Below are 60,948 nucleotides of genomic sequence, written 5' to 3' on the forward strand. Positions count from 1 at the left end.
TTGAAAAAGATTTCTTGCATTATACCATTTTAAGCAAATAAGTTTTAAATAAAAATGTTATACATGAAGGAATTTTAACGAGCAATGTTAATTACTTTTAGAATATTTTGTTTAAGAGAAAGTAAAAAAGGAAAAAGAAATATTTGATTTGACAAACTATAATATTCTTCAGGTAAAATAATTGCTTTATATTCATTTCGATTGATGTAAAAACTAATAAATCAGAAAAAAAATAATAATCTTCTCTCCGCGTTCTTCCTTCACCCCATCCTACTGTCCTGCTGACGACGCGCCCGCATTGCCGGAAGCGCATAAAACTGTAACCGTGCTCTCCGACACCGGAAAGCCCCTCAAGTGTCATTTCGGGAGGATGGAGTGAGGTTTGGCAAGAAAATTGGAAAGCTGCCAAGCAACCCCCTTCCCGGCAAGCGAGAGAAAAAAATCGTTTGCAGGTTGGAGAGCGCAAGTGTTGTTTTGGAGGGTTTCGCAGTAAAAAAGGGGAAGAGGTGCTCTTTGTCAGAGATCGTGGAGTGCGCCCCGGCGAAAAATTGATGGTTTGCCAAAAGAGAGTGGGATTTAGGGAGTGCCCCTGCGAAAGGAGATGGAGCACCGAGCGTGTAGATGAAACGGCTTCGAAAAGAAAACAAACTTCCCCGCCCCCGCTCTAGATTTTACTTACGCGAAATAACTGGAAGTAAATGAGAAAAGAGTGTTTTCGTTTTCAATCAGTTTGGATTACTTTTCATTCCATTGGACCGAGAGAGAACATCAGATAGTTCACTTTATGAGATTTTAACGTAACATTACTTAAAAATATTAATAAACTTAATAAAAAGTTTTATAAAACAATTTTATTGGTATTCTTAAATCATTTCCTACTTTTCAAATTTCAATTTATAATTTATAATCATAATCATAAAATCAATTTCTTCTCGAAAACTCTATACCAGGCAGTGCTACTCATCTGGTATCAAGTAAAATTAAGTTGACGGTGGACTTTGTTAGCCACTTTTATGAATTATTCATTTAGGATTATGAAATTTTTTTTGCGTGCATGTATTAAAATATGTATAAAAATGCTATCAATATCTTTAAAAAAACTCTTTAAAATGAAATACACAATTTTTAAAAAATTAAACAATGTATAGTTTTAAAAAAATTTAAATATTCCAGACGACCGATTCTTTAATTTTTTTCTATTATTGTTTTTTTATTTCTATGGTTTTCCTGTTATTTTTATTTGTTTTCCATTATTTATTATTTAAAATTTTTCTATTATTTATAATTTAATTTTTTTCTATTATTTATTATTTAAATTTTTTATGCGTGTGTATTAAAATATAGATACTTTCGATATCTTTAAAAAATTCTTAAAAATGAAATACAAGTTTTTTAAAAAATTAAACAATATGTAATAAGAAATTTAAATATTCCAGGTGACAGAGTTTTTAATTTTTTTCTATTATTTTTTCCTTATTATATTGCATTACTTTATTTGGAACAAAACTGCGAATAATTTTATAATTTCACATAATTATTAATTAAAAAAATATTTGTATACACATGCATTGAATTTTCGTAAGAATTTTACATTTTACTGAACTAAAATTAACTTTTAACTACCTAAAAAAACGCGAAACGTAAGAAGCATATTACACCACCATATATATATTACACCAATCATCAAGCAATGCTCTCCGAAGTTCCAGTAGACATGCAGGAGGTGGTAGACGGGCTGCAACTCCTCAGCCAAGCATGTCCCACACATGCTCTACTGGATTCAAGTCCGGTGAGAATGCTGGCCAGTCCATACGGGTGATATCCTCCGATCGAAGGCATTCGTTTATGAGGTCTGTACGGTGAGGAAGGGCGTTGTCATCCATAAACACGAATTCTGAGCCGATGACGCCCCGAAACAAACGTACATTTTGTTCCAGAATGACATCCCGATAGATTTCGCCTGTCATGATTCCAATTTGAGCATGCAGGTCAGTTCTGGAACCCAGAAAAATTCTTCCCCAAACGAGCAATCCTGCACCACCGTAATGGTGTCGTTCAATGGTGTTCTCTTGGTGGTAACGGGTACCTGGCGCTCTCCATATGAAAGTCCGTCGAGAATCAGACTGCGAGCTAAACCTGGACTCGTCGGAAAACATCACTCAAGCCCACTGTTGCGGTGTCCACAATTCATGCTCCCTACTCCAGGCTAACTGCAGGCGACATTGAGTTGCAGTAAGGGGAACACATCTGACAGGTCTACAAGCATATATACCAATCTGCCCTAATCGTCCGTACACGGTCTGCCTTGAAACTGTCGTACCAGTGGCTGAAGAGAGCTGACTTGACAGGTCCAAAAACTGGTCCTCATTCGGCGTTGTAACTCGAGGGCGACCTATGCTGTAACTTCTACTCACATTACCATCATCTTGGAATCGTTGCCAAAGCCTGGAGATGACACTCTGGGCGATTCAAAGTTCCTCGGAAACTTCTAGCTGGGTACGCCCACATTCCAGACGGTCGATAATTCTACCACGTAAAAAAATCATCCAAATGCGTCCTTTGTGTCATAACTATGCGGTTATTGCACTGAAAGGCTTATAAAGCGCTTTCGAACAATTTTACTTCTTTTCCTGTATTCCTTATACATCACTCTCTTACACTCTGGTCATTGTAACGTACTATCGGTGTCATCTGGTGGCTTTCTGCAATTTGCATATGATTTTGAAGATGTGTGTAGTCATTTTATGAGTGATATATGTATTTTAGAGTTCGATCTCCGCGTGACTGAATTATCCTTAATTTATGGACATGAGTGTATTTCATAGGTGTTTAAACCTAATTAGAATATCGTTTTGAGAAAAGTTATTAAATTATACTTTTTTCTCTACGACCTTCAAATATTTATTCATTTATAGAATATATTCCTTTTATAGAATAATACATTTATAAATGCCCTTTTAGTGGAATACAAACCTGTATTTTGACAATGAAACAAAAAGAAAATTTCACATTTTCGTCCACTGTTCCCTTAAATGAATCTGCTAACTTAACATTAGGCTCAGAAATTATAGTGTTGTTGCTTATGGCATTTATCATAAACAAATCCACTGACGAAGTCAGTGATTTTTAGCCCAACTGTAACGTCTCCTGTGTCAGTAGCGCCATCTAAAGCCAAGAGTATGTCTTAGCTATGCATGCGTCACGGCCCTTTTCACGAGGCGGACTTCATTCACTCATCCACAGATCGTAATTTTGACCTGAATCAAAGAACGATCACCTCTGAACAGTACTCCCAGTGGTATTGTCTCGACTTGGAATACTTTGTGGCTACGACAGATTTATACGCACACCAGCCACCATGCACACTGAGAGCCTTCGTCCGGCGGGGTTCGGATTCACAACCCAAAGAATGCAAATCCAACGCCTTACAAATCAGACTACCCTGGCCTATTCAGAAATTGTAAATACATAAATAAGTAAATTTCAAAATGTCAACTTATCAAAAAGTGAATATAAAATATATTACAAAATTGCAATTTTGAAAATTTCAAGCAAGTACAATTACACTGAAGTATACAAAAAAGTGAAACGAATAAGCCGACAAACGAAAGCCATCATTTGATAACAGAATGATTTTTCATTTATTCTAATATCGTCTACTATCTTAAGGACAACTTGTTTAATGGATTCAATTAACGAGATATCAACTGCATTGGACAAAAATATTTGAATCGTCTAATCCGACTGCACGTTATTTTACTCTCTGATGACGAAACACTGCACGCAGAAACAAACTTGATGAATATTGGAATTAAGCTTGATGGTGTAACGCGTGAACAGGAATTGATTGATGCTGTTAACAATTAAAGAAATGATTTGATGCACCGAGCCATCAGAGAAATAAAATGCAATTTAACCAAATCAGAAAACAACAAAACACTTTTTCATAAACATGAACGCATTTCTGGAAAATTAAAAAGAAATTACTTTCAACTCTTCAAGTAAGATTAACTCACGAATAAACTTTTATTTTTTATATTTTTTAATAAGTATGCACACGGTTTATATGGTTTTCATGAACACGCACGTGCGAGTGTGTGTGTTTATGAAAAAAAAATGGCTGATATTGACTTTTGCTGAGTTCTATTCTAGTTCAAGAAACTTAATTCGAAGATAATTTAATAGTAATAATAAAATAAATTGCTTTCATTGAGCGTAATCTAAAGGAATAGTTAATCCAAAAGGATAACAATCAATTAGATTTACTTTTCAATATCATTTGCTCATTTTTTTTATTAATTTATTAATTGTTTGCACTTCCAATTTCAGATTAATCGGAGAAAGTAGATTTAACTTGCATATTCCCGAAAAATTCTGTTCTCATTTCCTCTGCTACAAAGATACGTTCGTACTATTTTTATTGCGAGTGGTTCATTTTTACTTTCTCATATATGAAGAATAGAGAAATTTAAACTCTGGATTTTGACGAATCTCTACGTTTAAACCGCCGGGAGTTCAAAAACACATTTTGGGGGGTTATGTCTGTCTGTGACAAAAATAACTCCAAAACCACTTTGAACTAGACGGTTGAAATTTGATATAAGGTTTTTACACCAAATTTTTAGAATTCTATCGAATTTTAAGAAAACTCCATTCAGGGTAAGTCTATAGGTCCAGCTGTTTGAATATAAATTGATATGGTAACTACAAAACGGAGAAAGCAAGGTAAATAAAATTCGATGTACAGATTTAACATCTTCAGTGCAGGCATATATCAATTTTTAAGCTACATCCAAAAGGGATTGACAATCTGTCGGTCTGTATTTTCAGAAACATGTAGAGGCGATAATTCAAAACCGCAGTTACTTAATATATGTTAAACTTGTTATATGATTTTGTGATTGCAATTATATTTCAATGTTAAATTTTGGTTTCAGTTTGTTAGGAATAATGCACGTGAAAGACAAGATCTATTTTCCGATAATATTAACTGCATGCCAGGGATTAATCGCCAAAACGTTTGCCAAATATCCCATGATAGATTCAGTGAAAATGCTAAATCCACGCCAAAGATTGATATTTCGTAACTTTTGTACTCCAATACCATATAAAGTGCTCTTTGACTTACTTAAGGTCCACAACGTTTTGTCAAAATTGGTGGATAATACCTTCAGTAATGAGTATGCGATAAAGTTTTAGGGAGACAACTGTCATTGGTTTATTCAAGAGGGTGGACTTACAGAACATTTTCTCCCTAATCTATTACTTTTTGACTAATACTTCATACCAGAAATTGAGATTTAAAGGATTTTAAAATAACATAACAAACTAAATTTTTGGAGTTCTACTTAAATATAAGTTATATATGATATGGGAAATTTTCCAAAAATTAAGTTTCGACACAGTAAACATAAGGCGAAACAATCCAACAAGCTCATTAACGAATAACGAGCTCCATTCTGCATGAAAATACAAATATATGATAATAAAACAAAATCGAAGCATACACAAAAACAAAACTTATAGTAAAGAGCAGCAATCGCGCAGCAAATCAAAAGTAAGCACCGTAACAGCACAACCCAGGCAGAATTCGCACAGGACAGAGACTTTTCCCAACTATTTTTGTTTCTCTACTCTTATGCTATTTTTAACTGACTAATCGCTTCAGCTGAACTGCAACAAATTGCAGCTCTATCTCCTAGTTTTTCACAGTTTCTGGAAAAGAGGGAAAAACTTCCAGAAATATATTTCATAACGGAACTATCCCCGGAATTCTTGTAATTTCTGGAATCTTCGATTTCGTCGCCACTGACACCAAGTTTGTCTCCATTGCAAGGTCATTTATTCGACATTCATTCAACATCCATCAGATATATCTGTAAAACTGTCTTCCATACCATGGAAATAACTGTGTTGGAAAGCAACATTACAAATTTGTAACATATAGATGAAATAATTGATAAAAATTTCAAATCGATATATACATTATTTATTGAAGAAATACTTTCCTATCTGCCCGAATTCACAATTAGAAAAGGAAATCTTATTCTAAAAAGGCTACTTCATGATTTTAAATGGTATAATAATAATAGATTTTCCAAAATCAGTAGTGAAAAATTTGGAAAAGAAAAGTTCTTACTTTGTGGCGATTGTATCGATAAAAGTATTATATAGTAGCTTTTGAAAATATAACGATTATCGGAAAATGAATTCAAGCTTCAGAATTTAGAACAAAACTTTAATTCCAAATGTACTTTAATTTATTAACAATTGAAAATTTGAACAAGATATATAAATATATATAGGGAGAGTGTAAGCTAATAGTAGGAATTGAAAAAAGTATGAATTATCTATATATATATACAAAATACAGGACATATCTACGTTTTTCTTTAATTTTATGCACCCGATTCATCAGCTTTTTTTATGCAGTTTTTTATGTATTACGTGCATCATGTTTCGTCGGTTTTCTATTTTGAGTTAAATGCTTTGCCTTTTTTTTGTACAATAATTTAATATATAATATTTTAGAATTATTTTGCAGTATTATAACATATAAAATTAAACTCAAATAGAATAGAGTTAAACGTATAGAAAATGTATGATTTCTATAAGTTAAGTTTATACTCCGAATTCTTAGATAATTTATAATTGTTTTATTGAATGATTTTAATCTTTATTTGCAATAGTGTTAGACGAATAAGAATCTAAAACTATATTGAAATAATTTCCGTTGGTATATAACATTAACTAAATTTGAGTAGAACTCAACTTTTGAAAATTTATTATATTCTAAGTGATTGAAAGATTTTGAAATAATCCATTATTGATGTTTTTATTCCGTAATGTTCCAAAACGTTTCGTTTCTTTTTTATAGATATTTTCAAAAGTTCTTCGAGATACCAACAGCGACAGTCACCTTCTTAGAATTCTTTTATTTATTTTTCCACCCTCAAAATCAAATACGAACTAATTGTATTAGAGATAACACAATAAAAGAATTACAGGGAGATATATGTGTCTTGACACTTGTTTAACTTTCTCTGCCTCTTCCCCCGCGCTCCTACCAGTTTGCAGAACAGGGCTTTTCGTTTGGCGATATCTTGCTTGCCATTTTGCCCCAAGCATTTGAAGCAAGCGAGAGAGTTCATTAAATAGAAGCTCTTTTCAAAAGAAATGCCGACGAACTTTCCGTTTTCAGCGGTGGAAGCGAAAAAGAAGTTAAGGAATTTTAGCCTTAAGTCAAAACTATACCGTCGGATGGAAAAGCTGAATACTGGAATTATTATTATGAGCACGATAACTCAAAACTGCTTGAGCTACACAGATGAAATGTGTGTAGCTCAAGGTCTATAGTATATGGTCTTTACGCCAAATTTGTATTCACTTTTGAACGAAATCTCTTCTCAAGAAGTTTGTCTGCCTTGCTGTCCGAGTTAAGTTCAATACGATAACTACAATAAATAATTAAATAGATAAAATTTATTACCTAAAGTGTACATTCATTCAAATTTTGAACCAATCCATTTAGGGATTAACCGTCAAATTATATGCATTTTCGAATGCAAGTAAAGTGATAACTCTAAATTTCATTGATTTAAACAAATGGAATTTGGTGGACAGTTTTATTCTCTGCGATGTAGATCCGCATCAAATTTTAAGTCACATTTTTCTAGTTAATTGACCGTCTATTTGTCTGTACTTTTTTGCACGCATGTAAGTGCAATAATTCAAAAAAAAGACAGATGAACAACCAAAAATTATTTAAATAAGAGAAATTTGGCGTATTAGCTTTTCACTAAAATGATAATTACATGTCATTTTTTTTTCAGTTTTTTCTCAAAAGAACATTCTAAATGTAGATTCGATTTTTCTTTATTACGATGCTCCAAACTCCCATGTGCGAGAATGAATGAACCCCCCAATGAATGAATACTGAATTCCTCAGTGAACTGGCACCCCCTTCTCCAAGCTTGAAACTTCGGTGAAATCGGATCTCAAATCTGAAGCCCGCCGGATCCGAAGCCGAGACCTTACCACCAAGCTACCTCGGCCCAAAGAAAATGTTGAATATTCTATAATAATTATTAGCGAAAAAATTCTTCTTTTTTTTCGCGTTGCAGAAATCTATGTTTAGGTAAGTTTAATTCATTTTAACCGGGTCACAATATAGTAACTTTAGAGAATCTTAGCTTTTCCAAAACGAATAATGACTGGAATTAGCAAAGATTATTCCTTGGTGTGTTAGATGCTAGCTACTATTAGCTGCATGGTGGTTTCAAAATGCAATTTCATAACTTTTATTAAATATATTGAGTTAACTTGAGGTCTTTGTTTCCTTTAAAAAAATCTCAGGTTAATAATTCCCAGTTAATATTGTCAAGATCACCGAATAATTATGTAATTCCTAATTGAAAAAAGAGCATAGATCAAAACGGAATCGAGTCATTTCGAACATTTCTCTTCGTAGGAAAGATGAAGAATTTCCAGCAGAGTCGTTACGAATTTCATGCTAAATTTTGTGTTAAAAGTGTTACTGTTGATGCCTTGAATAAGTTATGATCAGCTTTATTTATCATCTCTACCGGAGTAGAAAAAATTTATATTTCTAGTCGAAAATATTGCAGCATGATTACGTTGTCATGTTGGCAAGCATTATTTGTTTTAACGTCGAATTTATTACGCCATTTCGTCGTCATTTCAAAATCGAGTCCACAAATTCATATTACTTCCACTAAAATTTAACTCAATGTGCGCAAGCAAATCATGAAAAGTAAACATCTTTGAAATGCAAATTTATTAATTTTTTTAATTGAAGATTTTATTTCGGAAACTGATTATACAATTAAATAGACTATTGAGAATGTCAATAACGAATGAATGACAAAGATTTATTCCATTAGCCGTTGTATAGTAAAGTATGAAAATAAAAGTATGAAAGTAAGTAAGAAATGAAATAAAATAAAAAAAGTATGAAATAAAAGGAAAAATGGCTTCAAAATAAAACTGTTATCACAGAAAAGTTATTTACATTTTTTTTAAATTTTAAACTGATGTAAAAGTAGTCTTTGTAAATATACTTGGAGTTATGGAGGATAAGAATTGAAATTTTGATTCATTTTTATCTCATTAAAATTCTAATTTAAATTTTGGAATCCTTTCTTAGTAAGCTCCAACTATTAATAATGTCATTGCGAACAAAAAACGGTACCTCCAGACCTAAAGATCTGCCCTGTCGGATGTTTTAAACGATTTTTGCATCATAATGTCGCATGTCGCATGCAAACCGAATGCCTACCTAAATATAACAGTAATCATCAACAGTAATCCAAACATTACGTATTTAAAAAAAAAACCTCCTTTGAGAAATTGTAATCCCTCTAAATGCATTGATATTTATAATAAAATTTTAAAACTCGATATTTTTAAAATTAATACAGGTCACAATTTAATTGGATTGTAGAACCCAATTTATTTTTATTTTAAGCTTTTGAATCCTAATCTATCTATCTATATATATATATATATATATATATATATATATATATATAAAAATATACACCGCTAACACATGAGGCACAGAAGTCTCTCGTATTATATACCGTCGAATGGCAACTGTCAAAAGTCAAGAAATCACTATATGAGAATTTCAGACTGCTTCATAGAATGATTTTGGAACTGTGTTTCATTCAACGCTTCCATAATTAATGAAGCTGCAGAATATTGTTAGAAATGCTCTAGGTAGGGCTCACCCAATTTCTGTTCTATCAGAGAATGCAGAATGTAAAGAAAAATTATGAAATAGACATCAATTCTTTTTAATCGAATTCAAAAATAGTCTTAGTTATCAACAGATGTGTAATTGCTATGGCTTACCTATGGTTCCAAAATTATTATCTCAAAAAATAGCTCTTACATTTCCTTAAAATTCAAAAAAAAATTATTACCTTTTTGATAGAATCAATTTCATCGCTGCAAAATGTTTTCCTCCTTTTCGATACATTTTTTAATGTAATACACAATATGTAACACTTAATCTTCAATGTTTAGATGAAATTCAAATTCATTCATCGAAATATTCAATCACGTGTTTTTGCCAATGTTAAAATTACGATTTTAAAAAATGGCCATCCTCGAACTTTAATTCCTAAATAGGATTTTCACTTCTGCTTTTATTTCGTTTATATACACTTTTCAATTTGCATTTATGATCATATATTTTGACATTCAATTAAATTCGCGTTTTTCTGTCCTATGAAATAACGAGGCAATATTTCTTTTTAAATATGCATTCCAGTTAATATTTAACGGTCTAAAAATGAATAATTTGAGTGAACAAGCTGATTGTCAAAGGCGGCAAGTTATTATTAAATCGTTCAAAAAATTTTCTCTTTCTATGCATTTAATTTCAAATATTCTGAATTCAGATAAGAAGATACAAATACTATTTTTCATGTCAGTGCTCCTTAAACCAAAGATTGTCATTGTTGCCATTTTGTCATTTTTAAATAAAAGTTCTGTAATCGCAAATGGATAACTGTTTCAAGCAGGCCTCAAGATAAAGTGAGCCAATACGGAGAGCAAGCACTAACGCATAATCCGTTATAAAACTGCCAAGAAAAAAAATAACAAGAAAATAAGAGGTCAGATTTATTCTGGCAGGAAGCCCACTTTGTGGTTCGTGATAATCAATCCTTTAAGATCTGCGCATTGCATTTTTTTTTTCCAAATTACAAGTTTCTTTTAGATTTCGTATTGCATTTTCTTTGTGAAGCTAACTTTACTAATCAACAATAAATCATTCCTCTTTGAATTCAACACACCTTACAATTTTTACACGCAAAGAAAAAAATCAACATATGCCTGAAAGAAACCAACAGCAATACTTAGAGCGTGCTTTGTCAATCATTTCAAATCATATAAAAATGTACATTTCACTCATTTTTTCCTTTTGAAAACACAAGCATCAAAGAAGTAAAGTAAGACTATATATCTGCCATCCATTTAAGTATTTGACTATATACGAAGACACATTTTTGAAAAATCCTTCTCATGAGCTATTTCAGTTCATTTTCTGGATCAATGGGATCGCAAATAATGAAAAATATGGATCAGGGAATTCTGTGCCAACTGAGATTCTGTAAAGTGTGTCAATTTGGGTAAAAAATGGTGAACATTGCTACAAAAAACAAAACACTCTACAAAAAAATTCTATTGTACATATTCCAATTATTTTTATGCACGACATACTTACAGCTATGGTGAAGGGAATGAACTAGAATCTTATGCATTTTCAAAAAAGTTATAACTAACCGCATATTTCTGTATTGAAAATTTTCACAAAATTCGCTGTTGAAAATTACATTAGGCAGCTCTAAAACAAAAACTACTCAGTTCAAAGTTATATCCCATGTTCATTGCCTTTAGAGTACTTAAGATAACATAAATGAAAAATTTCAAGTTAATATATTAATAAGTTATCATGTTTTGCGTGCGAAATTTTTTACGAAATCCAAGTTTTTCAAAAATGTAGACAATGTAAATGTTCAAAAAGTAAACATAAACAATTATTCGAAAGCAGATGTCATTGCTAATCCTTTCGGCATAAAAAGAACTCAAAACGTATTCTAATACGCGTGTCTCGCTGATGGAACATATTATAAAATAAATTATAATTCAGAAAGGCGTGTATTTGATAAAATTCAGAAAACATTCAACTTCCGGTTTATACATCCGAATTCGTTTTCAGCTACAGTGGTTTATAAAAAATCACATATCTCGGTTTCTATTTAAAGTAGAATTTAAAAAAACACAGATATGGAAACCCAAATAAAGAGTTTTAAAACAATAAAAAATATTTGGGAATTTTGATCAAAAACTGCTTTTTAAACATAGACAGATCCTTTAAAATGATTTTTTAATCAGAATTATCTAATATGATTTTAATTTTTTTAATTTCAAGAACTTTTTATTTACTAAAATTAAATTCCAGTCTAAATAATTAATTTATATTTAAATTTAATTAAAAAGAATCAGTTTGCTTCAGTTAAATTAATGTTACCTGATCTTCAATTAGTCTGGCTATCTAAGGACACTTTAGGTCCCTAAATGAATTCACCTTGGGGTCCAAACATTTTGAATTTATCCAATGCATACATTAGATCCCAAACACATTTCAATGAATTCTTAATTGCTTTTATGTTTTATTGCTTTAACATTACGAAGCATTATCTAATGTCATTTCAAATTAAAATAATTACCAACCCTTAAAATCTTTTGATTAACGATTCAAATTTTCGACTCCGAAAAACAAACAACATCTCAAATGCTTTTAAAATGCACAAATTAAAAGAGTTCGTCCTCAATTCAAAGTCCGAAATGAATAAATACTCTCTCCCTCTCTCTTTTAAGCTTCCCATGCAGAGAAATTCCAGTCTGAGGTTTGATTAGCGAATCAATTAAAAGCGGATTAATTAAACTGCATACCAAACATCGTTTCCTGCTATTAAAGCCTAAGGAAATATTCACGAGGTGGCGCTGTTAAGCTTTTCTCTTTTTCTCAGCATCTCGCCTTCGTCGCATTCCATAGATCTCAATTTCGTTCATGGAATTCGTTGGAAAATCGCACAAAATTGGAAGATTTATTCTTGGTAGTGCTTTCATCTAAAGTCTTTTTTAATATCCAATCAATCGAACATTTTAAAAACTAAAACAAACGAAATTCTTATTTTTAAGATTAAGAATTTCTTATCATATTAAACTCAAGAATTTTGAAATAGTCAAAGGAAATTCTAATCCTAATTTTTTAAAACTTTATTATTCAATGAATGTTTAACTATACGATCTACAGAATTTAAATTTAGCAGTAATATGTTTTATTAATAGTATGTCGTTCAGAAATAAGTTTTAGAAACTACTAATTAAATAATTGAAACAATTTCTGATTATCTAAACCGATTATAGATCCTAGAATCCTAAAAAAGAGTAACAACCTTTTAATTTTCTAAATATTGCAGCTTTGGTATATACAGTTTTTTTTTTTAACTGATGGTACTCAGAGACCTACTATAGCTTGAACTGTCAGCAGCAAAGCCACCAAATTTTGTACGGGGACTATTGACGATATGGAAAAAAGGAATAGCAAAAAAAATTTGTTACAAAAGTTCTCGATAGGGGAAAAAGTGGCGTTTTACACTTTAAGATATATAAAATTTTGCATAAAACAAGGGGAAAAATTGCAAAATGCAAAATCCCGATTACATAGTCGACACCAACGCCAATATTTTGAGTTATAAAAAAGAAGCGGGGCATTGAAAATCATTTCAAGTACCAGTTGATTTGTAAAATGCGTCTCACTTAAGCACAATGTGCATTACTTGTGAAGCTCTTAATCAATCCAATGCAGCAGCCGCTTTTCGCGAATTGAGAAGTCGAAACAATTTACGTAAATGACCTCTATCAATTAATGCAGTGAAAGCAATGATTCAAAAATCTGAAAAAACAGAATATCTTGCAACTCGACCCTGGTAGAGGACGGAAACCGGTATCGGAGGTTACGATCACAGATGTTGAGACTGCAATCGTTGAAAGAAATCAAACGAGCGCTGCTGGTAATCGCAACGCAGTGGAGTTGCCCGACAACTGGATGTTAGTGCTTTAACAATATGGAAAGTCTTAAGAAAAATTCTTCAATTTTATTCATATAAAATTAGCCTTTTGCATCAATTAAAACCTACAGATTATGATCTTCGATTAACCTTTGCTTTCACATTTCTTGCCAGGATGGAGGTCGACGAGGCTTGGCCTTGGACAATTCTCTGCAGTGATGAGGCTCATTCTTATTTGAAAATGGGACTGTTAACACTCGGAATTCTAGAATTTGGGCATCTGAACAACCCCGTGCATTTCAAGAAATTCCATTCCATTCTCAAAGTAACAGTTTGGCGTGGTTTCACAGCAGATTCTATCATCGGACCATACTTTTTGAGACTATTACCCAAGCAGAACAGTAGACCTGTTCCGTAAAAGCTCAAAGACATCGTGATATGCTGAGTAGTTTTGTTATCCCACAACTTCAGCAAACGCAATGCTTAGACAAAATTGTCTTTATGCAGGATGGAGCACCACCACATATTGGTACATCCGTACAACAACTGTTGCGCCATCACTTTACAGAAGAAAGACTAATTAGTCGCTGTTTTCGTGTTGCATGACCGGCTCGCTCCCCGGATCTAACCTCATGTTACTTTTTTCTATGGTGTTATTTAAAACAGGTATACCTCGGTGGAGTCTCGAACTAATGAGTCTTAAAGAAAAACATTACACGGGCTGTTATGAACATTCCTTTTGAAATGATGCTTTCAGTTATAGAGAGTACGGTGCAATGAACAATGAGAGCACAGAATGCAATGCTTAGTCCAAGAAAATGGAGGTCATATTGAAAATAGCCGACGTCTTCTTCGGGAAAGAAATTCTACTGAATAAAAACAAAAGAACAAAGAGTAAAAAGAAAGTCCAATAGAATCTCTTTTTTATTATTATTATTTATTTATTTATTTGTAACTATTTACAGAAATTATTTTTTCCGAATAAAGCACATTTGTGGAAAAATGAATTCTTTGTTATTCATTTATCTATTTACTGTTATCTGTTTACATTGCTTTTAAAAATTTTATCGTGCAATTAAATTTAAAATTTAGATCAAAAGCGCCACATTCCCCCAATTGATAAACTTTCGAACTAATTTTTTTTCGCGGTTTCCTTTTTCCCATGTCCTTAATAATTCCCGTACTAAATTTGGTAGCTTTGCGGCTGATAGTTCGAACTGCAGAGGTCTCTCAATATCGTCAGTTAAAAAAAAAAAAAAAAAAAAAAAACCCTCTGTACTTTAAATTACAAAGTTTCATTAAATTAGGTGGACAATTGTTTGAGAAACTTTGGCTTCAGTGAAAACTGACAATAAAAAATTTAATGAACTGTTATAAGTTTCTTATAGTGTAAAAGTGTCAGTTAATGAAATTTTTGCATTCATCTATGCAAAGTTTCACGTTTATGCATCTAGCATTTTCTGAGATATGCCTGTATTTAACTTTGGAGAAATTTCTCACAGATTAAAATTGAAACATTTAATTCAAGAATGTAAATTTATTCAATATAGAACTTTTTTTTTATTCAATGTAGAAAAACTGCCATACTCAAATATTTGTTTTATTATCACGTCCTGAAATATTTGTCTTATCATATGTTTTCCAATCATCACGCTTTGAAAGAAATATCCTAATCACACATGTTGTTATTCGCTTTGATTGGTCGACAGTTGCAACTTATAAGAAAGAGGAGAAAAAAATTGATAAACTGAACGTTTAAAATATTCCAAAGTACTGTAATGCTAGGAAAGAAAATAAAGTTCTTTGCTCGCATTTGTACGCTTTTTTTTTAAATGACATACTTCAGTATCAACGGAAGTTTGAAAATAGTGACGATTTATGCAATGTATAATCGTCATTTTTGTCTAGTTACAGAAGAATACAAACATCGGTTTCTTAGTTCTTCATTTCCTTCTGGAAAGAATGTTTACAGAATATTTTAACGATATCAAACTACATGGTCTCACTTCCCCGAGAAGGAACGGAGAAGATGAAAACGATATACATGTGACGCAGAAATTTAACTTTTGATTTATCTTTCTAGTTATCTTCATACTAGTGTAGGAATAGTCATTCCGGAATTTAGCATGTATTTAATGATCGAGACCAGACCTATTGAGTCCATAGTGCATGGACTCAATAGTGTAGAGAAAATGTCAACTTAATAACGGATATCTATACACTATTCGTAGAGTCCATGCACTATTAAAACAGCTCCATGGACTACACGATCGAAGTCTAGAATTTTACAACTGCATTCTATTTCAGGTAAAAATGAATTGTTTTCTGAGAAATGTAATTTGGGCAGACAAATATCATTCTAATCTAGAAAGAAACATTAATCTTCAAAACTATTTTAGAACTGTAAACATCCATTCTTTGCACAAAAGGCCGCCAGTGACAGTTTTCTATAAATAAATATAGCGGCATTTTTAAAAACTTTAAATTGTTCCATTTTGTAGCTCTTAGCCATCAGCTCTTACCAATTGAACGTAACTCATCTGACCAAACCACGGTTTTCCAGTCGCCTAGGATCCAACCGGTATGGTTATAGGCCCAGGAAATTATACCGTGCAGTTATTAAAGGTACTCAAGTCTGTCTTCTGATGGCATGAAGTCAAATTTCATCGAAGGGACAAGTTCGCCGTACGTCCCATATTGATTCCTGTAATTATTTCACTAAGTTTTGCCTGTCTACTAACACTAACAATTCTACACACAAGTCCCTGGTCTCGATCATTAAATACAGGCGGTTGGCCACTGATCATGGTAAGAAATTAGGCATTCTAAGTACAATCTTAAGTCTATGTCTCAGAATGTCTGCTTTTAAAGTCTGTTAATTAATGTGTGCGACCATAATCTCGTCAGAAACATTTTTATATGAAATACAAATGAAAGCCCTGCCAATGCCATTTTTACACTTTGGATGCTACTGCTATCTGAATATTGGCATATTGCTCTCCCATGCCTTTTGTCACCCCAGTGTATATGATAATGTTTTGGGACTGGTATTCTTTCTACAAATTACACAATGTAAAAATCGCTGCGTATACAAGACAACGACTCATATATTCAAGCCACATCGACGAATCAAACCTAAAATACCATTACGTTACTATGGTCTGAATAGGTGAATCGAATTTCGATTATCTTTTATACTTTGTTGATTTTTCTTCCTTCCAGAGACAATGGTGATCTTTATTATCTTCAACATATTCATGCTCCACTATCCCAGCGAAGCATTCATCTTTGCAAGCTGAAACACCATCGTGTAATCTTGGTTTGGGAAACTCATCTTTCTCCGAAGCGTTCTCCTGGAAATCGGATGGAAGCAGAAACATCTCGATCAAATCATGTTTCACAACTTATCGTAATTACTTTTCTTTCTTGCTCGATTCATCTTCCTTTTCTGTTCAGCAACTTGTTAATAGTTTCAGTTGAATTTTTATTCTAACTTCTTACAAAGTAATGATGAAGGGAAAAAAACACTTAAAGGAGATTCTCCCCTCTAATCCGAAGCATTGTGTATTTTAGCCTTATTTCCTTTCATTATTTTTTGAAAATTATTCTCAATTATTTTGCAACGATAAAAAACACTTTAAAAAGATATTTAATATATTTGCAAAACTCATGAATGTAACTCCAGTAACTAAAGCAGTGAAAAATATTGTGGTAAAATATATTTTAAAGTATTTAGAAAAAAAAAATTTTGATTAGAAAGGAAAAGACTATTTTAAGATAAAATTAGTATCATTGGAAAGAAGCTCCTTTTTCGTTTGTGTGTGTGTGTGTGTGTGTGTGTGTGTGTGTGTGTGTGTGTGTGTGTGTGTGTGTGTGTGTGTGTGTGTGTGTGTGTGTGTGTGTGTGTGTGTGTGTGTGTGTGTAAAAATATTTTTGTAGAATAATATCACTTTGAGAAAACTTCAAGATTTTAGGAATTTTTTAATTAACTATCTAAACAAAATTTTGAAAAGCATTTCATTAATTATTATTAATTTATTCTTATTTTATTATTACCGTACTACCCCAAGAAGTTATTATGCATGAAATTTAAAAGCTTTAGGTCAAACAAACTTCTTTTCGTAGAACATTTTAATTTTTTTTTCACCAGTACAGTAACTTCAGTAAAAATAAATAAATAAATAAAAAGATGTTTCTTATGAAAACGTTTAAGATTTTTTTTTTTTGCAGAAACCTTATCAATTTTATAATGTATTATATAAAAAATTTTGAGCTAATAAATATGAAATATGAAAAATCTCTGACTTTTTTTTTATTACTCGCCTAACTGTTTGAGTCAGATTATTCGAAATCAACGCAAAAATAAGTGTGTAGCATAAAAATACAGATGTATTATTATGCAATATTAGGAAAATGAATACTAATATTGTATATTTTTCTGCAAACGCATAAATGTTATCTCTTATTAAAGTTATGATATTTTTTTCAATTTTAAAAAACAAATTCGTATTTGTTACGAAAGCCCTGCATGCAGTCAAAAAAATAAACAAAATAACGATCATATGCAAAAGTATTTATTTTTATATGCATTTCTGGATTCTCAGGAATTTCTTCATCACTGAATTTCATTTTGGATTTGGGTTCGAGATGCAACATCTGCTTATTTTTTTATATTTCTTCTACAAGCACTGGCTTATTTTGTAAACGTGTTACCTCTAAAGTGCAGAAATCAGTTAATCTGCAGATTAGCTAGCTAATTTGCACATTAACTAGGATGATCCGTTAAAGTGAGAACAATTGTTTCATTTCTCAAATTATTTTGGTAATAAGCGAACCATTTAGATAATCTACACATTACCTACTAGACACTCGTTAATGTACACATGACCTACTAGTAATACCTACTAGCACTAGTTAGAGTGAAAATAAGATCTTTGCTGAAACAACAGCAACATCTCTGTATGCTTAAATTAAACGTTTGTTGTTGTTGTTTGATTGTTTTTGATATCTAAAGAATCAAATTAAGACAGACGAATAATCAATACATTAGTTGATAGAATTAATCATCAATCAATTAAAACACTTCAATACAAAGAATCAAACGGTTTAACATATTATTAAAATTAAGGAAATGAATTTGCGAAACATAAGCAAGCGGCGACGACCAGACAATAGCGAAATCAAACTATAAAAGAGGTTGAAGAGGAAAGAATAGGGAAAGTAGTGAAAGAAACAAACTTTGAACTTTAACGATTCGGAAGCCGTTAATGGGCACATTACCTTCTTAAAATATGGATTAGCTAGGGTATCTGCACATTAACCGGTTTTGAGCTTTAACCATAACTGACGCATAATATTCAATTATAACGCCCAGTGGAGGCAAAGTTTCAGTAGAGACAACTTCATATTTTCTCTTTTCCTTTTCATATTTTTTTTAAATTCAAATTAACTCCTACGCACAGAAGGACAAATCTGACTCACTTATTGAATTATTGAATTTTTAATTTTAAATCTGTAGTAAGTGAAAGTAAAACGCAAAAACCACTTAAAAATATCATTATTTCAAATGCACTTATATCATTATAGGAATTAAAATAATAATAATTGTTCCAATTAGTATAAGTCGTTTAATTACGAAACTAAATAAATTTGTTTGTCAAGGGATTTAAAACAGTTGCGAATTTGTTATATTTGTCAGGTTTGCTTAATATAGTCATTTCAATGTTCTGTTTGCAAGTAACAAAGAATATGTTTTAGTCTGAGTCTCATTATTTTGAAACGCTGTCAATTAGATGGGACGTAATCTTAACTGTAATACCTTCTCCAGACTTTTACCCCATGCTAACACTCTTTCACTTGTGCAGAAACATATGTATATGTACATAAAAATAACTGTTATTGCATACAATCTTTATTTCAGCTATTTCTTTGTCTGTATAGATAATCTTTCAAAAGAAAAACCTTTGAAAAACTTTTTTTTTTTTAAATTGGAAAAATATCAGAATTTTACTTGAAGCCAGTATTTGTACTTAAGCGGTAAAATATGAAATGTTAATATTCTTTTTTACGCCTATTCTTATACTTTATAACTTTTATACTAAATAATTCTTGAACTGAATGTGTCTTTTCAAATAATCTAAGAAAGAAAAAAAAAATTGTTTCACTTCATTTTTTTTCACCTTGTAAGCAAATAAATATGTATTTTAAACTTAGGTCACTGGTCCAAGCTGAGATTGCCAAGATGTAGTGTTTCACAACTCTTCAAACTATGGAAAGCGTTTGGAAGAATATCGGTTTGTACCAGCTAATAAACTTTATCATGTTAAAATCATGAATCCATGCAAATTTTTTCCGATTTCGTTTCTAAATAATCATTTATCAGTTCTAAGCCTTTTGCATAGTTCAAAAATTAAAACTAGAAGTTTAAATTAATTAATTAAATTAAATTAAAACAACCCGCCTTTGGCGACAAACTTATTCCACCAAATTATTCATTTTTTAAGCTCTTAAAAATATAATATGGAATACATGTTTTCGAAAAATGTCACTTTGTTAGTGGATAGGACTAAAAAACATCAATTGTACAAGTCGAAGCAAATAATAGCATGTAAAAACGGAAACGAAAATCTTATTTCGGAATTGATGTCCAAAGAAAACGCTGTTTAATTTTATTTTTAACATTAGAAAAAGCTAGCGATTGAATGTTCTGATGGATGAGTTTGAAGTCCATTAAAAATTAACTTTGTAAGTTGTGTAATACATTTTAAAACTATATTAAATATAAAGAAAACATTGTTTAGAAATGAAATAAATATCATTGAAAAGATCATTTTTTTAAATTTTAAATTAATATGAAAAATATTTTTTAGATAATAATTTTGTGAGGTATGGTTATCAATTTCCATAGAAATTTCATAATGATCACCCATTTGTAACTAAGCCTAATTTCGATCTAAATTAGACTTAATTTGTGGCTTGTTTCTTGATTTCTTTTACATCTTTATTTTGACTGAAAAAAAATAGAACTTTTGGTGAGCCTTATATATAGCCTCTCTAATAATGTTTTGATGTTTCATTAATAAGTGAAGTATTATGTGCAATTATAAAAATGTTTGATGAAGCAATCTGAAACATACGTATAGTGATTTATTTACATTTAACTTTTGCATTCGGCAATAGATAATAAAAGCGATTTCTGTGCCACTTATATATATATATATATATATATATATATATATATATATATATAATGATTTTACATTACATCCATTACAAAAAGAATATTAGCCTAACGATATTATAATGTCTAAGCCTCCTCGCCCTGTCGTAGCGCCCACGATGAATTGTCTAATCGGGTCATATCAGCAAATAATTTCTAATTTTATGAAAAATACAAAACAGCAACCATGATGAGCATCTATATCACATACAAAGATAGGGTTTCGTTAAATTAACGAAAAACAACATCACCATTATTATGCTTACCAAGAACCATCTTATTGTTTAAACCAAATTCCCATCACTATTTTTTAAATGTTCTCTCGGTGATACATTATGTATAAAGTAAATATAGGAAATTATCATTTATTATCATATGATTTATCATCATGTATAAGTAAGAAAGAATTGTATCCTCAAAACTTTCTAGCATATTCTCAAATGAAGGCTCAGAGAACACCTTGCATGGCATTGGCGTACAATAATCACAAAATATTAATCTTTGATATCAATTTAGTATTTTTGCTGAATCTATCGAGTAATCATTGGCGATTCATTTCTGGCATTCAGTTAATGATATCAGAAAATCGATTCTGTGTTTTAGATGCGTTTTTTCCAACCGATTGAAACAAGAATTCGACATAGAACTGCAATTGTAGTCTAAAAATCTCATGCCACATTTAATATATTTAAATTATTGCGTTTCTGAGCAATCCCTTTTACATGCTACTGAAAGTATACAGATGGACAGATGGTCAACTCTTTCTTGAATTTTGCTCAACATTTGATGGGTGTCTGCACCATAGATGTGAAATCTGTTTACCGTATTTTATCTATTTAGCCCTCTTCGTTTTGTAGTTATTGTGTTAACTCATATTTGAACAGCCAGACAGACGAACTTTCAACGGATTTTACTCAAATTTTGATAGAAATCTACAAATTTGGTGTAAAGATCTGTCTAGATAAAAGTGCTTTTTCGAGTTATTTTTTTTCAGAGACAAACAGACAGATATAATTCCAAAAATTGGTTTTTCGATATCAGTGTGTCTCTAAAATGTAGAGGTTCGTCAAAATATCAAGTTCGAATATTTTTTTGATAATTATAATACTTTATCTGTACTTCATATACAAGAAAATAAAAATCCAATGCTTTGAAATATGCTAACATTAATATTAAATTTTAAAAATTCTAATATTTATTTTTTTATTGAACTTTCGCATTAGTTACAAATGATTTTATAACATTTCACACTAATTGTTCATTATCATAATCAGATACAGTATTTCACTCTTTTATTTATTGAAATCAATAAATTAGTCAGTTTCTTACAACTCGCTCATAACCCTTATTCTAAGTGGCTCCTGTAATTAGATTTAGGATGCTCTTCATCTAAATCTCCGATGTTTTTGCACTTACGTCGAGGACGACTATATGTGGGGTCAGGTACCTCACTCCCCACCTTTGAGCAGCTCCTCTGGCGGAGGAAACGGGAGTTGCTGGCAGTTGACGTCAAGACGCGGCGATGTGAAGATGAACTATTCTGATGTGTTGTCTAAATGACAAACTTTTATGTTAACTCTGAGCCTGATTGTGGTAGTCTCATCCTGTAAATTTGCCATCTTCAATTTGTTCATCATAATGTGAGCATCATCATTAACGTAACTATATTGTCACTCAATAAATTCTCAAATATCAACTAACTCAAACTTGTAATTGCTTGGCTATCACCACCACCCCATGTATGATGTTGGCACTAATACTCAAACGAATATCTAAATCATAAGCTATTTTGTTGCAGATGGTTATATAAAAGAAAAGCATTGTTACCAAAATGAGTCTAAAAGTAGCTTTATTTTTTATTATTTTTTTAATTTATTTTATTTATTTATTTTTAGATTTTTAAAAAAAATTTCTTAAGGAAATCAAACTGATATCAATGAAAATGAATTTTTAACCACTGCAAAGATATTTTTGCGCAACATTCTGTTTTAAAGTGAATTAAGAAAAAAAAAATTAACATGCCCCAAAATTTTTAATTAAAAAAAAACTTTTTTTTAATGTCTTTCCGCTTACCCAAGATGTAACTATGTTCAAAATTTGATGGCTCTAAGTCTGCTTCCTTGATCGCTGTAGATAAATTTTACATTATATATACATTAAATGACGTAATAAACATAGTACTCAGCTTATAAACTTTGTTGTTTTAAAAAATATGTAAAATATGTACCTGTTCTATATATGTTCTGAACAGATATGTAACATAAAATATCTATATGTTCTGAACTCAGTGTTTTGAAGACTATTGATACCGTTCACATATTCTGAATTTTCATTAAATCGACTTGACAATCCGTTGTTAAAAAAAGACATTAAGAAAAATTGTAAATTACATAAAATAGATTGATTCAGAAAATTTTGCGTTTCAAGTTATTAGCCATGTATTCTTATTAACAACCAGGAGGAGTGGTCTCTCCCAAACTTTCTCGCATACTCTCATATTAAAGTGTTATCCCCTCCACCCCTCCTGCATTAAATTATAAAACTTGAATAAGACACCAAATGTCTTGCCTGACATTAGCGTAATATAGATTTTTGACTTGAGTCTAACATTTTTAATGATTGTATCGTATGAATATGTATTTTGAATGAATGAATTTCCTTTTTGCCCATCAACTAAACTTTGATATGGAATTACAGTTGTAGAGAAAGATAATGCCAAATTTCATTGATTTCTGCTTTTGATTTATTGCGTTTACATAAATGCGGAAGCACAGATCGACGGACCATCAACAGTTTGACGGATGTAGTTCAAAATTTGGTAAGTATCTATATTTTAGATGCTAAATTTTATCTACCTTTCTGTTTGCGTTTTGTAGTTATCGAGTTCAGTTGTAATCGAATAGTCAGGCCTACAGAGTTACTAAGAATATATTTCGTTCAAAATTCTATAAAAATTCAGGGAGTCTGAAACGTTTTGATTCGTCAAAATCTTGAGTTCCACTGTTATGATGATTACAATACTTTCTCTGCTTCGTATATGAGAAAATTAAATAAATAAATAAATTAAATTAAAACAAACATTGTACAATATTTTTCAATGTCAACACAATTGGCTGTCGTGAAAATATTCTACAATATTATAGAACTCACGGATTATTTAAGATCCTACTAAAGCCTATGTTCATTTTTTGTACAGTTTATGAACTTTTTTTAAAAAAAAATAAAATAATGGTAGATAGCAATTTTTCTAAAATAAAAGATGTAATGATTTTGTCCTGTTGAGAAAATATCGTAATCTTCTCATCAAGTTTTCAGCTATAGAGATTTTGAAAGAGATACACAAAGGAAATAATTAAAATTGAAAACTTTTTTTTCATTCAAGTAAATTGAATTTTATTTTTTAACTTATCTTTTTTTGATGGGTGATCTCTTGACTCTTATATTTTTAAAATGGGTTAGTATTTCGTGAAGTTGGATCTCGCTAAATTAAGTGCAAGTTATGTCTCGTTGCAGTTGACTTGGTCACAGAGTCAACCACACGCTATACAGAAAAAAAAAAGCTACCTAATGGTTGAAAATTTATGAATAGACTATGATTCTTTTTATGAGTCTATGTAAAACCATTCTTACTGTTTATTATTTAATCAAGGACCATCTCAGTTCGAAGTCAAAATACATCAGTAAATCTATTTGGAACAAAACTAAAATTGAATAAATGATTAATCTAAAAGGATCAAAAGGCAGCAGCTTTTTTCTTCTTAGGTCAGGCTGCCGTCTGTGGATAAGAAACGAAAAGAAGCTTTCTTAAATTATTCAAATTTTTGTATCATTCTACTATATTTATTTTATGGACTAAAGTTAAGTATGAAAATTTCATTTTGATAACGGCTTGCTTGCATTTGACAATGCTGTGTTCTAACCGCTATGCTATGCGATTGTTTTACAAAATAAAAACAAAAATTTCTTTTATTGCCATGACTGTAACTGAATACTCACGGTTGCTATAGTAAACAAACCAAATGTGATTTCAAATTTTAAAATTGTGTTCATGACTGAAGTAGAAAGAATCTTACTAAAATACCATTAAAGTAAGATTTTAATTAATATTATTGGCCGAGTATACCAATGATAGTTGGTTTTCGCTATCAGAAAATTTAGAGGTTATATATGTTTACTTTATTAATGCCAAAATCTTAATCCTTTTAACTTACTGCTGATTTGAATTAATTTTTATTTCATTATATTGAACTCGTCGAAAATATTATAAGTGATTTTATTTAAATTTGAAAAATTGGTTTAATTTTTTTCAAAACCGAATCAGATTTCTATGATTAATAATAATTCAAAGAGATCAATTTACCTATTACAACTTTTAATTGCATAACCAGTATTATTTCTTAGAAAAATGAGGGCACTTTTTTTTTTTTTTTTTTTTTTTGCATAGTATGCCATTGATGAAAATACTCAAAAAAATAATTCTTCACAGAAGATTTATCAAACTGAAAAAAGAAAAAGATCAGAAACAAATTTTTATTTTTCTAAAATATAACAAAAATTGGAAATATTTTATAAAATATTGAATTACTTATAATACTGTATCTTTGAAATTAAAATGCTGTGTGGTTAAAATTTTTAACTCTTGTAAATCGAAATTGCTGCATCCTAAATATTTTTACATGCTGAAATTTCTTGGCTGTAAAATTATTCATAGGAATTACCTCTGTATTAAACATATCCCAACAATTAAATACCAAAAAAATTTTCATTGATGGCATGTTTATTACAACCACAATCAAGCATTAAAAAAATCACGAAAGATGGCATGTTAGTCATTGCTAAAATATAATTATGTTCACTAATGTCAAGGCTTCACTAATGATGTAAGCTTGAAATTTACCTATTGCATGTGAGTAATACATAAGGGCCTACTTCTATGACCAGGCCTATATCATCAAAAAAGCAACTGCCGATACCTCAGAGTTTTTTTCAAGTTTTCTTTTTAATGCATAATAAGGCAATTTAATTTTGTATTTCTATTTTATTTATAACAGCCATAAACTCATATATGTTATATATATAGTATATATACAGAGTATCCTAAATGTAGTTCAATAGCTAATTTGTGAACTATTAGAGACAGACATATACTTACAGTTGGAAAATTACCGTATTCCTTAAATTATTTTTAAGTAAATATTTCTTATACATTGGGTACTAAAGCCAACTTTCTTTAAGATGATCTAGAATTAAATATGTTGTTATTTCAGTATATCATTATATTTGTTACTTAAAAATTGACAAGGGATGGGGAATTTAAGGTTTGCATTGTCTGTAGATCCAATTTAATCCCTTCTAGACTAAATTTCTGTCAGGTGTTTTTCTTTTCTTTTTTGAAAATGTGAGGGTTTTTAAAAAAAATATGGCAAAAATATTATTAAATTAAAATATACTAAATTTTAACAAAATTTAGCCAGTTTTCCTTATATTTATCAGTAATAATTTTATTTTTTTTTCTATTTATTTAAGCATCTGGCATAATTTTTTTTTTAATTCTAAAATGAAGTTATGAGGATCTTTATACTTGTTGCTATTGGGAAAAAAATTTAGGAAGCTCTGATTTGATTGATGTTTTGTATTTTAATAGTTTTTTTTTTAAAAAAAACCTAAAATAATGAGATATACTTAAATAGGTATTTATAAAATTTCATTAAAATTCTTAAACTTTTAAAATATTTTATTAATAATTTCCTTTGTAAATCATCAAATTGTCTTATACAATTGAACAAATTTTCAGACTTTTTTTTAAAAAAATAAAGCATGTCATCTGCAAGTTCAAATGAAGAAGAAATAGTCAATGTTTCAGAAATGACAGGTTACCCATCAATTCCTGAGTAAGTTTTAATAAATCAAATTTTTTTATATATAATAGCTAATTTTATTTTAACTGAGTTGTAATTTGTTACTGGATTTTTTACTAATATTCTTTCAAAATATAATTGTTTTTACTTAGATAAATTTACAGAAATTTGTCAGGAGTACAAATATTTGCTTTTATATTGTGTGAAATTTAAATTTACAAGAGCATTTTATATCAAACTTAATATAAAGATATTTCTTTCAAACTTTATTTTTATATATTTTGGTATAAATATTAATCCGCCATGCTTATTTTACTATTATTTAATATATTTATGTTATCTTTGATAAAAATACACTCAATTTGCAAACAAAAATACCAGAGTCAGTAATCTTATGCAATGACATTGAAAAATTAATTGTATATTTAACCTACTAAATTTTCTGCATTTTATATTTTTGATAGCTGTAGTGCAAACAGAAAGAAACAATAAAACATTTTTTCTCCTATCTAATTTTTTAAAATTCATTTTATTCCATCAATACAGGTCTGGAGATTTTAAAGAACATTCTCCAATGGAAACCACCAAAGTTACAATGCATGAAAATCGTGATGAGAAATCCCATAGAGTATTAGACTCTAGTCATGTAAGTTTTATGTTTAACGTTATAACTTTTAAAGTAAAACTTTTATATACATATAGATATAGGTAGATAGGCTTTCATAAAAAACATTCTTATTGTTGAGTTTAAATATTGCAGGTGTGTAGGATATATATTGAAGTTTTATATATTTATGTAGATTTAAAAATTCATATTTAACTTTCTATGAATTATAAGTCTATCACACAACATTATAAAGTCATTGTAATGTTGTATATTTCCATGTTTATTTTCTGTAAAATTAATTTTCTTCATTTTTAAGTGTTTTCTTATATTTTACTTTCAATATGAAATTAGTCCAATATTTCTTGAAAATTATTTGACAAAAATATATTAAATTTAGAGCTATAATATATTACTTCTACCATTTTCTTTTCTTTTTTCCCCCTTAAGTAATTTTAAGCTTAAGTTTTTATTGTAAGCAGAAATTATAGACTGATGTATCTATTCATCTAAAAGCCACGTAAGTGCGTTTCTTGAAGCAAATTAGAATTTCTGTTTGAATTTTAAAACCGGTAGGACAGCAATTGGCTTCAAATGTCAAGTAACAAAATATGTACTCAAGGCCTTTCAGCTTTTGTATATTGCCCAGTCATTGTTACATTATAAAATGAGTAATTTTCCAAACTAAATTACAGGGCTTGCTTCTTTTGGAATAAAAACATAGGATAGATTATGGAGAAAAAAATAGCATATTTATTTTAACTTTCTGACAATTCTTAAAGTGTTATTAGGCATATGATATAACAGAGGTAAATGACATCCAGAATTAATCATCATCTATAGCTCAATAAACATAAATGGCACCTCCTGCATGTTATTATTTATTATCATTCCTCCATAACACTTGGCTTCATAAAATTCAAATGTGAAAGTAAATGACTAATATTTTGTCTCCATGGCTCTGCCTTAAATTTGTTCCCAGTATTCTATGCAATTTCTTGGTTTTTGATTTCTGTTATACTAACCAAATTATTTGATTATGATTTGCAAGACTTGCTTTTATTAAGAACAGTAACTTTGGTCAAGAATCTATCAGATATTCAGCTATTGAAAAAATGCTGGCTGAAGTGTCCCAGATATTATCATTCATGGTTTGCAAAAATCATTTTCAACCTGTCCTAACATTATTTGAGCATCCTTATACATCATAGTTTCTATTAAATAGTGTTTATCAAACACTGCTATTTTATAATACTTCAGTAACCTTGATTACTTTCAAATTATGTTATGTTCTCTTAATTACAAGCTATAATGCAACTCTGATGTGTTGACAACAGTTCTTCAACCTCAAATAGGTATGTCTGGGAAGGAAAAAAGTGTAAAATTCAGAGTTGTGTGCAGACAAATGGCAAGACAATAATAATTGCTTGTGTATTAAAATTATATTTTTTTTGTCCAATTTTTGTAAAGGATTGTTATTGAATTAATATTATGAAGGAACAAAACACGGCCAGATTCACCTTCACCTCTTAACTTATTAAAATAGATTTATTTGGCAATGTGCAGTTCTTTTATCACACTCATCAACTTGTCAGTGGTTGATTAAAATTTGCTCCTTATTTTGAATTCTGGGAGCTGAGGATATGCTGCAAATTGGAAGATGGTCACTTCTCCATCTTTTAATAATCAATTATTATTGATTTTCATGAGTTAATTTTAATCAATCTTTATTTCATACTTGAAAATGTGTAAAAATAATTTAACTGAATTATTTATCATTCACCTTTCTTCTGCTAACTGTGATGAAAAAGAATATAAAATATGGTTCAAAATTGTACATTTGCCAATTATGATCATATGATGGTGAGAGTTTTTGTTTTGATCACAATTAATTAAGAAAAATATATGGCTAAAAGAAAGTTTATTGTATGTTCACCTATATGTTATAGGATTCCAAAGCAAAATCATGAGAAAAGTATTAAATAATGTTTGATGTAACTTCTTTTCTAAATTTTGCTGTATCCAATTCAATATTGTATGCCACAGTATAGAAAAACTGATAAAATTTACTGTAAATCACTGTCATTTTCCATAAGATTTCTCTAAATTGTCAACATTAATCATTTCAACATTGAGTAGATCTTCAAACACTTGATTATAAATAACTATATAGGGTATTTATAATAATTGTAGTCTATGCAATAATTCAAATATAAAATGATTTATGAATATAACTTTTTCGGTCAAAATTATAAATTCTTATTTAAAGATTAAGAAATTAATTCAGTTTAAATTTGGTGTTTTTTTAACAATCTACAATATATATAATTATTTTTTCCTCTTTCTTTTTTATTTAGCCTTTGATGCTTAAGTACCAAAAGGATCTGAACGAAAGACTGTTGAACTTACTCCATGAAACTGAGGAACACATTGTAGATCTGGTAAGATTGGATAAAGTGATTTTATTTTATCAAATACCTTATAAGATTTAATTGAATCATTAAGACAATTTTTTAAAGAATTCTTTATGCATTTCTTCATTAGAAAAGAGCTGTTACAGGTCAAGAAAATGAAAATAAGCATTTTGCTGAAAGGGGGTATGAGCTTCAAAAAGAACTTAAATCACAAGAAGATAAATTAAAAAGCATTCATGAAAAATATGAAATTCAAATAAAACTCAAAGAAAAAGTGGAGGAAACTCGTGAGACAATTAAAAAAAATTTTGAAGATACTGAGAAAGCTTGGCAAGATGAGTTGAAAAGAGGTAGTTATATATTCTTTCTGTAATAAATATTTTTTTTATTATTTATTTACTTTTAAGCAATGATTCTTAAAATGCTTTTATATTTTATTAAAGAGGATTTATAAATATCTCGTTTACAGTGCAGTATGTGAACAAAAAACTCATTTATAAGTTTTAGAATCAAGCGCAAGAACATTAATAAAATATATTTAAATAGTGTTTAAGAATTATGTATTTATTGGCTTTTTATTATATGTGTATGCTACACTCATGCAAGTTAATAAAAAAATTGTATAAAAATAGGCTGTCTGTTATTTCATCCATAGCAACACTAATGAAACTGTTTTTTGTTTGTTTGTTTTTAAGCAGTAGTAGATTAGTTCTAGAGTTCTAATTTTATAGTTTTCTGAAGTGGGAAATTTATAATTTTGCTAACTTAGTACATAAATCATTCATCTTTTGTCAAAATTATATAGATATTTTAAAAATTCTATTATTTATCACCAAATAAAAATATACCATTCATTTGTATCTTGAAAAAAATATTAATGATTGATGAAAATTGAAAGTTTAATTATTGATACATCCGTGTTCATTAAATAAAATTTTTGAATTGTGAATGAACAATGATAAATTCTTCTAAAATAATACTATTACGTAAAAAGCCACTTTCGATGAAATTCTTAAATAATGCATAACAACTTTCAGGTAGATGCATTTTATTCAGGCTTTGAAGAATTTATATTTGTGGAATATTTTTTAAATTCTTTTTCAGTGCTGTTTTTCATATTTACCCCTTGACTAAATTTTCTTACTACATTAAATTTTATTTATTTTGTGCTCTGTTTTTTTTTTTTTAATTTTAAAATTCCAGATAAATATTTAAAAATAAATAAAATAACTAAAATTTGTAAATTCATTTCATTTTTATCTTATATTAATATAACCTGAAATAATTCTTATGAAACTGTTATCTATCCAATTCCATGTAATTCCTTTGTAAACTTTATATGCTTCCATCTAATTACATTTGTAAATGAGATGAAAAATGGTTAATAATTTTCAAAAGTATAGTTGACAGATAAAAACTACAAAATGCATTATTCTCTGTGAGTAGGACAAACAATTTACTTAAGGGTACTGAATTTAATGATCAATATATTCTACTTAGTATTATTGCTATATAAATATTAGTGTTTTTTTTCTTTTCAAAATTTTAGAACCAGCTCTCAAAATTAAGAATTTATAAAGTAATATAGTCAAAATATTCACATTTTTCTTTAATATTGTCACCAGTCTGATATAAAGTGAGCATCTGCTGTTATGCGTATAGTCAAAAACATTGTCAAACCTGTCACTTGTTTTATTGGAAATATTCTTAATATAATAATTATTAAAAGAAAAGCCAAGAGAGAAAGAAATTGCATATACTTAATAAAAAAGTTTAAAACAATATTTTGGCAGCTTTTATAAACAAGAATATCTGCCCCAAGTAAAAATATGTTTTCATATGATGCTCTTTCTAAAACATGTCATTAAAATATTATATTTTCCAGATATAGAACTTCAAACCAAACTTGAAGATGTTGCTTTTGAAGTGATACAAGTTACTTCTTTGCAAATGGAACAGTATAGGGAGGCCAAAACTGCAAAACGTGCTGTGGAAAAAACAAGCAAGGACAGAGAAAATTTAGAAATAGAAAAATTAAGACAAGTGTGTTATTATTTTTTATTGATACTTTTTCGTAAAATTGTACTTTTTTTATTTTCATAAAATATAGAAGACAGAATTTGAAAATATGGACTAATTAACTTTATTTATTCAGAGCATTCATGTAACATTGTGAAAAACGTTATGTGGTTTATTTTACTTAAATAAAATTATTTAACTAAAAATAGAAAATACTGAACTGTTATTGAACCGTTATAATAATTTATTTTGTTTTTTATTTAAATTTCATATGAAAAAAATATTTTATTCTGTTTGCAAGAAGAATTTTTATGCATTTAATTTTTATTTTCATATTCTCTGCACTTCTTCGGTTTTTTAAAATCTGTATTACTTTCATCAATACATTTTTCTTCAATTCATTTTCGGCAATATTCAAACTTTTATTACTTCAACGATTTTTAGAGAATATTTTTCTGTAAAGCATACAAAAAATATGAATATTTGTGTTTGTGTGCATATGAAAACCTAAAGTGATATTGAAAATATTTTTATGTTTCACTAGCGATGCCATGTATTTCTACACTAGAGCTGTTTTTATAGGGAGGGGGGATGGAATATGGATACATATGAAATTGAATGGAATTTGAATATATGAATTTCATATTTTGGAATTCAGTTCTTCATTCTGGATCTTTTTGTAAGTGGAACTAAGCATATAAATTTAATATCCAGTTCTTTTCTCTAAACTTACATCTCGTATTATGTAGAATTCGTCCCCTTGTGATGTGTTTGTAATCTAAATGTTTTTATTTACTGAAAACATTTTTTTTCTTCATTTTCTTAGGATCTTCTTATTTCCCGTCTTGAAAATGACAAATTTAACCTAGAGGATAAAATTAATAGATACAAAACACAATGGAGTATTAAAAAGGAAGAAGCTACAGACCTGAGAAAAGAACTGATTGCTGCAAATTCTGAAATGGAGGTATTTTAAGATTGCACATTTTATTCCAAGTTAATAAAATTTTAAATGTGAAATTATAGTCAATGAAAACTCAAGTTGACTGAAAATATCTACAATCTACCATTGTGTTTAATTAATTGCCTCTAAATATTACAAACTGCATATGAAAATAAGCAATTTATTTGAAATGATTTTAATTATTAAGTAATTGATATTTATGTAATCAAATGCTTCTGGTCTCCTTCAGCGACCAGCCCTTAGTTCAAATAAAATTTTTAATTTCAATTCTTTGATGAGGGCTAATGAATACTATTGTGAGATTTCCATACAGTGAGATTTTGTTTTTTCAATTTCTCTCGAAAATCGAATTTAGTGAAAAGCAAACAATCTTTGACAGAGACAATCTTTCATATGAGTTTGATATGAAATAAAGCTTTTTTTGAAATTGTCCGAATTGTTGGAGCTGGATGACTGGTTCAATAATTTTCCTTATTATTTTAAATATAATATAATCTCAGTTTAATGGCATTCATTCATGAGATCAAAAAAATTAACATTATATCTAAGCTAAATCAAGGTGTGATAAAAACAAAATCCTGACCATGAAATAAAAACCAACTTAGATTACATACCTTATTTTATTTCTTCCTTCACAATGGTTTGAGCATCAGTTTTAAAAATTATTGTTTAAAGAAATTGGGTGTTTTACTTTCGCAATCGCATTCTCAATGTGTATGAGTTTTTGCAAACTTTCCTCTTGACCTTCACTATTTGAAAAAAAACACTTTCAATTTCTTTAAAGACTGAATGGCTTGTTTGTCAAAGGGGATTCCTTATCCTTCATTATCATCGTAATCGTCGCCCTATCTATCCGATTATGTCTCTATCAAATCACTTCCAGTCGAAATCTCTGGTATAAGGACGTTTATATCAAAGCAACATAACCCTCAAAATCATCTGAAATGGAAAATAGCTCTTCGGTTTCATTAGAATTTTCATTCAGAAATTTATCATCTTCACTCATCTCCGGAAAACCCTTTTACAAAAGAACCTGAGATGCTTTTGTTTCCAGTTCTCACTTATATTAAAGAAATCATATGAAGGGCTTCTAGCAAATTTATCGCCTTTTTTGTTTGCTTGTTTCCAGATTCTATATTTAGAAGAATATGTTTCAGAAGTCGGTTTCGATAGTGCACTTTAAACGATCGCACAATCTTCAAATCACAAAGTTGAGCTTTGCTTGCGCAATTGATACGAGAAACTCTTCTCGTATATTTTGTAACCTTAAAACCCTTTATAATTCTCTGGTATATATTCTTACCACCTGCAAAAGAATTTTTATGAGGACTCAAAAAAGTATTTTAAAATTATAAATATGGTAATCAGATGCTAAAAATTCGATTGAGCTACCTTAATAGCTTAGAAATGCATTAAATCTGTAGTTAAATATCATTTATATTCGAAATTGGTAAATATACTTACCACTGCCCGTTCACAATGTAAGGATTTTCGTTGTGACATTAAATTTTAACTCCTGTGCAAGTTTTGAGAAAAGCAACGCCATTATGTTGTGTTCTTTATATCTAAGATATTCTTATATTTAACATCATTATTTGCTATTGAATTTATTTAACTTAAATTCAACATTAATTTTTAAAAACGAACAAAAACTGTTGATCCAATTTTAATTTTTTAGAATTCGGAATCTTCATGTTACTGATTTTATGTATATTTTAACTTTATTTTTTATATATTTATTATTTAAATACTTTAATTTAAGACATTTTAGTTTATTTCTTAGCGCAAAATGTGGTTAAGATGTTATTAATAAAACTGTATCAGATTGAACAGTTTTATTTTTATGCAATGTAGCAATCCACCCAGCCAGCCTAGCAAATGCAAAATGAGCTTCAAACTTTAATGAAAGACATTATTGAATTTGACTTCCAAACAATTCCATGATTTATATCTAAAAATTGTTTAAAGTTGTTTTAAATTACTTAAAATTAAGTGGTAAGTATATTTACCATTGAACATTCGCTGATATTTTTTACCCTTAACTCTTAATGGTATCCTTACCACTTTCAGTTTCCCTTGAATAATCTCTGGTAAGCATATTTACCACCCATTATTTCATAAATTAAATGACAAATAAAAGAGCTTTTGATGTCTTAGTATTTACATCATTTTTATTTTATTATCATCATCATTATTTTATTATTTATCATCATCATATTTTTTAAATTTATTTATTTATTTAGCTAACTTTTCCATTATACTTCACAACATCTGAATGCTTTAAAATAGTTTGAAAAGTTTAATATCAAATTCCGATTAAGTTAGCAAAATCATCTGTACTGACATTATGAGCTTCAGCTTTTTTTAGTGAATTCCACTTTTCCCCACAACAAAGACCCTCGGGGGGGCACCTCGAAATGAGGATGAGATGCTTCCGGCATGGTGGTTGGATCCCGCCACCCTGGAGGGTACACTAATAGGTGGGGGATCTGGCTCCTCCCATCGATGACGGGACGTACTTCCTTCGGGGAGGGTTGTACCGTGGCCGGTGACGGCCCTTAGGACTCAACCACAGTTCCCGCCAATTGCTGTTGCGGCGGTCCGGTCATTCAGTTTTATGGTTTAAATCCGTGTGCCTTAGGGCGGGTCGGAGAGTTAGATGGTTGACTTTCCCCACAACAAAGCAAAACAAAAATTTGCTTTTTGACGCCATAATTTCGACATCCAGAAGTAACAAAACATCTCGAAAGAATGTTTGCTGTCAACAACTAAACACTACTATATAGGTTAGCCGTTATCTGTCTTTTATCTTCATATAACCAAAGGGGCCGCAATGGACTGCTGGTAAGGGCTCGGCTCCGAAACCGTGGGGCCTCAGGCTCGAGATTCGAATCCACCGAAGAACCGTCGTGTAAGCGGGTCTGGCGCACGTTAAATTCGTAGGGGGCAAAAATCTTCCCGCTGGTGTGATATGGAGGCTCGGAGAGAGGGAGGGGGTTGCCAGTCCAGATGTCGTCCTCGTCATCTGACCGCGGTTCAAAATTACGAAGTCCGTCCCAAAATAACCCTAGTGTTACTTTAAAGACGAGATGTTATTGGAATTAAATTAACTAAACTCATATGACCAAGGGCTAGTGGAAGGTAAGGAGTAGTCTTTTCACTTTTAAAACAAAGATACGATTAGAGAGAATGGTAGAGATTCTGAGTATTGTATTGTGCCTATTGGCTAGAAAAGTTTCTCACTCTCACTTTTTTTAAAATCAAAATTGCTAACGATTTTAGTAAAATTGCATTGAATTCTTTCCACAGAAAAAAATGTTAAATGCAGGAAATATTTCAATGTTAAATCCGAAACTTTTTAACGTTACAAGTATAGCAAATATTTTGGGGGCCACCAAAAAGGATGATGTTATATGCTGAAAAACGTTAAATAGTGATTTCACTATATAAATGTAATGATATCTCTAAATTTTAATTAAATCCTAATTAATTTCCCTTTTTTAAAAATCTTAATTTAGCCCATATTAACCTCATTCTAAAATGTTCTCATATTTCCTGATCCAATCCCGCCTTTTTTATTTAATTAATGTAGCAGAAGCTCTGAAAAATTGCTGAAATCGACAAGTTCCCATACTCCGAGTGAAGGGATAAAAATGTGTCGATCTAAACAAATTCTTTTTAAAAGATACCTAGATTTCCCTGTCCTAAATCGACGCGTGTACAGAAATCACTATTTGAATCTCATTGTATATTATCATTGGGGATAATATTTCAGTCTTTTTCTGCTCTTGTATCGCTTTTGAACGGACATCAGTTCACCTGCGCTTTTTGTACATAAATTATGCCTCCCGGGATGGAATAGAGCGAAGTTTTAAAATTACGAAAGTCTTCTCTCTCTCTCTTCAGCCACGAAGCTGTTTCAAAAATATGTCTTTTTCATTATTGTATTGTGGGGGGGGGGGGTAAAAAACAAAAGTTGTTTTACATCATTTATATAATTCATATATTTCGTAGAAACGCTATTACTTACCTATTGTGAATTCTCATATCTTTTTATCTTTTTGCAGAATGTAAACCTGAGTTGTCTTTGATAAAATTTTATTTAGTATCCAAGTTAAATAAAAAATTAAGGTTTTCCATTTAATCTGTCCTGCTGTCTAATAAATCATATGGCTGATTGTATAGCTATTTTTCACTTTAGAAAGTTATGAACTTTTTTATTTACAAATCTTTTAATACAACACAATACCAAAAAAATGGAGTTTTCCTATGAAATGTGGGGAAAAAAATAATGGCTTATATTTTATGCAGAGTTTTAAACTGAAGTTCAGTTATTTTACTTTTAAAATAAGGAAATCTGAAAAAGAGTAAGTTTCATTTGGATCGTTTTGCATTTATTTAAAAATTAATTTTAAATAATCATAGAAATGGATTTTTTGATTTTTGTTGTGTATTAATATTTTTAGTATTGCTTACAGTTTTTTTTTATTCAGTCACTTCAAATTTTTTTTTAGAGGATTTATAGATATTTTAAAGATACCTAGGTTTTAATTATTATTATTATCATATTTTGAAAAAGTTTATGCATGACTGTGGTCTAATGGATATGCCTTTGTCTGCGAATCAACTGGTTATCAGTTCAAGCCTAACCAAAGAGTTTTAGTTGTTTGTATTATTTAATTCATTTATGTAATTCATCGATTACATTAATGAAACATTCATTGATAAGAATGAAACATTCAATTAACGTAATTTGAATGTTTCATTCTTATGTTGTATATAAGGAATGGCTGTCGAGCTGATTTCAATTCAATTACCTGAATGCTTACTTCTCATATATGGGAAATGGAAATTTTTCCAATCTGAACTTGACTGTTCATAATTCTACGTGACATAATGATGTCTTTGGGCTTTTAATATGAGTTATGTAAGGAAAAACTTTTTTCAATAAACAAATTGTAATAATATTAAGTGAAATTATTTTATTGTTGAAGTAAACTACATCAAATACTAGATAAGTTACCTACGTTTATACAACAAAAATAAAATTCTTTATAGAGGTTTTTTTTTTTTTTTTTTTTAAATATTTAACTTTTTGCACTTGGATATCTCCTTTCAGGCACCCTTTAAAACAGTGCATTATTTTCACGTTTTCTTGATTTTTTTTTTAATTTTGATTATTAAAAATACCCATGGAGTGGTAAGAAGATGTAACTTAATTTTTCAGTGAAATTCAACTTAAAACAATTATATATTCTTTTTTTTTTGGAGCGATGAAGAAACACTTATTAGATGAATAATTAGGCATTGAATTACTTTTCCGAGTACAATGGGTTAATACTTCTTTTTCATTCTATTGCTAAAATATGTAATTCTATAGCTATGTATTGCTAAAATTCTTAGCAGTGACATAGCTTTCTTCAGTTTCTATTGGAGCGTTGGCTCAGCTGGTCTCGTCAAGCGACCATGGCTCAAATGAGCCTTTCGTCCCAAATAAACATTTTATATCTTCAAATATGGCAAATTTATGTTGACTGCAATGAGTGATTTGTTTTTACGTAGTAAATATAAAATATCTGGTTGCAGGTCATACATTTGGAAAGGCAGCAGATTGTGCATCAGTGGAGGCAAAGTTTAGCTTCATTGGAAAAGCAAGATCGTGTCTTAGCGGAAATAAGAGACTCTGTGAGGTAAAAAGATTGATTTTGGCTATGATTTTTTTTAAAAAAATTCTCTAGATTCATAGACAAAAGTAAATGAGATCTTCTGCCCAAAAATATTTTAGGAAATTTGAAGACGATGCAAGCACACTTAATATGGATATATCCGCATGCAAAAAATCTGTTAGAAAAGAACTGGAGAGAAACGAACACCTTGTTTTTCAGCTACAATTTAGAGAATCTGATATTTCTCGATCTCAGAAGGAACTTGGAGAGGTCTTAGAAAAGCATAATGATCTAGAAGAGAATATTTCTGTAATGGATAGGACAGTTGAAATGACTGAACAGGAGTTGAAAGTTTTAAATGATGCAAGTATTCCCTATTCGTGTTTTTCATTCACTATTATTGATTATTTATGACACTGTTGTGCTAAACCGTTTAGTCATAAATTATAGTATTAATTATTTATAAAACAATGTAAAGGAAATGAAACGTTCAAAATAAACTTTCTGATCTTAAATTATTTTTCCGCCTTCAAATATGCATTGCTTGCATCAAATCTTTTTTAAAAATTCATTTAAACATTAAAAAAAATTAAACTAAATACTGACTTTTAAATGGAATAATCTTTCTAAAGAAATGGAGCTGTCATCATGGATTTTTAGTATTAATATTATTTAAACACGTTTATTTATTTTGGAATTAATTTTCATTGTGTTTCATTTTCAATTGAAGTATTTATTAAACTGAAATAGATTCTTGCTCTTTTCAGCTTATTATTATATTTTTATTGCGATATATTCCTAGTTTTGCATTATTGTATGGCTGAAAATTCATTTTATTTTTTAACTGATGAATTCCTGTTAAATGGTTTTAATATTAAATTCACTGTTTTTTATATTTAGCTTTGCATATGATGTGATAAAAATTATTGCACTATAAAATAATTTATTTTTTAAAAAATTTAACCGACCTATTTATTTTCTATTTTTTTATTTTCCTTTTGTTACTAAAAGATGTTTTTTTTTTGAGCCATAAAATTGAAAGATAATGAATTTATGTTTTTTATATTTTTAGCTTTATGCAATTAACTTCAAATTTAAGATTCTTCATTATATTCTTTTGTTTCATGGTTTTCTTTGCAATATCTTTAAGCTTGAAATTCTAAGAAATGTAAACTAAATTTTAAATACATTTTTTTTTTTTTTTTGCATAGTTTTTTAAAATTTATATTTGTGTCATAGTAAACTAATTATATAGTAATAAATATGTTGTATGTGTAACTTTATTTTTTTAATGCAGTGTATGTTTATGCTAATATATAGATGATTGTGTAGTCATACTTTTTGAATATTCGCACTGTGATTCTTGATAACTTTTATTGTTTTCTTTTTATAGAATAAAATGTTACTTGAGAAAGAAAATGACATAAAAGACAGAGAGCTCCAGAAGGCTTATGGTTACCAAAAAAGTCTTGAAAAGAAACATATGGATATGCTGCATGATAAAATGACCATCACAAAAGCATCAAAATATACCGAAAAACTAATTAAAGATATAAGAAACTCTATACGCTCAAATGTAATTATATTTAATTTTTCTGCACATAATTTAAGCTAATTCTAGCTCTAAAAATGTTTTATCCTTTCTCTTAGTGTGTCATAAAAAAATTTAATATCATTACAAATATGTGTTTAGGTAGATTTAAATCTAGCTATTTATTAATCATAGTTGTTAGTTTATCCGAATAGATTTGCTATTCATAATAAAATTCCTAAAATACTAAAAAATCTTTTCTGCTAAAAATTAACATTTTAAAGCTGAAATCTCTAAATTAAATTATTATCCAAAAATTAAGAGAATAAATATTTATTTTTTCATTCAAAATGAAAAACGTATTAATTAAACCTGTTTGTAAATTATTAAATTAATTTGAAATAATTTAGGAAAAAACAAATAAAAAAAGCTAAAAAAGATTAGCCCAGGATAGAACTCTGATCACATGATTGCTATGCCAGTGCCTTAGCCACTATACCAATCATGTGTCGGCAACGGCGATAAATTATTAGTATATAAGCTATTCTGATAGTTTGGGGGCTATTTTCACGAAATTGACTGGCTATTGCGCTTTAATATTTTCGTGAATGGACATTCTTAATGTATACTACCTTTGTACTAAATCTCATCCCGAATTCAATTTTCAACCTCTTGCCCTCCCCTTGTCAGATAAAGTTAGGGGGGACGATTCTCTGTCAATAATATTAATTTTTAATCATTTTTCTAAATGCTGTTTTTAATATTAAATCCGACAGGAATAATATAATGATCTTCCTTTTTGATCTGTTCATATTAATGTTTTGACATAATAGAGTTATTTTGCCATTTCGAAATATCTACTTTATTGAATGATCTTATACAGTAGTGAACTTATCTCAAAAAGTGGAATATGAAGTACACACTTTTACATATTTATACATGCTATGTTTGATAAAGTTCAAATAAAAGTGCTTAATAAAAAGGAACCTCCGATATGAAAATTCTGTGTGTATCCTTTTTAATTTTTTATCTGTTATATGTATATAAAGATGATCAACACTGTAATGAGGGGATCCAATGTGTCAATTAACATTTTACAGTAATTTCTTCAAGACAAAATGTAGGTTCATTTTAGAGAAAAGGTTTAATTCTCCCAATATCTACGGCATACTTCTTTATTCGAAACTTTAACTGATAAAAAAAACGGTGAAACAAATTGAAAACTAGTTGTTTGATGCAATAACAAAGGAATTAAAACATTGTTCTTCGCATTAAAGTATCAAATGAGCAATACTTCATAATGTCGTAAATGAACGAAGTTTGTGGTAGTCCTATAAGTAGTTCAAAGAAGCTCGTTAGTGTTGACTTTTCTGCAACTAATGTTTTTTTTTTTTTTTTTTTTTTTTTTTTTTCATTTGATCAACATTGTCGCTTTAAGCATTTACAATGCTCACCACTTTTATTCCCTGAATTCACTAGTATATTTATGTAATAAGACTGGAATAAACTTATAAGATTTTGAACCAATAACCAATTTGAACCAACTCTAATTAGTTGTGAACTTATCTTTGATGGAAAGAATAAAAAATACCTGGACATAAAAAAAGTCAGAGAAATGTTTCAACCATTTTGTGTAGCTTCAGTAGACTTTTAAATTCTCTATAATAATGAATCCTTCAAAATATATTGTTACACATCAGAACCATTTTTATGCATGCTGTAAAATTGTTTATTATAATTGTAAAACTGGAATAGTCCAAATTAGTTTTTAAATCAGTGCTCTTATGTTATTCTCTTCAGGAAGACAAAGGTTCCAAAAAAGAAAATGAAAAAGAGAAACTTCTTTTGAAGCTGGACAATTTACGCACCTACTTGAGTAACATGGAAAGTAATCTCAATGATCTTCAGAAAGAAAGAAGAGAGCGAGCAATTTTAAAAGACAAAAGTGAAATGAATGTTCTTAAGACTAGGGAAAAGTTAGATGTGAAACGTGGGGAAGTTCGAGAACTGGAAAATCAGCTGAAGGAAATGATTAATCAAGCAGGGGTATGTTTTTGGTTATTTATTTTACCTCTTTTTGCACAACTTGTGCTTTTTTTTTCATACTTATTTATATACAATACAATCGTCTGTAACAAGTTTTTTTGTATTTAATATATGTCATAGGAATTTATTGAATTCCTTTAATGACTCAATAAGAATAATTTGATTTATCTATTTTTTTATATAAATTTTTGTTATTTTTCTTCGATATTTATATTGCCAGATAAGAGCATGAGTTTTCTGTTTCTTAATGCGGAACTGAAGATAGTCTTTGAAATGATGAACTCATTGTTATAACTTACTTGATTTTCTCTTTTTGTTCCACATTTTGAAATCGTTCTTTTTCAATAGTATTATTTTATTTTTGTGAGTATTCTATTTTATTACAAATCCTAATGATAGAAAATTATTATGGGGGGAAGGTGTCTACCTAATCTTGATAGTATTGTTATGTTAGACAGTATTATACAATATTACGATACTGAGGAAGGACAAATGCTATATCCACAATAGTCCAGGAGAACCTATATTTTTAAAGGTATTTTTAAATTAGAATGTTGATATTAAAAAGGTATTTAATTTTAAATTTTCTTCAAAAAAATTCATTTGTATAGTACACATTAAGAGAACAAATATTATTAAATGTTATATGGTATTGTCTAAACAATATTCAATGATACTGAATAATATTGTAAAACCTCTATTATAAACTTGATATTAAACATTGGTGATCAGTGTTTTGGTAACAGAATTTTAAATTATTCATTTAATTATGGGATACAACCTTTTTTGTTATTGTTTTATGCACTTTGCAGTGAACAGAAAACATAGATACATTTGTGCATATCGTAGTTTTTACTTCCTCGTCCCAGTTTTTAAAGAAGGTTCTAGTTTCTCCTTTATTTTTGTATTCATATTGCATTTAAAGGAAAACTATCTAGTTATGATTATATTAAATTTTGTTTTTAAGAAATTCTCCATCTTCACTTTTACTATATACAAAATTATTCAGCTTAATATCAATAGTGCATCTTTAGTGAGAATATAGTGCATCTTTTAGTGAGAATCTACTATCAATAGTGCATCTTTTAGTGAGAATTCTACCTCGCTTTTATATTCTATTTCATTTTATTGAGTGTCGGTGATTCCTATAGCATTCAATGTGTTAAAAAAACATCTCCTGTGATAAAAAATATGATCATTTCTTTCTTTTATTGCTTCTACTGCTTTGAAGCAATAACAAATGACAAGATTTTAGAATAGATTCATTTCGATTCTGAATTTTTTTTTCAACCAAGGTACTTTTTTTTTTTACACATTTGTGAATTTATCAAAATTTTACTCTTAAAATTTTTTTCGATATATATATATATATATATATATAGGGTCAAGAACTTGCTCCTTTTGAACGAGAATTAGCTAGCTTAAGAAGGGAAATAACAACTGCTGAACAAGGCAAAAGAAATATGGAACAAGAATATCTAAGATGCCAACAGGAATTATTTTCCTTGAGCAAGCAGAGTGCTGTGAAATCGGATGAAAATGAATTTTACCAGAAAAAGATTGCTGTTGTAGAAGCAAAGAAACTGCAATTAGAAGGTTATTCCTGTTTTATTATATAGATTAATTTCGCATAGATATTAAGAACTGAAATTAAGATAATCAAAAAAACTTTAATGCCATTTAGTTTTAATATTTTTTTATGTATTTGTTTAATTTCAGCTTAAATCTAAAATAAATTCTTAAGTTGATATAGGCAAAATTGCACATAAATGTATGTTAACTTGAATTCTGTCAAAAAGATATTTGTGATCATTTTTTTATTTTTTTATTTTCAATATGTGTTATTGTGTAGTGCAGTGAAATAGTAAAGGATTTTTTTTTTCATTTGTTACCAGATGCCTTTGGTGATCAGCTGATTCACCAAGAATATTGGCTTTATTTACTTATAATTAAATCTCTTGTGCATAACTTAATGTTCATGATTCCACCATGAAAATATTTTTAATCATCAAATCGCGACAGACATTAATGTTATTTTACTAACCTTGCATCGTCTTGTTCAATGTGCATGTTATTGCACATTTGTAATATTGTGTACTATCGTAGTTACTTTATTCTCTTATTTCTCACTAGCCGCCCTTTGGCAGCCATCTGGTTCTCCATAATTCATGGTTATGAAAATATTCTATTAAACATTTTATTTAGCTTACTCTTCTTGGATTTTTCAGCAAAGTATTAGCTCAGATTAAATAAAGAATCAGAAAGTGCAATTCTCTCAAAAAACAATGTACAATTTAAAGATGATGATTTGTACATTTATGTTTTTAATAGCATTATTCTATCAAGAGTATATCGACTTCACTAGAAGTATACACGTACACAATAAACAAATCATGACTTTAATGGTGATACTTTTTTTGTTGAGGAGATTATGAACATGGAATTAAACATAAGAGATTTAACTGCAGTTGAATAAATCCAGTAGTCCTGGTGAACCATCTGATCGCCTAAAACGACTGGTATATTCATAAAATATTTGTGTCATTAATCGTTAAATTGAAAATTGAAAGTGGTAAAAGTTATTAAGTGCAACAAGTGAAAATGTAATACAATTTCAAAAAAAAAAAAAATATTCAATTAAACCTCGAGGTTATATCACTACCGACCTCTTTTCATTTTCTTAAAGTGCAATAAAGTATTGTTGTTTTAGCACTTTAATTTAAAAAATGATATATGATTTACTTATTTAATTGGCATTTACTTTTCACCAATCATTCTTAAAGCATAGCTCGGCTAATAATAAATTAGTTAACTGTTGTAATACAGAATATGTTTCGCAAAAAAGTATTTAATTCTACTAATTAAATATCTTTGGTAAAAAAATGAGTTATATTTAACATTTAGGCTTTTAAACTTTTTCTTTTCATCTTAACTTCTAGTATTAATTTGGGCCGCTGTGATCTGGTGGTAAGGTGTCGGCTTCTGAACCGGAAGGTTTCAGGTTCGAGACCCGATTCTACTGAAGAACCGTCGCGTAAGCGGATTTGGTGCACGTTAAATATTTCGGGGCCAAATGTCCTTCTGCTGGTGTATTGTGGAAATTTGAAGAGAAGGGTGTCAGCTCAGGTGTCTTCCTCGTCATCTCACCGCGATTCAAAATTACGAGGTCAATCCCAAAATAGCTGTAGTGTTGCTTTAAAAGGGACGTTAATATAATTAAACCAATTTAGTATTAATTTAAACTGCCTTCTGATTTCATATGAATATCATTGTTGAATTCTATTCATGTATTAAAACTGTTAACTAATTTAAATTTTATGCATGATATTTTAGTCATTGAATCGTTTTTATGTGAATGCTGATGACTCAAAATAAATATCTGTTCTTCATTTTGAAAAACAGCTGACATATCTAAAGAAGAAAAGGATATGAAAGAAATCCAAAATAGAATACAGCGCACCAAAGACGAAATCGCTCATGTAAATAAAATTCTGCGTGAAAGAAATGAAGTTCAGGATAACGTTCTTCAAATGATTGCTTTGTCTAAGAGTGACTATATTAAAACTCTCAAGGTATGCATAGCTGTAGCAACTTCTGTAGTTCTCTGCATAGTTTTATAGTATATGCAAAATGTTCTTGTCATTTCACAGAATATTTTTTAATTATTTTTTTTCTCAGTGGCAGATGTTATGAGAGATATTTGGTGGAATAATAGTCCTGACATAATCATAGTTTCTCGTTTAAAAATTTGTTATTATTTGATCTTGTAAGTAAACGTAATTGTTCCTGATCACAGAATTTTTCATTTTTTCGTTTCATCACATCTATCAACTGAACAAATACTTTTTTCTGCTTTGTCCTCTTCAAGAATATGAAAGTCAGAGAATCGCCTGTCTTCCATTGTATATAACTCTATATCAGGAGATAAGAAAATGTACAGTCACTTCAAACGCCATTTCCAGAGAAGAAACCTGAAGGGAGAATATATTCCTTTTAAAAAAAATCTATATAAAAATTATTCGAATTTTTGCGTGCTTGTGTTTCAATTTAAAACATGCGAATTCATTTAAAAGGGGAAGAAATGCAAAAACGTCAAAAAAAAAACTCTTTATTTTAAAGTATTATGAGGAAACATATCTATTCATTTTTAACATTTGCTGCCTGCTTCAGAACTCTATAGAAGAAATTTATCATCAAATTTCGAAAGATATTCTGGAGCAAACATAAAGTTTGGGATATTTGACGTTAAGCTATGAGGACTGAAGCCATCATGCCTTCCTTAAGATCTCATTAACAGACTGTCAAAAATGCTATTTATTTAAATTTTTTCAACTTTTTTTTAAAACTTTCCATTCTATTTTTGGTTTAAGTAGAATGCAGGTTCGAAGCAGTGAAGTTACTTGGTATTTTTAATTCCGTTTTATTCTCTCTCGGGAGGAAAACATGATTATTTACAAGAAGGCGCAGTGCGGCACAAAAGCAGATAGCAAAAAGGGACAAACAAATGATCACTAGTCTTATAGAACATAGGATTTCTGGCCAGGCACCAAATCCATACACGTGGTGACCTTTGACACCTTTTCAAGGACAACCGAAGATATCACTTTCTCTTGATGCGTAGTACTGATGGCGCATTATTTTTATAGAGGAATTAATTAAACATAAAGTGGAATTGGATCACGAAATAAGAGAATATTTCAGAATGAAGTTACTATGGGCTAAATTAAGATAAAATCTTGTAAATTAATTTGGATTAAATTAAGAGTTTAAAATATCATTACATATATTTATTAAAAACTTGATTTATTGCGTAATCGCTTTTGATATTAATTAGCTGGTGTAACAAAATAATTTATTTACGCAATTTACATTATTCTAAATGCAATTTATCTATTTTCAGGAAGCAGAAATGAACTATTTGCAGAAGCAAAATGAATTGAAATTATTGAGACGGAAGAAAAAGAAGCATTTCAGAAAGCTTATTGAAGCCCAGTATGTATGCTTGATGTTACATAACGCTACTAACTCCGTTCGACCCGACTGCGCAAGTTTTATGCTCGTGGGCCGGTTTTTGTTTCAAACGAGGCGTGCCTCGCTAAGGATAAGGCATGTAAAGCGAGTTATCACTAAGGATATATCCTGCATCCCACATTTGAAACAGTAACCAGCCAACCAGCATAAGAGCTGAATAGTCATGTTGAGTGAGGGAATTAAATAGATATCCATTTACTTCAGTGGCATCTTAATCAAAAGATAATAAAGCTAGAAGAGGATTAAAATGGTGAAACTATAAATGCACTTTTGCGAATTATAGCAATGAAAATGCACAGTCCAAGAATTATGAAGGTTGGCAGTCGTTTAATGATAATATTTTAGCTAAGTAATTGAATATTTTGATTCTCAATTGCATGGATCTTCTATGGGCTGAAAAGCTAGGAAGATCTGCTATGTGCTTGCTATTGAGCCATATTTTCAACTTAGCTGATTATGGAAATCTGTGAAATAGGACAGTTTCAATCCTGTCATTTAGGTTAAAATTTAAAAAATAAACTTCTTATATCTCTCACATACTTTAAAAATGAGATACCGATCAAAGATATTGTTACGTAAAATTCCACAAATTTTCTAAAATCAACAGATTTAATGTAGGGGGTGTACGGTAAAACAATCTGACTTTCTCAATAACATATGGCGACATGTTATTTAACAGGAAAGCACGAACACCCAGGTAACAAAACTTTGCCGAAGCGTAGCGTACATGAGATTAGCTCTTGCAGAAAACAGTAGAATGCAAACAACAAAACAATAATTAGCAGCACGAGACGCTCAGAGTAAGAACTCGCTCAGTTACTAACTTAAACTCAACTGAAATGACTGACTCTAGCTCGGTCTTCCAGCTTTTTATAGTTTCCGAAGTAGGGCACAGAAACTTCTAGAAGGATCGGCATAGTTCGCACCCTAATAGTCATATCGTCAAAATTCCTGTTGATTCTGGAATCTTCATTTTGCCTCCAAAGGGTCGCCAAGACCAGAGAAAGGATCATTGATCCAGTATAAGTTCAGATCCGTAAAGAAATTATCTTCTTTATGATAGAACTATATGCGCTAGGAAGCAACATTACTAATGCATAACAATATCAACTGACAAAACTAAATTAATAGAATTAAGAAGGCTGTTTTATTCATAGATCTGAAAGCAATTATTTTTATTTTATAAATTTTGAATTAATTTAACCTAATTGCTTTATTTTCTAATGTATTGTTTCATTTCATAGAATATTTTTGCTTATATGATGAATATAGATAATATAAATATAGAAGGAGAAATAATATAGATATAACAGCTATTGGGAATGGAATAATGTGTTGAATTTTCCTCAAAAATCAAATAATTCCTTTCTTTTTTCCTAACGGCAACTTCAACGACCTCTATCGAATTCTAACAATTTTAGTAATGAAGAACGTTGGCGCCAAAAAAGAATAACGCCAGCATTTCAATTTGGAACGTCATTAACGGAAAAATACCTTCAATTCAATAATTTTATTTATCCATTGTTTATTTTAGGAGACATATTGTGTATTGGGAAGGAAAGGTTCGTTTAGCGGAAGATACTCGCAAAATTCTTAAATCTGCAAGCCATCGCTTTGAGTTTTCGAGCATCAATAGTGAAATTCGATGTCTACGGGTTAGTAAAATCAGTTCTTGAAGTATTTTGCTCTAGCATAGATGAATACAAATTATTGAAATGATTAGAAACAGACAAATTATTGTTCTAATATAATCAGAAACAATAATTTGTATGTTTCTAATTACAAGAGAGTTTATTTTTGTATTTTGTATGAATCAAAATTTCCAATCTGAATGTAAAGATGCTTTCACCTTTGGACTATTAAACAAAAGAAATAATGTTGATTAAAATGATGCATAATTTATGTGATGCACTAAGGAAAGATGTGTTATACGTCACTGCGGCAGTTTCGCATTATCTACTCACAATTATGAATTCTGGGAAAGAATCTTGGAAAAGAAAATGACAGTTTCATGTCATGTCATTTGTTCATGTTTTTCCAGTCTGTTCATTTGAGCTTCAGATTAAGTATTTGGAAATAGGTTCTCAAGATGATTTTTTGAATTCCTGGCTTGCTTACTAGGTTTCAAGAGGTAAACTTTCTTGCACTGCATACAGTTTACAGTTGTTTTTCACGTTTCTTTTATGAAACTAATGACAGGATTATCAATTATGTCCTTTTTGTATACTTAGTCAGTGTGTTTCTCAATCAAGATTATATGTAGAGTGAAAATTCTCCCTCGGAGGTCATAAAATATCAACAATCTTTTGACAACAATCGTTCGGTGACGTTCAAGACATAATATGGTTATTTCGCCTCTAGTTGTCGTCAATAATATAGCAAAGATAAATAATTGCCGGATTTTTTTTATTTATTTATTTATTCGTTCGGTTATCTAATTTTCCTCCTAAGTGCTCACTCATCACTATGCTTTTAGAGAAATAAGAAAAATGAACCTCGTTCGGAATGTGAGACTGGATGAGAATATATTTTTTCCCCTTTTGCTTATATTTTATGGGACTGATGACAGTACATGTTTTTTCATACAAATCAGCAGCCATTGTTTGGCTGATATAAAATCAACATTTGGAAGCTATTAGCAATAACGTTGATAGTAAATTTCTTCTGAAAGTATTACAAGTTGTCTTTTATTATGATTCAATTTATAATGTTTCACAAATTGCCCTCATACCGGGTGTTTAAAAAATGACCGGTATATTTCAAAAATTAATAAAAACTAAACGTGCAGCGATAGAAATATACCGTTTGTTGCAATATGCTTGGGACAACAATAAATTTTCAGGCAGACAAACTTGCGAAATTAGTTACAATTTACAACAACAGATGGCGCTGCAGTCGATTTGAAAGATATAGAAGAAAACGCAGGCTGAGTTCGCCATTCTGTAAGTCGTCTTTCTGCTTTAAGCGTGTGCTGTTCACAGATTGCAAGTTTGTTGTGAAAAAATGGTTTATTCCTTAGAACAAAGGATTTTTCTGGTGTTGGAATTCCACCGCGTAGAACACAGTGTTGTTGCAACAAGACGAAGTTTTCAACGAAAGTTTAATGTAGCCAAAGAGCCGAAAAGCGATACAATAAAGGATCTGTTTGAAAAATTTTGAAATCGTTATACATGAACCCCTGCGACTTCTTTCTGTGGGGACACTTGAAAGATCAGGTGAAACGCCACAATCCAGAAACAATTGAACAACTGAAGCAATACGTATGTTCTGCATGTGAAGACATCCCGCCTGAGATGTTTACACAGGTTTCTGCTCATTTCATTCTGAGACTACGCCATATTATTGCTGCGCATGGTGGATATTTGGAAAATATCGTTGTTTAGATTTTTTTCCAGACTGCAGAGCTATCTGTTGTTGAAAATTGTAACTAATTTCGCAAGTTTGTCTGCCTGAAAATTTACTGTTCTCCCAAGCATATTGCAACAAAGGGTGTATTTTTATCGTTGCCCGTTTAGTTTTTATTGATTTTTGAAATATACCGGTCATTTTGGAAACACCCGGTATATACAGCCAACATTTCTATAGCATTTGCAAGTATGTCTCTGTATGGATGTATTCATTAACGCATCCCCTGTATGAATCTTATATTGTATTCATTGATGTTCTTGTTTCTAAAAAAGCAAAACTTTAGTCAACCATGCTTTTTTTATTGCATTCTTCTCAAAAACTATTGTCTGCTCTTGGGGGACTATTGGGGATCTTGATGAGACACCTCAAATATTCAATTTAGTTCCGGTCAACATTATCGTTTAAGCATTGTCGTTTTCTTATTGAATTGGAAATGTTTTCTCTTTTATTTTATAAAAATTATTGTTCCGACCTTTGATTCTCTCGCTATCTGCAATTTGTTTAAATATTCTGTAACTTTCTTAGATGAAGCTGGAACATGTAAAAAAAGAGCAAGAAGATTTAGTCCAGGAGATGAAAAGAGCTGTTTACACTCATACTAGTCTGTATATTGAAGCTGATAAGCAGTCTTTGTTCGGTAAAAGAAGGAAAACACCCGAATTCATCCATAAGAAAATAAAGCACGCTCAAAGGAAAATCCAAGAAGATAAAAAAGTACGTATGAATATTAAACCATGAAGCTCTCTCTCTCTCTCTCTCTCTCTCTCTCTCTATATATATATATATATATATATATATATATATATATATATATATATATATATATATACTAGCCGTCTTTGGAGATCAGCCGGTTCGCCAATCTTAATGCTCGTTAAAATTTTAATAATTGAATATTTTATGTAATTCCTACTTTAATAGCTTCTTTATCAAAATATTTTGAAACTTCACATTTTGATAGTCATGTAATTCATTCATAATATTATAAAGGCCTTCAGTCATAACATAATATGTATCTCTCTTTCTGAGCTCCCGTAGAATTTATACTTTAAATTAAAGTGGAAATGATTAATCTACAATTAATATAATAATATTTTTTACTGAAACAAAGCATTTTTTGTAATATGATTACTGAAAACAGAGTCACTGAGCATTTAAACCTTATGGGCACTGAGGAATAGCTTTCTTAATTTATGTAATATCACAAGAATTTGTCAACTAAATTTTTTGAGATTCATCATGAGCAAATCTTTTAATTAACAATGGTTAATTTTAAATGCATCAAAAACTAAGAAAATAAACAGAATAGTTTAAAATAATTGGTCGAAAACAGGTTAAATTAATACTTAAAAGACGATGTACTTAAAACTATAAGCATATACAAAAATTAACATAAATACAATTTAGTTACAAAAGCGTACAACTAACCTAAAAATAATTTAAATCAACTCCGCATCCGTTGAAAATAGTTGTCAACAATCAGAACACAATACGCATGCGCGAATTTTCAACGCCAGTTACGGTAACGCAAATGCATGAATTTTTCTACGCCAGTTGGGGTAACGCTATGCAGATTAGAAATTTTCATTTTCCTTTATTCTATTTTATTTTAATTCAAAAGTACTTCAGAATGAATCAAAAAGATCGATTCATTAACAATGTTTAATTTTAAATGCATCAAACATTAAGAAAATAAACAGAATCGTTTGAAATAATCGGCCGAAAAATTTTAAGCCTAGCCTTATTAGCGTGGGGAAGAAAAAAAAATACTGAATCCTTACTCATTTCGCGGTGGGGAAAATGAAAAGGTTTTTTTGGCGGGAAAGTTAGTTTTTAATTAATAATTAAAAATTCAAAAAAAGGGACTCCAGGTGCACATTCCCGACCTTCAAGGTATACATGTACCAAATTTGGTAGCTGTAGGTCAAACGGTCTGGCCTGTACAGCGCCAACACACACACACATTGAGCTTTATATAAGTATAGATATATATATACAGATATATTCGTTCAGAAATAATCCCTCACTCCATCCAAAAGCAATCTTTTCCTGAAAGAATTCATACATACAGGGTGATCAAGAAATAACTAGAGGTGTCCGAAACCCTGTAGCGTGTTATATACTGGACGAAATATAACAAAATTTAACCACCATACACGTTAAAGTATGCAGTTTTGATTTAACAAGAAAAAAAAAATTGGTACCATTAACGCTGATAGGGGAAATCCTGGCGATCGTAAACTTTATTAGTAATTTGCTCATGCGGGTACTTTGTGACATGACATCGAAGATAAAAGGAAGGGTTGCGGGAATTTATGTCATTCTACAAGAATTCGCTCGTCGATTGCGTTGTCACTACATGAACGCACCTTTTTAGTCAAGCTGTTTTATCAGCGGGATGAAAATGCCAGTTCTGCTCTTCGTGAATAATGACGGTTAAAACAATTACGTAGAGGACCGATGAATATAACTAACTTACGAAGAATGGTTGAAAGATTTGAAGCAACAGGAATTCTTGGTGTGCAACCATGCCGAGGACGTAAAGTTATCAAGCAGGAACAAGTTGAAGAAGTTGCAACAATCGTTATGAATCAGGCAATAGCTAATAAGCAGGTTATCAGCAGTGCACATTCAATATCACGACAAACAGATACCCCGTTCTGGACGATGCAGAAGATATTGCGTAAGATCCTGAAATTTTATCCTTATAAGATACCATCCATTAAATGATAACACTGGATCTGAATCTTAGCAATTTCTGGTTGTGCGGCGGTTCTGGTTCACTTGAAAGGCGTTGTGTATCAAGGTCTTGTTCCTGACATTCCTACTTTAAAAGATCAAATAACGTTACATGTCAGACAAATAAATGCCGAAATGCTGCGAGTCACCGTCGAAAACCTTGTGTATCACATGTAATTATTGAAACATGAAGTTGGTGGTCACCTTGAACCAAACTTGTAAGTTGCTATAATAAATGTTTTTCATTGATATTTGATGTGTTGCTATTTACTGTTTCCACTGGCAGTTATGTATTCTTTTTCCAGTTGATTCTCTCCTATAACTCTTTAATATTTTTGCAGATAAAGGTTATAAACTACTTTTTTCGCTTTCAGTAATTTACGGCCCCTTGGATCATCAAATCGGAATGTTACCAACATGAAAAATAACCTTTAAGAAAATAGGCTTTCACTTAAAAGAAAATTCATAGTTGAAATATCATTTATTTTTTATTAATTGTTTACAGTTTCCAACAATTTTCGGACTTCCTATATTTTTGCGATTTTCACCAACTAAACGTCGTTTGGGACTGTATGTTGTATGGTGGTTCTTAATCCTCCTGATGCCTACTATCATATATATATATATATATATATATATTAGATGACTCCGAACGTGTACTGTATGTCCACTAGGAGAACACTTCCCGCCAAATGTCTATGTTTATGGCGGTCGCTAAAAAAACTGGTTACTGTATATATATATATATATATATATATATATATATATATATATATATATATATATATATATATATATATATATATATATATATATATATATATATATATATATATATATATATATATATATATATATATATATATATAACTTATGTGACACAGAAATCGCTTTTATTGCTTATTGCTAAATGGCAACAGTTAAATGTAAACAAATCACTATATGAACATTTCAGATTGCCTTACTGAATCTTTTTACAGCTGTATTTAATTCAATACTTTAACAGCAAAATATTATTAAAAATGTTCTGGGGAGGGCTGGCATTCCAGTCAGACAGCAGAAACAAGATGTAAAAGAAATCAAGAAATAGGCTCCAAAAAGAAAGTTTATCAAGTGTCAGAATAGATTTAACTGTGGTCAGTTTGGTAATCGCTACGACTTAACTATTTCGTATTTATCATTTAAAAAATCAGTAATCTGGACGAACAATTTGGTTGCCAAAGGTGGCTAGTTTTTAAAATGTGTGCAAAATTGCAGAATACAAAATCAGCTATTTCAGGCGAATTTCAAAATTTAGAAACTTGTTTCTTTAAATCAAATCTGCAGATTTTGTCTCATATCCCAGGTCATTTCTGTGCAGAAAGGAAGCACCGTTTTAGTAGTTATAAATACTACATAACAGTTTTAACGTTTTACTTTCTCAAAGAAAAGTCATACCAGTATAGGTATTTGCTGATGTACAGAACCGATTGCGTATCTTTTATTTATTGCATAGATTTAACATTATACATATAACATACAGTATAATGTTAAATATATTGCATAGTTTATATGCAATGTCTTATTAAATATATTGCAAGTTGCATTATGTTTTCTCAAGGAAAAAGCATAGTAGATCATTGCTGCTGTACAGAACTTGCGTATTATATCCTTGAAGTCGTTACATTTCCCAGTTACTGAACAGTATAAGGCAAAGCACAAGAAAAATTGCATTGAAATCAAAGTACTTACCGAAATTTATATACTAGAAATACATACACTACGAAATTTATACACTATACATTTTTCTTTTAGGCATATCTTGATAATACTGCCTTATATTTGTATGAGTAAACATCAGTAATTTAGTAAATAAAATATACATTATAAATAATTGGCAAAACAAGAATCAGACATCTAGCTATTGATCCGATTTCGCCAATTTTTATTTCTTATAGAAGCTCATGATCTCTAGAGCCTTGAGTGGCTGTTCTTCTACGAATGAGTATAGATGTCCTAGGGATCTATGTAGGTGCATTCCACTTTCTACTATCTGCTGCTACCCATCCTTCGACTACAAAGGAGGGAGGTTTACAAACAAACAAAAAGCTATTGTTTGCTTCTTCAAGAAGAACTGTTGCCACTGTTATTGCTTCTTGTTTTTCATGAACAACTAAAAATTCACACTTCCACAGTGCTTGGCGATCCATCAGATGGGTGATTCGCATTGTATCGATTCAAGCTACCTCCAAAGTGTTTTGGTGTAACACTCTTGGGCATGCCTTTGTTCGCTATCCCTGGAGATGACTCCGAACCTGTACTGTATGTCCACTAGGAGAACACTTCCCGCCAAATGTCTATGCTTATGGCGGTCGCTAAAAAAACTGGTTACTGTAGGGAGAATTCATTTCGCGTGGGTAGAAGCTCATTTAAATTTCTTACTTTGCTACGTTTAGCGCTAAATTGTATTATTATATTTAATTTTTGAAAACAAAAAAAAAATGATTCACTAAACTCAAAATTATTTGAATACTCCTAAGCTTGAAAATATATGATATTCTTCCATAAAGAACAACACAAATCAAGTGGAGAAACTGAATAATTCGTACGATTAACGATTGTACAAGAAGAAAAAAAAACAATTAAGAAATCTAAAGTCGATTCATACATAACGAAAAATGAATCGTCTTCATTTCTTTTTTTTTTTTTAATTTATGTACGTAATTAATATCAAATACTCTGGAGCAAACGCAAAGTAATCTGTCTAATTTAACATAAAAAAAATAATAACTTATTTTCAATATTTTGAAGTTAATTCTGAAACATAATTAACTTCAAAAGGTTTATATGTGAAAGGATTCTAAATCCGAGAATAATTCAAGTGTCGTCAAGGTGAAAATCGGAAAATAATTCAGGTGTTTGAGATTTTAAAGTCTCTCCTTTCTTAAATTGAAAAGGCATTTTAAATTGATGTCAAAATTTAAGTTAATTAATGCAGTTAATATTAACCAAAGAAAAGATTAATATAATATAAAAGAAATAAGCTAAGCGAATATAAAGACACATGCCACTGCGACTAAAGCGAGGAGACAAATGACCAACATCTTTTTTATCGCTTCAAATTAAGGATAAGAAGAAAAAAAACCCCTAGACTACCGTCCGATTTCTGTTGTTCGAAATGGATCTCCTCTACCAAAACTTGTTTCTATAACGCGCGCCGTAAACGCAGACATTTGGCTGGAAATGTTCTCGTAGTGGACGCACAGTAGGTTCCGGCTAACACAAAAGCAATTGTCAAAGATGGTAATATCCGATTTCGGAGGATGCTTTCTCTTGTAGGCACCATGGTGAGCGATGACGTCGGGCGCATGGGCCAAAGGAAAATCTGTTAACTTCAGTGGGCAACAGTTTAAAACACTAGTCCTTTCTTTTCCTGGATTATAATTAATTTATTTTCTTAAACATTATATGATAAATGTTTCCCTATATTTTATGTTACAAAAATAAAATTCGAACAAAAAAAATTTCGTTCAACTGTCCCATTTTTTTTTTTTTTTTTTTTCTGGTACAGACATTAACTATTTGTGTGGGTTAGATAAATGCCGTCAAAAATTTTCGCTCTTGAGACTTTTTGCTTCAAGTCGTTGTCCGAAAGATAAAGCAAGGAGGATAGAGGCAATTAAAGCAAAGAGGATAAAAGCAATTAAAACTTAAAACTCTATCAATTAATCCGATATGAGTTAGTCCACATGGCAGTCTTCATCCTTCTAAGGGAGTCATTGTTATTTTCGTCATTGTTATACGAAAGACTATAGACAGAGTATTGTAATCATGAAGAAAATTCGAACTCGAGATTTTGACGAATTTCCACGTTTTAATCCCTGAGTTCGAAAAAAAAATTGAAAAATGTCTGTCTGTCTGTCTGTCTGTAACAAAGATAACTTAAAAATGCTTTGAGGATGAATGTTGGTATATGGTCTTAACCGTTATGGCACATTTCTATCACATTTTGATCAAAATCTATTCAAAGGAAGTCTGTCTGTCTGATTTTTTGAATATAAGTGAGCACGATAACTACAAAACGAAGACAGCTAGATAGATAAAATTCGGTACTCAAATTGAACATCTGTATTGTAGACACCCTATCAAATGTTGAGCCAAATCCAACAAGGAGTTTAATGTCTGTCGGTCTTTATTTTCAGAAACAAGTAAACTCGATAACTCAAAAACGCAATGACTTAAATATATCCAATTTGGTGTGGGATTTTGTGACTGCATTTGTAATCTGTGTCAAATTTTGACGTCGATAGATTTGGAAATAAGCGTCTCAAACACAAATTCATTTTTATTAAGAGAGTATGTGAGAAAGAAGCCCACTCCTACTTATTTAATATTTATTTATTTTAGCTAGGGGGAAAACATTTCTAAATTATCAAATTTTGATTGACTCTGTTCAGAAAATATTTCTTCTCTTTTAAGGATCTGGAGAAACTTAATCAAAGAATAAGTTCTCTCAGATCATCTGAAGCGGAACTGAGCGAGGCTTATGAAAGCGAACACGAGTTTGCGTCTGGAATGATTAGCAAAATAAAAGCAATGGAATATGATATCGAAAATAAAGAACAGGAAAAGAGACAAGTAAGTAAATTGCCAAATATTTTAAATGATGATGGTCTTTATAATGTACATCTATATATATATATATAAATCTAATGTGTGTGGCACAGAAATCTCTCTTATTACTTCCTGCCGAATGGCAACAGTCAAATGTAAAAAAATTTTGACGTTTGAACGTTTTTACAGCTGCATTTAATTCATCGCTTCGTAAATTGATGGGGCTATAAAATACTAGAATTTTTCTGGAAAGGGTTCACCGTGTCCTGAAAAGCTCCATTCATTTAAACGAAGGAAAATGTAATATAATCAATTAATAGGCGTCTAACCGAAAGATTAATGGAGCAGGAAAACAGGCTTAACTATAGTCAAATGGAAAATTGCTATGACTTACAAAAAAATGATGATCAACATTTCCAAAACTATTATTTCACAAAACGGTTTTTGATTTATTTTAAATCTAAAAAATTTCGTTTTTAATAATATCTATTTCATTTCCGTGCTTTTTTTTTTCCCTTACTTTTTTTTAAATTTGATGTCCGAATTGTAACGATGTTTTTAAAGTTATAGGGAAATTCAAATTTATACTTTAGAATATTCAATTGCATGCTATTGCCAATACCAAAATTAAAATTTTTAAAAAATGCATTATTTGGATAATAACTCCAAAACAAGATTTTGACTTCTGCTTTTATTTCATATATTAGTAATGTAACCACAGTGTAATGATTTAAATAGACTGATAAAATTAATGTTTTTCTTTTAATCTTATCAAATAGCGTCGTAAAACTTTTTTAAATGCACACCATATCAAGAATTTTACTCCTAAAATGTCAATAATCTGGGAGAACAAGCTGGTCGCCGAAGGCGACTAAGTTAATTATTATCTAAGATACTGTGCATCTACTTTTCATGGATATGATAAATGGATTGACCGTCGATGAATTGTATTAGTAGCCACCTTGCATCTTTCGAGGTTGCATGTGACATATTGGAAAGATAAGGAGTACTCTGGCGGAATGGATTTACAGAAATCTTGGTCTACCGAGATAGTTCCAGATTTTGTAAATGTATCGATTAGCATGATAAATTATTGGTGACTCGTACTCTAAAATCTGGAGAGACCGTAGTTTTATCTTACACTATATTTTGATGCATATGCGCCACCTCTTATATTTTATCGTTTTTCATTAATCGATAGTGATTTAATACTCAATCAATAAAATATTTTAATCATAAGCATTTCTCAAAATTATGTTCACATTAATGTTCAAAAATGTGTTAACGCATTGAGTACGGTGCTCAACGCACTCCCAGGGCCCGTTTATTTTTGAACGCTCATGAAGCATGCTTGGCAAGCAATAGGATGCATATATGCACATTTTTAATTTGCATTTGGTATTACATTTACATAAAGTATTCTTAAATATTACTATATATTTTATACATGCACTTATTATATAAGATTTTCTATATTTTAACTATTATTTATTTCACAGGCATGAATAATGCTTTAGAGTTGATATTTGATAAAAGCATATTCCCTTGTGCAATGATGTTCGGCATGATTTGCAGCAGTATTTTGTTTTAAGACATTAAGGGCTGCTCATGAATTTCCTCGTGTTTCGTATCCCATCTGTTACGGACCGCTCACGAGTTTGCGTGTCCCGTCTGTTATTGATTCATAAATAACAAAGTTATGATGATTTTAAAAGGTACAAATTTGCCCCAAAACGTGCTGTCCAGACGTATGTCTTACAGATTTCTTTGCGGTCCTTAATGTGTTAAATATTTACCTCTGGTTGGTTATGCATCGATTAGCCGAAAAAACATGCAAACAGATATCTCGTGACCCAGTCACAACGTTGGCCTGCTAAAAACGAGAAATCTCGTGACCCGTATGCAATTTGTTTTAACAATCATATGCTTTTTCCTCCAGAGATAAGCTTTTGAAATAAAAATTTTCAATGCTTAAAGTTGAGACTTTCCAAAAATTGAAATTCCTTATGTAATTAATTTTTATCTTTCGGAGATAAAATTCCAGAAAATCCAATTAATTTTCAAAAAGCGCTTCATAGTACCATTTCAAGGAATTCATGCATTGGTTATATTTGCTAATTCATCTTTTTATTTTTCGCGGAATCCTGAAGTTAATCACTATTAGAATTTTTGAAATGATGCCAAATCAAATGGAAAGATATTGGACAATCTATTCTGTTTATTGACGCTCTGCCTCCATATTCAAGTTGTTTGTACTCTAAATTGGTATGAATAATGACTTCGACTCCTTTCTCAGACATGGCTTACCTTCAAAAAAATGAACTCGACCATCCCATTTTAAGATGAAAGTTGCAATTTAGATGCGAATACTCCTTACTAGATTTTTTTAAATGTTATTTTCATATTTTTTAAAAATTTTATTTTGTTCGCATCATATTATTTTGAAGAGTTGTGAAAAAGAAAAAAAATGTTCGTTTAAACAGAAAATAATGTTTGTTAATCTATTATTTTCGAAACTTGATTACTCTCTCTTTCATATTTTTTGCAATTAATACCAATGTTAAATTTAGCTAGTGATTTAATACTTGTTTATGGTTATTATTTATGTACATATTTTTTTAAATCTTTTTAAGGCTGTGATAGAGTTGTCGTTTAAACAGAAAAGAACTAAATTGATGCAAAAAGTTTTAGACGGGACATATATAAGAGCGATCAGAAACGAAGAATGCAGAGAAGATGAAATTCAGAAACTGCAAGCTCATTTGCGTTCTGTGGAGGTTATAGTGCAAACTGCAATGAACGAATATCCGCATTTGGAGAAAACATGGAACAAAATTATTGATTACATTACAGTTTCAAAAGAAATATAGAGCAGGAAAACGAACGCTTATGTGATGCTGAAATTTCAATTTTATTTTTACAATGATATTTTGCTCCTGTATATTTTATCTCTTTCCTATGTGCAATAAAAACACAAAAAGCATTTTTATAACTTTTTTTTCCTTCATTTAAAGGATTGACTTTTTTTTTTTTGTTCCTTATTTAAAAATTATATTTATTGATTCATGTTTAAAAGGTATTATTATTGTTTATAAAAAAAACTGTTAGTTTAAAGAAAGGAAGCAATGCAATAGGGTCGGAATTCTAGATTTTTTTATTTTCCAAATCTTAAATGTTCTGATTTTTGAACATATATTTGTTCAAAAATCGGAACAATACAATATTTCAAATTTTATTTTTTGAAGAAAT

At 30.0% G+C, this 60,948-nt stretch overlaps 1 protein-coding gene across 2 annotated transcripts; it reads left to right on the forward strand.

The window, feature by feature from the left end:
* The first annotated feature begins 24,811 nt into the window (after positions 1 to 24,811).
* On the forward strand, positions 24,812 to 60,682 carry LOC129988836 (coiled-coil domain-containing protein 40-like). Of its 2 annotated transcripts, XM_056097110.1 has the most exons (18): positions 24,812 to 24,914; positions 26,621 to 26,717; positions 27,231 to 27,330; positions 29,646 to 29,729; positions 29,833 to 30,052; positions 31,588 to 31,745; positions 32,548 to 32,688; positions 38,272 to 38,375; positions 38,471 to 38,714; positions 39,745 to 39,927; positions 41,683 to 41,928; positions 43,311 to 43,524; positions 45,331 to 45,500; positions 46,829 to 46,920; positions 48,494 to 48,614; positions 50,893 to 51,081; positions 57,565 to 57,723; positions 60,333 to 60,682. In XM_056097110.1, exons 2-18 carry the CDS (start codon positions 26,644 to 26,646, stop codon positions 60,567 to 60,569), a joined length of 2,736 nt encoding a protein of 911 aa, XP_055953085.1. In that variant the 5' UTR covers positions 24,812 to 24,914; positions 26,621 to 26,643; the 3' UTR covers positions 60,570 to 60,682. The 2 variants fall into 2 exon arrangements, with proteins under 2 accessions (XP_055953085.1, XP_055953086.1); XM_056097111.1 differs by lacking the exon at positions 26,621 to 26,717 and having other exon boundaries at positions 24,835 to 24,914.
* Positions 60,683 to 60,948: the final 266 nt, after the last annotated feature.

Source organism: Argiope bruennichi, chromosome 10 (assembly GCF_947563725.1).
Source record: "Argiope bruennichi chromosome 10, qqArgBrue1.1, whole genome shotgun sequence".
Classification (NCBI taxonomy): Eukaryota; Metazoa; Arthropoda; class Arachnida; order Araneae; family Araneidae; genus Argiope; species Argiope bruennichi.

Coding starts and splice junctions, on each gene's coding strand:
- LOC129988836 (XM_056097110.1), top strand. CDS start 26,644: ATGTCATCTGCAAGTTCAAATGAAGAAGAAATAGTCAATGTTTCAGAA. Junction 41,929..43,310: donor AAATGATTAATCAAGCAGGG/GTATGTTTTTGG, acceptor ATATATATATAG/GGTCAAGAACTTGCTCCTTT. Junction 45,501..46,828: donor ACTATATTAAAACTCTCAAG/GTATGCATAGCT, acceptor ATCTATTTTCAG/GAAGCAGAAATGAACTATTT.